Genomic DNA, 72,089 nt, shown 5'->3' on the forward strand with positions numbered 1-72,089 from the left:
AGATAGCCAGGACTGGACCTTGGTCCTGTTGTCCAAAAATTTCAGATTCGTCTGGCCAGCTGACATATAAGAAATAAAACATTTTATTCTAAAAATCTTTGAGGACACATTATTTACTAATTTTGGAGTGGGGTTGATGCCCTCCCAGTGGGCCCGGGACTCCTCAATGAGCTGATCTGCAAAAAGAAAGCACATGACAAGGACCAGGTGAGTCAGGTCGATAGCACAGAGGTTAACATTAAAAAACATTATTATTATTATAACAAATCATATATATATATTAATTAAATTAAATATATAATAAAGTCAGTCTGGTTATTAATAAGTGGAGTTGGTGATGCTGTTTGTGGGGTTGTGTAATCAGATCTTGAGTGATTTAATGTATTTTATTTCAGTTGATTTCATCTAAGACTGTGTCTGAAGTCAGTTGTAGTAGTTCTTGTGTTTCTCTTTTCTTCTGTGATTCTGTTTGTTAACAGCAGCTGTTCATCACTAATACTCAATCAGCACTCAGTTAATCACTTAATTACTTGAATGCAAAGTTTTAAAACTTACATGGTTTAAATCAAGGCAATCAGTTTACTCAAACGGTTTGAGTTAAGTTAACTTAACGGGTTTTACAGTGTTGACTGTAACACCCGACAAGTAAACTTTACTCAAACTGTTTGAGTAAACAGATATCCTTAAGTTATGTTAACTCAAACCATTTGAGGAAACTGATTGCCTTAAACCGTTTAAGTTGAAAAAACTAACAGTTATGAGTACTCTGAACTTAATTCAGTTGAGTTCACTGAAAGAAGATATACATTGCAATTAAGTAATTAAGTGATTAATTGAGTGATAATTGAGCTTTAGTAATGAACACCTGCTGTTAACAAACAGAATTACAGAAGAAAAGAGAGAAAGGAACTACAGCTGACTTCAGACACAGCCTCACTCAAACCTGACAAGTTATGTTAACTCAAACCGTTTGAGGAAACCGATTGCCTTAAACCATTTAAGTTGAAAAAGTAACAGTTATGAGTACTCTGAACTTAATTCAGTTGAGTTCACTGAAAGAAGATATACACTGTAAAACCCGACAAGTTAACTTAACTCAAATCGTTTGAGTAAACCGATTGCCTTGACTTTAAAACCCGACAATTAAACTTAACTCAAATGGTTTGAGTAAACAGATATCCTTAAGTTATGTTAACTCAAACCATTTGAGGCAACCGATTGCCTTAAACCATTTAAGTTGAAAAAACTAACAGTTATAAGTACTCTGAACTTAATTCAGTTGAGTTCACTGAAAGAAGATATACATTGCAATTAAGTGATTAAGTGATTAACTGAGTGATAATTGTGAATTAGTGATGAACAGCTGCTGTTAACAAACAGAATCACAGAAGAAAAGAGAAACACAAGAACTACAACTGACTTCAGACACAGCCTTAGATGAAATCAACTGAAATAAAATACATGAAATCTCTCAAGATCTGATTAAACAACCCCACAAACAGCATCACCAGCTCCACTTATTAATAACCAGACTGACTTTATTTCTGTCAGACGTCTACAGAAGATCTTATTGAGAATGAACTAAGGTTTAGATGTTGATTTATTGTTTCATTTGAAGTAACCATGTTAGAGATCAGTGTTTGCTTTAGTTGGGCTCTTGACCCTTGATTTCTGTCTTAGTCTTTTCTCTGGCTGTTATAACCGTGTGTTTCTAAAACACATTTGTTGTAATTCAAAAGCCCAGAAGAAATATCATCAGGTGTTAACCTGTACCTAGGTGTATGTTGGTATACTTTATATTGGTGATGATAATTATTCATTATTATTTAGAAGAGGAGCAAAAACAAAAAACAAAAACAACAATAAAACACAAGTAGAGGAAGGACATGACGTTCAGTGTCCCAGGGCCGAACCGACAGGGCAGGAATCCAGAGAGGAGCAAGGTGGATTTGGAGCCATGCGGTCGAGACAGAAGCCCCCCAGGGCGGCGCAGAAGACCACCGCATCCGTGCGGTCGAGACAGAAGCCCACCAGGGCGGCGCAGAAGACCACCACATCCGTGCGGTCGAGACAGAAGCCCACCCGGGCGGCGCAGAAGACCACCACATCCGTGCGGTCGAGCCAGAAGCCCACCAGGGCGGCGCAGAAGACCACCACATCCGTGCGGTCATGAAAGAAGGCCACCAGGGCGGCGCAGAAGACCACTACTTCCGTGCGGTCGAGACAGAAGCCCGCCAGGGTGGCGCAGAAGACCACCACATCTGTGTGGTTGAGACAGAAGCCCATCCGGGCGGCGCAGAAGACCACCACAGTGGGATCGATGACACAGGAGAGCAATTCTGGTTAGGCAAGTCTGAAACAGAGAACATGAACAAGTTAAGGGTGGCCTCCGTGGCCTCGACAGGATCAGTCGAGCACTCAGAGAGTTCGGCTGAGACGTGACGAGGCTCTGGAAGTTCCGCAGAAACGAGGAGAGGCTCTGGTAGTTCAGCCGAGACGAGGAGAGGCTCTAGTAGTTCAGCAGAGACGCGGAGAGGCTCTGGTAATTCCGTGGTGTTTAGACTGATTCAGGAAGATCAATGGTGACTCGACTCTGCTCATGTAGATCATTGGTGACCTGACTCTGCTCATTAAGATCATTGGTGACTTGCATTTGTTCATGAAGATCAATGGTGACTTGCCTTTGCCCATGAAGATCATTGGTGACATGACTTTGCCCATGAAGATTACCGGTGACTTGACTTGACTCTGGAGGGTCAACGGGAACCTGACTCGACTCTGGAGGGTCAACGGGAACCTGACTCGACTCTGGAAGGTCAACGGGAACCTGACTCGACTCTGGAGGGTCAACGGGAGCCTGACTTGACTCTGGAAGGTCAACGGGAACCTGACTTGACTCTGGAAGGTCGATGGGAACCTGACTCGACTCTGGAGGGTCAACGGGAACCTGACTCGACTCCGGAGGGTCAACGGGAAACTGACTCCACTCTGGAGGTTAACGGGAACCTGACTTGACTCTGGAGGGTCCACTGTGGCTGTCATCTTGTGCAGAGGCGCTGGACAAGCGGCCATCTTGTGCCATGACTCTGGACCGGTGGCCATCTTGGGCAGTGGCGCTGGGACCGGCGGCCATCTTGGGCAGTGGCACTGGGCTGGCGGCCATCTTGTTTGTAGACCCTGGTCTAGAATCGGCCATCCCACCGGGAGAGACAGGTGTGGCTGGGGATGTTGTAAGTAGAAAATGAATTCCCAGAACCCGAACGCGTCCAACTGTTCAATTTTTCCATGCGAGGTACTGGTTCATCCAGACCGGTGTTGAAAATGTCCTTAAGGGCCGCCTCATAATATCCCATACCCTCCGCCAAGATCCAGAACACATGTGCCATGGCACACACCTCATTGCCCTCTTGGCGGAGGGTGGTTAATTTTAAATATTTCGCCCTCCATTCCACCATACTGGCTGGGAAACAGGAATAAAGTCCTACACCGCTGGACTCGACATGGATGGAGTCCTTCTGTTACGATCGGAGACCCAGGGAAACACAGGAGACAAGAGATCCAATCGCAGTGTGGGTTTTAATGGGTAATCCAAATCAAAAATCAACAAACAGGGGTCAAAACCATAAATCCATTCCAAAAATAAACAAACAGGGAAGGAACAGGAACGGGAACAGGAACTCGGAAGACGAGGAACTCGGAAGGCGAGGAAACTGGGTGACGGAAAGAAAGGACTCCATGAAGACAACCAGAAAATGACTATCAAGTGAAGAAACCTGAGTGCAATTAACAGGAGTGCAATTACTGTGATGAAGGGACAAGTCTTTGTAGGAATTGTAGTGCCTACGGTGAGGTGCCTATGGGGAAGTGAGACCACTAGTGGAGACTCAGGGAAACAGAGACCAGACAGCGTGACAGTAACCCTACCCCTGAACCCCCAAAACTTTATGACCCAACTGGGAGGAACAGGAAAGCCCAGCTCGCTGGAATTCTTGTAAGAAAAGAGAAAAGTACCTTTGTAAATGTATTCTAAATATATTGACTGTATTGCATTTTTGTGCTTAGATGTCTTCCCATATCAAATTGGAGTATCTGCAATTTTATTGTGTATTAATCAAACTTTAAATGTGTGTAATTCTGCATATGAATGTAACTTTATATTTTTACCTGTCATTCTATTTAACCATCTTGCTTTGACTGAAACATTCAGATATAGGAAATTAATGTAAAATGTATTTATTCTGGAATTACCAACTTGCTAGAATATAACTGAATTCTGATAACACCATAACTCACACGAGTGGGTGTTTCTCCAGAGACAAAGGAACTTTTTCCCGCTTCAGAATGCGGACGTTCATTGGTTGTTCGCGCGAACAGAGGCATGAACCAGTCGCCCCATAAGACACTGACCCAGGAAGTTCTTGTTGCTTTATCGTCTGAACACTTCGTCTGAGAAAACGCCTTTTTTTCCAGGGCTCCTTAGGGAGCTCTCATCTCCATTTTTCTTTTCTTTACTTTTAAGAAAAGTTTAATTTTTTATTCTCACATTCGCCTCTCCCCACGAGGGAGACGAACTCTGAATCATTTCGTTCGGTGAAACTTTGAAACTTCGCAAAAGTCTGCTCGCCCCGGAAGACATAAGAGAACATGCCCAGCTCGAAAAGAATAACACACTTATGCTTGTTCTTCGCAACAAAGGGACCACATGCAGGTATTATTTTCTAGAGAGATTTAAATGCTGCTTAAAGGTTGTCTTGTATTTGTCTTTATTGTTTGTATTGTTATACGCATATTTACTCTGTGTGAATCGTAGTTTGATGTATTATTAGTTCAATTATTAAAATCCAATATATGTTCATGATTGCTTCTAAAATGCTCACAACACGAGGTCAATGAAATGTTTGATCTTAGCTACAAAGCTTATTTGTTACTTTTCAGTAACCTAAATTTTATAAGGACAGGAGAATAGTTTCATGGCCAGAAACAATTTTTCCTGGAATTTTAAGAAGTAATTACTTTATTGAAAGTTGATAAGTTAATCTTACGGCCGTTTGCTGGACAAACCACTGTTCGATTTGCATTAATTCCCAGTAAAAGATATCACGATAATTGATATGAAGAATGGAATATTGACATATTAATGAGTAAATTACAGTGCCTTGTAATGAGTTATTGATTTATACAATTGACCTATTTTTCATCTTCAATAATTTTAATGTAACTGTCATATGATATATATATTAATCATATTCCATATAAACCTAATTATTAAAATTCCCTATATATCATTTGAGTTAATTTTAATGTACTACCCAGTGCGGCTACAAGGTGCTGGCCATTCACCAAGAAAAAAAAACCTCCTGAAGACCCCAGAACACATGGAAGAAGGGCTGGGCTCAAACTGATGTTGTTTTTCTGATGTTAAACCTAAGCTATGTTGTAAAAGTACTTTCAGTAAGGTATAGAACAATTTGTTTTCATGTTTAAAAAATAAACAAAAAAATGTTATGTGAAAAAAAATTATAAACTGCATTAAAACATCAGTTTACATTATAAACTGCAGCAAAACAAAAATACAAAATGTACAGAAAGTACCCTGGCTCATTTACAAATAAATTGAATTATACATAATTCATTACAAAAACATGAATTATGTATACAACTTATGCATTTTTAACTTGCATCACAAAAATCAACTACAGAAATGAGGTTGTTTCGTTGACAATGACATTTAAAAAGATGAAAGATGAAAAACTGTAATGTACCCATTTTTCCCCACTGTTTTCTCTTGGTTAATGAAGAATGTATTTTGTTAAGAGTACAAGTTTTCTCTTGAGATAATGTTTTTCTCTCTCCCTGGAGTTTGATGTCCTCCCTGAGCAACTCCACCAGCTTCCACTTACTCCCTCACCTGTCCCAGGACACTGCAAATAAACCGCAAATAAACCATGTCTGTTAACAACAGCACATTGAATTTCAGCAAAAATGTGTCTATTAACTTGGTAACTTTGTATGTTTTAAGTCTTTCCCCAGCAGGCTCACTTTCTCCAGAATAGTACTAAAACGAGAAAATGAAAACACTTATGAAAAATATGAAGACAGGTTTGCAATCTTAACATTAGGAAATATGACACAACAGGACATGCATACAAAATACTGCAGTGCTAAAGCTTGGTTAAAACATTTGTAAACATCTCTTGCATGACTGTGCTACAGAAACACAAAGGGAAATACCATTGTCTTGCATAGTGGCTGTCTTATTGTTTGTGGTATTTGTGTGTAAAAAAAGCCTTGGCTTTTAACACTTTCGCTAGGTATCTGTGTAAATGAAAACACAATACTTACATTTCAATGTGAAGTCCTCCACAGAACTCTCTCCTGCCATGTTCTTTGAATATAAACACCGTTGTCATCTGCATGCAAGAGATTCTGGGATATGGTAGGGTGCGAAGTGTCCATAAAATAATACATTAATAAATAATGTTAAAGTGAACAGCATATAGGTAATTTTGACCTTGCACCGATAGTTTTGATTATAATATATCACATCCGGTCAGGTGGTCGCATATGGTCTAGCCGCAGAAGTTCAAATATTTAAACGCATCCGAGGCTCAAATTGGACCCGAAATTTCCGCATACAGTAGGTGGCCAGCCTATCTGGGCCTGGTGCCGCGGTGGTAACTGTAATTCAATCGCGTGTTAAAAACTACCGCCAGGTGGCGCAAAGGGACGGATCGCGAAATGAATGTAATTGTAAAATGAGATAAGAGAAGAAAGTAAAAAAACAATAACATTATGATATAACATTGGAACATTTAAAAAAAAAACATATTTTTTTTTACAATTTGTTAATTTTTAAAATGTAAGATAGTCTTAGGCTACAGTCTACTAAACAAAAAAAAAATATATATATATATAAGCTAAATGTTTTAATTTCATTTTCATTTCGGTTCATTCTTGGTTTAAAAAAATCTTCAGGTTCCATATGCAGAGCGAAATGGGAACGGTCCAGCATTTAGCAATAATTAGTATATTAACTCTGTTATTATTCTTGATTTTTCAAACTACCAGCATTTTTGAATTATGCCTTATGTGTGACCAGAAATTAAGTATTATTTGTTTTAGCCGTTTGATCGTGCTGGTGCCTCGCGCACATATTCACTGGAAACAGCAGTCCTTCACCAGACATTCGGCGTGAGCACTATGACATATTGTTAATTATGATTTTTTTCCTTGATACTGAAACGCACACAGCCTGTTTACCTCATGAATAATAGTTAAGCTTCAAATGGGCAACATCACAAATATGGAAACGTTTGATTTCTCCCGATTGAGAAAGCCCAACCTTACCTTATGCTTAGCTTTAAATTCAATTTCAATTTCAATTTCAATTTTATTTCTATAGCGCATTTACAACAGCCTCCCGGCTGACCAAAGTGCTTTACAGAAGAGCAAGAATATTACACATACATGAAAAATAGACCAGACAAAAATTTAAAACCACCCATTTACAAAATTTTGCGTATCACAGTAGTCAGTACACTAAGGAAAATAAAAAAGTTTTTAGCAAGGACTTAAAAATAGACAAGGAAGGGGCAAGTGTGATCTCTAAAGGCAGGGTATTCCAGAGTCGTGGCCCAGCTACCGCAAATGCACGCTCCCCTCTACGCTTTAGCCTAACGCGAGGGACCACCAACAGAGCCTGGTCACAGGATCGTAGGCTTCTAGATGGAGTATAGGGATGAAGAAGTTCAGATAAATAGTCGTGCAATTTGAGATTTGGATATACCGCAATATAAAGAATTGCAGTAATCTAGACGCGATGTAACAAATGCATGAACAGCCATTTCTAGTTTTGGAGTGAGAAAGTTTTTAATTTTAGACAGTAAACGAAGCTGATAGAAACTGGATCCAATAACAGAAGAGATATGTCTATCAAATTTTAAGTGTTGGTCAATAATATTACCTAGGTTCTGCACCCGTGAGGATCTAAAAACGGACACACTTTCTAGCTCAGGGCTTATACACTGAGAGTTCTCATTAGGACCGAAAACAAGTACCTCGGTCTTGTCCTCGTTTAAGAAGAGGAAATTTTGGGCTAGCCATGATTTAACCTCCTCTAAACATTGGAGAAGAGAAGTGATCGCAGTGGAGTTGTTTTTCTTAACTGGAAGATAGATTTGAGTATCATCTGCGTAGAAATGAAAATACACACCATGTTTTCTTAGAATAGAACCCAGAGGTAGCATGTACAGAGAGAATAGAGAGGGAGCTAAAATAGAGCCTTGTGGAAGGCCACAGGTCAGAGGAGCAGGGGAAGAGAAAAAATTTCCCAGTTTCACTAAAAACTTTCTATCAGATAGGTATGACTGAAACCATTTCAGAGCGTTTGCTTTTAGACCTACCCAAGACTCTAATCTAGATAAAAGTAAGGAGTGGTCTATGGTATCAAAAGCAGCCGATAAACCTAAAAGAATAAGAACCACAGAGTCTCCGGAATCAGTGGAGAGGTAAATATCATTTAACACCCTCAGAAGGGCAGACTCAGTGCTGTGAGCAGACTTAAAACCAGATTAAAAAACCTCATAAATAGAATTGATTGAGCTTCAGCACAATTTTCTCTAAAACTTTTGAAATGAAAGGCAAAACAGAAATTGGCCGAAAATTTTTTAGAACAGTGTGGTCCAGTGAAGGCTTCTTGAGAAGGGGAGTGACTGTAGCAACTTTAAAGTTGGCAGGAACAGAGCCAGTTTGGAGACACTTATTAATAAGAGACAGCAAACCTGGCCCAATCGAATCAGTAATTAATTTAAAAAATTTGGGGTGAATGATATCGCTAGAACAGAATGAGGGTTTAAGATTGTCAATCACCTCCTTCAATTCCTGGAGACTGATGGGTTCAAAAGCATCCAAAAATGCAGAGGAAGATGACATGATTGGAGAAATGGTTAAAGTTAAAGTGGGGCAGACACCAAGTCTTAAGTTAGTAATTTTCTCACTAAAATATCTCAAGAAGCTTTCACAGAGAGCATCAGAGGCAACAGGCAAAGTGTTAACAGAAGGATTGGTAACAGATTGAATAATTGAGAACAAAACCTTAGGTTTAGAGTGATTAGTTTCAATAAGGTAAGAAAAGTATGCAGCTTTTGCAGACTTAGCTGCAGCCTGGTAAGAGAGTCTCTGAACATTTGAAAAGAGATATGCAGCCTGTCTTGTTTCCATTTACATTCTGCCTTTCTACAGTTTTGTCTTAGAAGACGGGTATCAGAGTTTTGCCACGGTACAGATTTTGTTTTTTGCTTGTAAGGCTTAAGGGGGGCAGTTGCATTTGCTGCCTTAAGCCAGACAGAGTTCATGAGGCTAAGATGTTGATCAGCATCCAAGTCAGATAACGGTTGATCCAAGTGCAACTGTGAGCAACAATCAGCAAAACACAGGTTGAAATTTGTGCTAAACTGTGGAGAATAGAAGCGAGAAAGACTTACAGTTGTATTTGAAAAATAAGAGAGCTCTGGAAGAGACAGTGTGAATAATATAGGCTTATGGTCAGAGATCATAAAATCTGAGAGCACAATATCAGACACATCAAGCCCATATGAAATTACAAGATCCAACGTATGTCCCTAAATATGAGTAGCGTCACTGATCCACTGGGATAGATTGAAAGCATCGATAATATTAAGAAACTCGTGATAAGGGGTTAGACGGACAGCAGACATGGATATTAAAGTCGCCCACCAATAGAAAGCAATCGTAATTTGTGGCAATATTGCCGATCAGTTCAGTGAAATTCTGTATAAAATCCTTAGTGCAGTGCGGAGGACGGTAACGTAAATCACCACTAGACATACAGGACCGTTCCAGTCCAAGTGAAGAAACTGAGCTTCAAAGCTGGAAAAGGCCATTCCAGGGACCAATCGACAGCGTGCAGAGAGAGAGTTCTTTAAAATTGTTACTATGCCACCCCCGCGTTCATGGCTGGACTGGCCATTGGGCATACCGGGCATTTGCCCGGTGGGCCGACGTGCTTTTTGGGCCGATATATCTCATACTCATACTTTTTTTTTTTTTTTTAAACGGCCCATAAAATTTGTAAATCGGCGGCCCATTCGTTTTGTTTTGATTTGCCTAATTGGCGGCGCTGGGTTTTTTGCCGGTGTAATGCATTGGTCAAAGTCAGTGTTAGTTTTTTTTTCTGACAGACCAGCCCATGAAACACGTAGATCAGCGGCCCATTGGCTCTTTTCTTGATTGACACTGGGCTGGCCCAATGACAACTTTAAACGAGTGAGCGAGCGACAGCAGTGTCAGTGTGTATCTGTAAAGAAAAGATGGAGAAGAAACGCAAGGAATGTGCAGATAAATAGCGTGAAAAAATAGAACCAGGCCCTTAAAGCAGACACTGTGTCAAAATATACAACCCGAATTCCGGAAAAGTTGGGACGTTCGTTAAATTTTAATAAAATGAAACTAAAAGACTTTCAAAACACATGAGCCAATATTTTATTCACAATAGAACATAGATAACATAGCAAATGTTTAAACTGAGAAAGTTTACAATTTTATGCACAAAATGAGCTCATTTCAATTTTGATTTCTGCTACAGGTCTCAAAATAGTTGGGACGGGGCATGTTTACCATGGTGTAGCATCTCCTTTTCTTTTCAAAACAGTTTGAAGACGTCTGGGCATTGAGGCTATGAGTTGCTGGAGTTTTTCTGTTGGAATTTGGTCCCATTCTTGCCTTATATAGATTTCCAGCTGCTGAAGAGTTCGTGGTCGTCTTTGACGTATTTTTCGTTTAATGATGCGCCAAATGTTCTCTATAGGTGAAAGATCTGGACTGCAGGCAGGCCAGGTTAGCACCCGGACTCTTCTACGACGAAGCCATGCTGTTGTTATAGCTGCAGTATGTGGTTTTGCATTGTCCTGCTGAAATAAACAAGGCCTTCCCTGAAATAGACGTTGTTTGGAGGGAAGCATATGTTGCTCTAAAACCTTTATATACCTTTCAGCATTCACAGAGCCTTCCAAAACATGCAAGCTGCCCATACCGTATGCACTTATGCACCCCCATACCATCAGAGATGCTGGCTTTTGAACTGAACGCTGATAACATGCTGGAAGGTCTCCCTCCTCTTTAGCCCGGAGGACACGGCGTCCGTGATTTCCAACAAGAATGTCAAATTTGGACTCGTCTGACCATAAAACACTATTCCACTTTGAAATAGTCCATTTTAAATGAGCCTTGGCCCACAGGACACGACGCGATTCTGGACCATGTTCACATATGGCTTCCTTTTTGCATGATAGAGCTTTAGTTGGCATCTGCTGATGGCACGGCGGATTGTGTTTACCGACAGTGGTTTCTGAAAGTATTCCTGGGCCCATTTAGTAATGTCATTGACGTGATGCAGTGTCGTCTGAGAGCCCGAAGACCACGGGCATCCAATAAAGGTCTCCGGCCTTGTCCCATACGCACAGAGATTTCTCCAGTTTCTCTGAATCTTTTGATGATGTTATGCACTGTAGATGATGAGATTTGCAAAGCCTTTGCAATTTGACGTTGAGGAACATTGTTTTTAAAGTTTTCCACAATTTTTTTACGCAGTCTTTCACAGATTGGAGAGCCTCTGCCCATCTTTACTTCTGAGAGACTCTGCTTCTCTAAGACAAAGCTTTTATAGCTAATCATGTTACAGACCTGATATCAATTAACTTAATTAATCACTAGATGTTCTCCCAGCTGAATCTTTTCAAAACTGCTTGCTTTTTTAGCCATTTGTTGCCCCCGTGCCAACTTTTTTGAGACCTGTAGCAGGCATTAAATTTTAAATGAGCTAATTAAGTGGATAAAAGTGTAAAATTTCTCAGTTTAAACATTTGCTATGTTATCTATGTTCTATTGAGTATAAAATATTGGCTCATGTGATTTGAAATTCCTTTAGTTTTCATTTTATTAAAATTTAAAAAACGTCCCAACTGTTCCGGAATTCGGGTTGTATGTTTTCTGACCTTCATCAGCTCCTGTGGCAGATGGTGATAGTGAGGACGGAGGAGCAGGAGAGAGATGAGAAAGTGTAGAGCCTGTGGTAAGCATAACTACTTTCAAAACACTTAGGCCATGTCATGAGTGTAGATTATTTCCACATCTGCATAGTTGACGATTACCGCAATTCACTAGAAATTTAATAAGAGGCGTTTGTAAACCATGTTTTCCGCCAAAATAAAAGCTTGATGCAGTTTGCGTCAAAATAAAAGATCATGTACTTATCTCTTTCAAGTATAGAAATTGGTACAACTAATTAAGAAAGTTTCCTTTATTTTTTGTGCATTTGTTTTACAAAATATGGCTATTACTGTCATTGGACTAATATTATAACTATTATTATGTATAGATGTAATGTAAATAGAAACTGTAACTAAAAGAGTTTTGAATTTTTCTTTGTTTAATTTGCACACTGAATATGGGTTGGAGCTTTTAATTTTGAACTCTCAAAGTGCACCAGATTAATGAATTTAACATTAAAATGCACAAAATTTTCTCACCGGGGGGCATGCCCCCGAACCCCACTGGAAGGGCCGAGGACACACCACCATAGTTTTAACAAAAATCCTGTAAGAAACACTTGTATTGCTATGCCAGAGCCGCTTATAGCTTGTTTTAGGATTCACCTACAATTACAATTTTGACTTATTTCATCTGTTAACTCACACTCGTTCCTATACTCACTCATTACATGGCATTAGTGGTTTTAATGAATAGGAGTTGGTATGCATATAATTAAGGGCGTGCAAAGATGGGTTGTGTTTATGATCATATAGTGGTCCGGTCTGGGCAAAAATGCCCGGGCCGATTTTTTGTCCCAGTCCAGCCCTGCCCGCGTCCACTCGGACGAGGAGAGTTAGAAAAATGTGCAGTCATCAGGGATCAGATCAGAAAACGGAGTTAGATCACCAACCTTTATCCAGGATTCCGTGATAAACATAAAATCCAAGTTGTGAGCTAAGAAAAAGTCGTTTAGTAAGAAGGTCTTATTCACCAAGAACGGGAGTTTAATAATGCCATCTTTGGTGGAGAGATAATATCAGGAGATGAGGACGCTCTTTCCAGCGCGCGTAGATTTCTGTGAGTTACTCCCCGACGTCGGGAGCCGAGGCCGATTCGGTGGAGACCGGAACGAGAAACAGGGCTCGGGTGCAGGGGGAGAACATGACGAAGCCACCGGTATGCCGGTAAATTATTATTATTTTTTGTTTTATTACTAAGCCTATATTATTATATACTGCAATTATATTTATCCATTAGAATTATATATTTTTAATTATTGTTTTGTTCTGATAAATTTGTTAAATTTAAAGGATTAAAATATTTTCTTATAGCCTATTTGTTTCCTCTCACAAACTCTGATTTATTTTTTAGCGTGTTTAAAAAAAAACATGCAGCAAACGAAAATAGGTGATTGATCCGTTAAAATGAAACCTATACACGACTCATATAATTTTTAGAGTGTTTAAAAAATAAAAAATAAAGAAAACATTCAGCAAATGAAAATAGGTGATTAATCCGTTAAAATGTGTTACTCTTGGTTAACAGTAATTATAATTATTTTACTAATCTAGGTTATCCATGGTTTTTTTTTTTTTCATTGCACCTGAAAATGACTTTGTTCATTACATTCACTTCACGCGATCTGGCGCAGATCAGCCTCCCGTGATGCTCAGCTGTGGACGATTTAAAAATGTTTGATATAAAGCAGTGGTTCTCAACCCGCGGCCCGTCATGAATTCAAATGCGGCCTGCACCACATGCTGAATTAAAAAAAAAAAACTTTATCAGTTTGTAAAATTTTATTGTTTACATCAATTTAAAAAAAATGCTACTAATGAAATATAAGCTATATCCTAATGTTTTTATGTGTTTTTTTATTTTCTTCATATATTATTTTCAGACATGAGCAGACCTACTGGCATAAGCATTTAACGAACACATACAAGCGCACTTTGGCAGAATTCAGTTCAAATAGTCATCAACAGCCATTAGGTAAATTGCCTTTAAGGTAAAATTGCCCATCAGAATGGACAAATTTGTTTTTGAAGGGAGAAAAAAAAGAAATTCAAAACATGAACATGTACAAACTGTGAATAGTCGCAGTATCAGTATTGAAGGAGAAGTGCTGGATTTTCGTTTTTTTTTTTTTGCCCCGCAACTCACTTGAAGTTCAGATAGCCTAAATGGAAACACCATACACTATGTAACAATCCTTAATTGAAGAAATGTGGCAAAATATCTCTGGAGAGAACCTCATATTATTAAATTCAAAAGTGCTTTCCATATTTGGATCAAAATAGGCTACATTTGTGAACGCACATTTTCTGAAATGTTGCGCGTCAGGTCATGCAAGCCTGCATCTTAAAGCCTCTGTCAAACTTTCTGCGTCCGCGAGTCCGCTATGGACCGTTAGGTAGGCATGACGTAAAAATCGTCATTGGAGAGTGTGTGCCGAGGCTCATGAGCAGACGACCGCGCGGACAGGTGCGCGTGGTCAGTAGGCTTCAAAAGCAAAATTGCACATGTGCAGGCAGAGTGAAGAAGCTCATTGCTACTGTGCAATCCGTCAGTAAAAGAATATAAAGACAGTCAGATGTGCAATAATTCTGGGCAATTGCAGAGCGGACCATCGGCCTGCGCATTCAGAAGTATAAATTGAAGAAGTCTGCGTCCGCGCTGGCCGTGTACGAGTCCGGATTGCTCATGCGGAAAGTAATAACACAGGCGTTACAATCGCAACTTCTTTGTGTTACTCCTTTCAAGCTGAATCTCACAAAATTGGTCAGCTCCCGACAGCATCAGGTGTTTTATTTATGGGGAGTAGAATTGTTTATTTCAATGAATGTAATAGATTATATATCATAATAGTTAGGCTTTACTATTATAAATCAGGTTGGTTTGTATTGCCGACGTAATATGTAAATTATATGCGTAGACTTGCACTTAGACCATACCCAGATAGCAAAATTTGTCTGGCCCACCTCTGGGCCGTATCCTTGCTCTGGTTCTGGCCCAGTTCTGGCTGGGTCCCCGGCCCAAAACTGGCCCATTCACTGAAAGCATACATAAACAGTTTCCTCTGGCCCAGAAGCGGCCCACACCCTGTAAAAAGACTTAGTGTTTTTATCTGGCCCAGGTCTGCCCCAAATACATTAAGACACTTCTGGCTGAGAGTCGGCTTGGTCCCCGGGCCAGATGTGGCCCAGAAACTGCCAAACATACTTAAATTTATCAGGAAAACACAAATACAACCATTTACAATTTTTAAGGGATTTTATTAAAATAACGAACAAATACATTAACATATTTTAGAACATATACATTAACAAATGCAAAACAAATGCAGAAACCCTTTCATGCCCACCCACCCCTCAACACAGACAGAGACACAAGCGCACTTTAGACAGTTGCCTTCTCCAAAAGCCGTCTCTTGCGCCCGCCCTCTCGATCAGCTGCCAGCTGGAGCCACCTCCTTATGGTCCCTTCAACCTCCATTTCAGCGGCATTAGCAGTGATGGGGTTTCTCCGAACTGCAGCTTTTGAAATAAAGAAATACATGTTGTAAGGTCTCTATGAAATTTAAAATCCCTAGGAACAATTTATCAATACTTTGGTTATCATTGCTCTTTTATACATAGATCTCTTATATGACTCGATCAGATTTTTTTTCTGTTTCACTCAGATGTAATCACTTCCAAACATACGTAAATACGTAAATACAGACCAGAAGACCAAATTCAAAGACCATAATATAAAACTGAATAAAAAATTAATTTGCTATTTCTACAAGTATACCATTCAGAAATATATTCCAAATCTAAAATGACAAAAGAATTAAAGCCTTTCAATTTCATTACCATTTATACAAGCTTAGTAATAATATTGTACTGTAATGTATGTAAACATGGACCATGTAACATACATCTATTGCAGTAAATTCTAATCAGTAGGGAGTTTCATTCTTGTTTTATAAATAAATTTTATAAAATAAAAAAATTGTGTTATGCTTCTCATTGCTCTATGAGTAATGCACTTTTCATTCTATTGACTTCCATTAACATGCATACAAATGTGGGAAACGGTAAATGCAAGCTCAACAAATTTTGTTGCATTCTAAATTTACTTAATTTATATTATCTATTTTACATTATTAATATAATATTAAGATTGATAAAATAATTTCCTATTAATATTAAGCATAATTTTGATATTTTGATCAGTATAATAATAATAATAAAGTAAAATGACAAAACTAATATTTATGGTAGTAATGGCAATTATTTATTTTAAAATTAATTAATATTTATATTACTTGAATTGATTTTATATATTATTTTGCATTATTAATAATTAATATAATATTCAGATTGATTAAATCATCTACTATTGATATGCAATATAATCTTAATATTTGTATTAATATTATTATTACAACAGTAAAACTACAAAGCTAATATTTATGGCAGTAATGAAAATTCTTTACTTATGTTTAATTTAAAAAATACTTAATATTGTACATTATAATTCATAATATAATATTGCGATTTATTAAATAAGCTACTAATAATATTAAATATAATTTTAATAGTTTAATCAGTACAATGATGATGATAATAATAAAACAGTAAAACTATGGTAGTAATTTATGGTAGTAATGACAATTCTTTATTATTTGTTTAGTTTTAGAATTAATTAATAATAATATTACTTCAATTTATTTTATACATTATTTTACATTATTATTTATAACACCCAGAGTGATTAAATAATCTATTAATGTGAAATATAATAATTATTATTTTTATTATTACAGTAAAAATACAAAACTAATATTTATGACAGTAATTAAGTTTACTGCTTATTAATAATATATTATTTTAAATTATTGTAAATAATTGTTATAATATTCAGATTGATTAAATACAAATTATTATAGAAAAAAATTATAATAACAACTGCAAATGTGTTAGCAAGTAAACTGTAATTCACGTTTAATGGTTTTGCACCTGAGAGAGGAAATAATTCATATAAATTAAAGTAAAAAGAAAAAGCATATTGTCTCAAAGTAATGAAAATGTATCCTCAGTTTAGCCATGCTGTTGTTGTGCATACTGTGTAACATGATTTGATTAAGTGACCTAAATAATGATAATGTTTATTACAGATTGTAAAGAACTGCATTTACTCGTACCCACTACAGAAATAGCTAACTTTGTATGTAAACATATATAGGCCTGGTTTCACAGACAGGACTTAGACTAAGCCAGGATTAGTCCATAGTTCAATTAGGACATTAGGACAAGTAATTTTTTTATAAATGTGACTTAATAAAAAAAAAAAAAGTTATGCAGCTTGAGACAAAACAAAGGCACTGATATATTTAAAGATCAGTCAGTGCAAGTTTCTTTCAGTTGAAATAGCTCAGAATTACATTTTAGTCCAGGACTAGGCCTAAGACTTGTCTGTAAAATGGGGGGATACTGTCTCCTTACCAATCACAACCTCTCTGAGTTGAAGAGTGGCCACTGAAGTCTTTCCATTGACTCCTCTCCAATTGAGGTTCTTCGCCAGAGAGTTGGCAATCAACCTCTTTAATATGCGCCAGGTGCAGTCGCGCACGTCTGCCCCACCAATAAGCCCCAACCAGTTTATCTGAAACAAAATTAAAAAGAGAAAAAAATTCTCAATAAAACATTTTTGTATATCCACTGTTTAAATATGTATATTTCAACAATTAATTAAAGTACAAAAAATATATAATTAAAGAAAGGTTGTTATAAAAACGGTCTGGAAATTATCCAAAGATATTTGAAATTGGACAAAGATGTTTGTTTTGCTGTTTCCACCCCCTTTCTATTACTACAAGTGCCATTAGGCACAGAGGTGCTGACAGTGATCAAGTCCTGTGTCAACATGTGTACACATCGATGGTCTTCTGATTGTCACCTTTTGCACAGTGGGTGAAGCTGTAATCTGCTGATTAGTCAGTTTGAATGTCTCACATTTGGTTTTTATACACATGGCCAAAGAAGGGATAAAAGAAGATTGTAACTGTTGCTCTGTCACTTTCCTTTGCTGCCTCTTTTCTTTGCTGGAGCTCTTTCTTGGGGCTCTGCTTTCTCTCCCTCTTTTTCTCCCTCTCTAACTAGTGATTCAAGGTTAATAGTGAAGTTGCAATACAATATAGTCCCTCAACGCTCTCCCACATATTTAGCTATTCTAACTGCACTTATTTCCAATGTTGGTATAAGTGGCAGTGCTTGGTAATAGGTTTTAGGTTTCTTAGGTTTTATACCATTGTGCTGATAACACTTCTTAGTTCTTTGGCTATCCTACAGCCTTGAACCACTGTAGAGAAACCACCCTTACAGCCTGGGTCCTGGAGGGCCAGTGTCCTTGAGGGTTTAGCTTCAACCCTGATCAAACACATCTGAACACAATAGTCAGTGTCTTCAGGATTACTTGAAGGCTATAGGCATGTGATATATACTAGGGTTGGAGCTAAACTCTGAAGGGATATCGGCGCTCCAGGACCGAGTTTGCCCATACCTGGTATGGTTATATACATGGTCAATTGTATAACAATTTGCCACCCAAGAATTATGACATGACTGATTCCAGAGAGCGTATCATTACAGCCCTAATTTGTGTACCAGTTAAAACAAAACAAAAGATCAGTAACTGTAATTGTTCAAACAATTGTTAAAAAAAATAAAAATAAAAAAACAACAAAAAAAGAAAGCATCTTACCAGTTTTTGCTTGTAATCTGGGCTCTGCTGAATCCTTTGCTCAAGGCTGAGCAGTCGTGGAAGGTCTTGCAGGGGCAGCAAACCTTCCTCAATGTCCAAAAGCTGTCCCTGGTCTTCTCGCAGCTGCAACAATCTGAGGATGGTGGATTGCTGGTCCAGCACCATCTCTAATTTTGTTAAAACCTCCCTCAGCAGGGCTAAGTTAAAGACATTTACAATATTTTACAATTATAATACGCACTACAAAACTGTACAATGTCATCCTCAGTCTTAAAAAACGCTAAACTTAAAAGTAAGATGACTGAGTGGAAATCACTGTAGGACCAACCTGGTTCTGATGATTGCTGGGGGGCAATTCGGAATGTCTGACAACTCCGCAGCGCTATAAAAGAACACTGTTGTGAATTGAGGAAAAAGTCCTACAAATGAAATACTTACAAAGAAAGTCAAATCAAAAGTGAAGGAATACACTCACGTGGCACATCGTCCATCGGCTGCCAATTTTGCAACATCTCTGTATATGACCCTTGTGGTGGTGGTGGTGGTGCTGCTGCTGGCAATGTGGTGATGGGAACAGGGGTGAAAGTGGTGTTTGGGATGACTACAGGGAGGTTTACAGTGGGGGCAGGTGGAAGAAGTTGCTTGGGGGGTGGGCCAGACTCCTCCTCTGAGTCCAGTAAGCAACCTCCAGGTGGGCCAATTCGAACACTCTTCCTATTTTAAACAAAAAATTAATTAATCAAAATGAAATGGAAACTTCTAAATCGCCAACTTCTTGCTAATTCTAAAAAATAAATCTGGAAAACAGGTCTTTAAATACAGCCTGAACACATCAAGAAATAGCACCAGTGACATGCTGAACAAATATCTGTACATTTTACGCCTTGGTGGTTTCTGTCCAGACATTTCTGCGTCTGACTGGAGGTCTGACCAGGTCTCTGCCTCTTTAGCCTTCCTTCTGCCCTCTTCATAGCTGTCTGCAAAATTCAGTTGAATTTAACGTTTTCAAAATTTCTTCAGGATCACTCAATTAGATAAAAACTTAGTACTTCACTAGGCTAATCTTACGAATTACACATACAACATATGAAATACAGTGCTGAGCCTTATAATGGTCTGTTAGGCTGCTGAGTGGACAATATAATCTAATAATGGACTACAGAATTCTATGATCCCACATTACATAACAATTAACTTATGATCAAGAATAAATAAAGTTACAATAATGTGGAAGTAAAAGTGAAACCTAGCATGAAAATGTAAAGTTTACCTGTTGAAAACATTGTTCGGACTTCCCAACTTCCCCAGTCACAGTTAGGAGGTGTCTTGTTTTTAATGGCCAGGTGAAGGGCCATACCCCTCAGTGAATTAGGCCAATAGCACTGGCCATTCTCCACCCAAATGGCTGGAACCAGCTCCACCTCATGTGACTCAACAAATTCGACAATTTTGAACATGTCTGTTTGGAAAAAAAAAAGAAAACAAGTGTAGTATTTACAAGTATATACACAGGTGTCAACTTTTTTTTTGCACACATACACTACATTGCCAAAAGTATTTGCTTACCCGCGTCCAGTGAACAGGTTTGACTACTTTAGTCATTTCCATGAATACAAATCTTAATGTTAAAGCTAATTTTATAGCAACAGTTTGGACATGACCCTTTTCTATTATAACATGACAATGCCTCTATGTATGAGGCAATCTTAAAAAATAAATGATTGATTGAGTCAGTGTGGAAGAACTTGACTGGTCTGCAGAAAGCCAACTCCTAATCGCAGCTGAACACTTCTGGTGTGACTTTAAATGCAGACCTTGAGCTAAAAACTCATCACCAAACACCAGTGACTTGTATATTCACTCTATGGATAAAAGTATTTTGACAACCCCGTCTGTAAAAACAGAAAAAGGCACTTCCAAAACTGTGGCAACAAAGATGGAAACATAATTCATGTATTTAAAAATTGATTTCCATCTCTGTTGAAAAATGTTTTGGAAGTGTCTAAAATGACCCGTACCCATATTTACAAGTCACTGGTGTTTGGTGATGAGTGAACTTTGTTCAGTTTAAATGAATTTTGCAAAGCCCTTTTAAGAAAAGGGGAGAGCTAAGCTTAAAAAAAACTGCACAATAAGAAAGGGCTAAATGAAATCAGTGGCACAAGTGCAGCAATGGCACTGCAACAAATTTGTCTTGATTTGGCAACCTCACATACTTCTCAACATGGTCAATTAACTCAATGGTTTTCAGCCTCGATGATATTTTTCCAACCAGGTAGATGCCCAAATCACATGAACTCAGAGGATACTCAAAAAATGGTTCCATTAATTCATATTCTCTGAAGACAATATATATTTTGTCCTGACACTGAAGGATATTGTCAATCAAAGCAATGCAGCCACCAATCTTAACACATCTGTCTCCCTCGCTTGATGCATCTATTTTGGTACCACCTATGACAAGCTCCTGGAACTGAAGTACAGATATGTTCATCATAGAGGGTGGAAGTGGGCCAGAATCATGCTCCTTCTGCAACCTTCTCTTTCCATGTGAAGCTTCATCATTTCCTGTAAAAGGATCCATTTCAGAGATTCGCCGAATAACCTGGGCTAGTGGATGATGCGGGGTTCTTATCATCTTTTTCATCTTACCTAGATAATCCTCAAATGGAAATCCGGATATTAGGTCAAGATTTCCATGTATTCGAACATCCTCAGAAAGATGGGTTAGTCCGTGAAGATTGTAAGTGACAAATTCTGGACCATACAGTTTGCCAAAATGTGTCACAAATGACACAAGTAATGTGTTTGCAAAGTCATGAAGATCTGCAGACAATGAAGGACTTGCAAGGATGAAAATGGCAACTGATAACAACATGAAATTGTTGTAGACTGAACCCGACAGCACATTTTGGAGAACCACTGGCCCGGTGTACAACAAGAACTGTCGCAACTCTGTGGCTTTCCACCGGAGTCTTTCTGAAAGCCCTCTTGGTTTACGAGCGAAGTCCGTAGGAATGAAACCTCTTAAGCCTACGAGTGCACTAGAGATAAGCTTTATCTGATGAGAAGACAAGCGGGATAGCAAAGGCCCTGATGCAATCCATAAATCCAACAGTCTCCGCACTACCCCAAGACAGACAAGGTGCATGTAATCATGAGGAAAGCATGACACCATGCCTATACCTACATCAGTTAATGGTGACTTTGTCACGTGATGGTCTTCATCATTCATCATTTTGAAAGACAGATCTGTCCGGAGTGCGCTGTTGACTTCTGGAAAAGTCATTCTGTGTTTAAGATAAACACCTGTTTGAACACACTTGTCACATCCTGAGTAACCAGTATGACTTTTTGTTCCTTTAATGAAAGCTCTTGCTGGCGCATCACAGATGACAGAATTGACCTTCAAGAAGCACTGTTTCCCTTTGATGAAGAATCCTTTGCTTAGTTCTTGCAACTCACTGACAAGATCTTGTAAATATGCAACCAGACAACTTGGCTTTGAGACACCACAAAACAGAGCAATGACAACTGGCTTTTTCACAACATCCTGTAGCAAGCCAAGGATTGGCCAGAACTGTACTGAGGAACTCTTAAACAGAGGTAGTCCATCTACATTCAGCTGCAATTTAAATTCATGCCTGTTTGGAATGTGAGACCAGATGCGATCCATGCTTTTTGCAAAAGCTTTCAAAATGCCGACATAGTGGTAAGTACCACCAGCAACAACTTGGATGCTGTAGGCGGTAGTGGTATGTAGAAGAGTTCTGGCATCCTTTGGTAGGAAAGGATGATGAACTCTCAAGATGGCCAGAAGTGCAGTCAAAGCTACTAAAGACACCCTGAAATTAACTGCCCAGTCGCACAAAGACTCAGTTAGTGATGTACTGACATTTACTATGTCATCATCACTCTGCGAATCATCTTCACTGTCAAATTTATGTGATGCCTGACCCTGATCACCCTGATTTTGGTCCTCCTCTGTGATATTCATAGTGGCATTCTCTGCAGCTCCAGTGATCTGCATCTCATCAGGAAAGGAAGAAAATAAAGAACTCACCCTTTTCACTGCTCGTTTTCTAAGACTACGTCTATCCATGTTTTTACCTTTTTCTTTCTCCAACCTAAGGAAAAATACAAGTGAGAAAATAAAGATTAATCAACATTGACATTAACTAAATCATACACTTGTTTTAAAAACACTTATTCACTGTGTATTGTAAATATATTAAACCAGTGGTGCAACCAGTGTAAAGGTATATGCAAGCTCCATTATACTCAAATATTATGTGGAAGCTGATTACATCAAGATATTTACATTTATGCCTACATTTAATCATAACAGACACTTTTATCCAAACCAAGTTACAAATGAGCACAATAGAACCACAACATGAACAATATGTTAAGTAAGTGCTATGATATTTAAGTCAGGTAGCCTAGTTAATATTTAATAAAAATAAAAAAAGTATATATATATATATATATATATATATATATATATATATATTCCCATACATACATACACACTGTATATGTTTTTAAAATGGCACAGATTTTTAAATACCTGAAAGTACACTCTTAATAGTCAGTGAAGAATTATAATGTGATATCTTGATAATCAAGTATTATTTAATGATATAACTTTAGTAATTATAATTAAAACTTGGTAACCGTATGAATGCGGACATTTGAACTAAATTTAGAACTGATGGTGGTTCTTTGTTGATCATTCAGTGTTTCTGTAAAAAAAAGGGGGGGGACTAGCAATAATACTGATAAGATGATAATAATAATACGAATTCTACTAATAAGAACAGTAATGGCTTCATGAATATTAATCAGGTTGTCTGCATTCGGTCAAACTGATTTGCTCAGTAGGTGAGCACCAGCCAATGAGATTCCGCTTGCGCATTAGTTCCGCCCACTACTAAGGAACTCCGTTATTTCTACAGAAAAATACAACAGAATATCATTCTGCATGCATATAAGACTCTCTCGCTCGCGCTCTCTCTCACTCTCTCACTCTCTCAATTTGCGCGTGTGAGAAAAAGCTACGGCGAGTCATCCGTCTTCACACTAGAGCTCACCGTACGTCAAACACAGGTGCACTGCGCGTGAATTGAGTTGAACTGAGAAATATCACAGATCACTCGACGAAAAAGAAATCAGAAGTACACAGTCAGAGTGTTCAGCGCAGAATGTATACTTAACCTTCAACTCACACACTGGCGAGTAAAATCTAAGTTATTAGTCAATGGCTATTATTAGATATCATTTAGTCGCTACTCGCTAGAGTCAAGATTTAGTCGCATATGCTACTGCTTTACTCGCAATACAAAGGGATGTCCATGAGAAGGGTCAACAACAGCACATTACGCATAACATTTCCTAATAATTTAATGCGTTTAAATATTTATGGCTCATCTGCTTGCCTGCATCACCAAAGGAAATATAGCTACACATTTTTTTTAATATCCCTTTTATGCGTTCATATCAAGTGCTGTTTTTTTATAGTTAACTTATTCAAATACTGTAACGAACGGGTGCTGTAAACTTGCAGTTTGTTCACATAATTTTGTTTTTATTCTTTTAACGCTCGTGCTGCAGTTCTATGCCCTCCACCGCTTCGCACCAAGTTAGCGTTGAAAACTATATCATGTACACTTATGCAGTCAAAGTTCATTAAACCAAGTTAATATTAAACCATAAATACTTTAAGGCAACACATATGTTTATTGTTGGCTTAAATCTAGTTAAATTATGCCTATATCTGGCCTGACTTTTTTTTTTTTCCATCCAACATAACGTTAGCTAGGCTAACATTAATAACTGTACTAGACGGAACACAAAATACAGAAAAAATATACTTACCAAAGTGTGCATTATTTTCCTCTTAATATTTTATTTCTATGTCAAAATATATTTAAGAATTCCTGCGACGCTAAAATGTGTTGACCAATTAACCTTATCTAGAATTACAAATTGGAGAGCCGGTTTAGCTAACAATTTGTTGACAAATTTATTAACCGTTTTGATTGTGCTATATATATTCAAAGACTATAGAATACCCGTAATAGTCTTAAAGAGACTTTGGTATATTTCACATCTTACAAAATTAAATAATGCTCCACTTACCAGTTCAGGCGTCGAAGTGAGGTACCTTTTCCCGCTCTGTGGGATTAGAATTGATGACGAAAGTCGTCTTGTGGCCGTTTCAAAGCAAGTGAGCCGACTGTCGCTCCACAGAATCGGGCCGTGTGCTTGATAGATATCCGTCTGCCGCATAATATTTATAAATGGCGCCAAACAGCGTGATGGCTGGTCTGTGTCAGTTCCAATCGGGTAGCGTATGTCCGTCCACAAAGACAATGCAATGTGCATGTTTATGTACCCTTTTTTAATTGTTTTTGTTGTTTCTGTAATATTACTTTTATTAGGTTGTGTTATTATAATATTTAATAATTATTATTATTTTATCATGATTTTATCATCATCATGAAAAATCAACTGGGCAAAAATGGACATTACAAGTATTATAGGCCAGTTTTTGTTGTTGATATCATCATCATCATTAATTTCCAAGTCATTGCACCAGCTCAGTCACACTTAAGCCGTAATAGGGCCAGATACAATGCAATGTACCTAATACAACTAAGACGCCAGACTTGGTGCGACCACGTGAGACAGTATGTCAGCCGACCCGGACTCCAGCCGATTGTGCCGACACTCAGCCAGAATCGGGCTGACTATGCTTGCTATCTGGGTAGTGTAGCCCGCTGGAAAAAAAGGTTGAGAACCACTGATATAAAGGTTGCTGTCCCATTTTATACAGGAATTGTTCATTTAAAAAAATCTAATTATATTGTTATTAAATCTAATTATATTGTCATTTAGAACTTTTTTTTATACTTATAAACTCCTTGAGAATTTAAAGTTAGTTTAATAGTATTTAAATTCAAGTTTAAAAAAAAGTTTTAATTGCTTAAATTATTTTTATTAATTAATAAAATGTTATCATGTTTATTCTTGTAAAAATATGTTTTTATTCTTTAAGAAAACAAGGGAAAAAATAAGGGACAATCCGAATATTTGTTTTGCTTTACCTATTTATGTAAGCCACAATTATTAAAAAAAAAAAAATAATAATAATTATAAAATAATGTCAATTAAAAATACCATTGGCCTGAGTAATTTTGACCATTATAGAATTGTGACTTTAAAGATTAGTCATTTAGGTGGTAAAAAATACTGTGAAATTAATAATGGCATGGATTTTAGAGAATAACAACTGAAGGTTTATGAAACATTAGCCAATAAAGCATTTTTTTAAACAACGGAACTTAAAGTTGTGAACTAAAATAGTATTTCAACCATACAGCATGTGAATAAATAAAATGCATAATTTTCATAACATTCCATTATTCATAAAATGCATAACGTTTCTGGTGTTTGGATTTGTACTTCAATTTAATGAGCTCCAAGTTTAAGAATAGCCCCAGACTAGTTTCTCTCTCTCTCTTTAACAGCATTAGCTCAATGATATACGTCTTCCTTCCGTTAGAATTTTCCTGCCTTGCTAAATGTTGGGCTCATGATCAATAAGTTGTATTAGCCTCAATCTGATTCAGTAAAGTGAAACCGCAGACAGTGAAGCTGCATCACTGAGCGCGCGGGACTCGCTGTGAGGCAGGAACAGAGGATTCCGCTTGGTCTTAAAGCCTGCCGCAAACATCCACGATCACAAATAACAATGATTTTCTTAAAATAATGATTAATTATTAATTGATGATTTGTTATTATCATTATGGTCTTGTGAAAATAATAAAATTATGAATACAAAGAGTAGTGCTTCTGAGTGCAGGCATGTTTCAGCCCAGTAACACACCGTTCCTCAGAGCCAAAACACAGACCGAATTCTGTTCAGCTGGAGGGGGTTGGGTTTTGGCTAGTTATTCATGGCTTGTGGGAATAGAGATAAAGGTGTGAATTGCTCTTTCATATGGCCAGTGTCTTATGAGGCTTTCACTTGCTGAACTGGTTTATATAGGACTGTTGTTTTGGTTATATTCACAGTGCTGGCTCTCTCCGACGAGAGAAATGCATCATTCGCAGATTTCACAATTCGTTTTCGTTTAAAAAACATTTCAAGCTTTCTGTAGATATATTTTTATTGTACCTATGTGAGACACCACGATATTATGTTAATTAAAAAATTATACATTCATTATCATGAAAAAATTAAAGTGATGAGACGGCGCCTCCCTGTCATTAATGCACATTAATAATTTTTGCACAAACACTTGAATATGAGCTTCTTATCACGAGTAAAATTCATGCCAACAGCCAACATATTTAGCTTAATCAGAAGGTTGACTGCAAGAGTCGAGCGGGATGTTAAGAGTTTGGCCGTTTCTTTTACTGATTATTTTCGGGTTAAAGCATGATATAAACAGATTCACACTCACTCACTTTTTCAATAATGCGTTCAAACAAATGTAATCTTACAGTGCTACTACATTATTATGGAGCTACTCTTGTGCCAATAAAAATGAACGTACCTTTTCAAGAAACTAATGAAAATATAAATTGAAACTGAATAAAATATCTCTGAAACTGAAAAAGAATAACTCGCTGGCAAATTTATTGACTTCGTTTTTAATACACTGCATGTTTTGCTAACTATTTCTCATATTTCTTTCGCTGATCTAAACTTACAAATGCGCTTCCAGAGTTTTCATTTACGCTTCTGATTTTTTCGTTTACGCTTCTGAAGTTTTCGTTTGCAATTCTGACACAGACCTACCGTGTGGGCGGGCTTAACAGCGGTTTGCTCTCATTGGCTAGTGCGATTTAGATGGACGGCACCTTGAACCGGAAGGAGAGACTTCAGCGGCGCGAATTTTGGGTTCTGTGTGACAGTCTAACAACAGTAGAGTAAAACACTATATTAAAGCACATCAACAATATTTATAAAACCGAGATGAGTAATCAGGAGCGGCACGGAGCGTCATCAACATGCTCAACCGCAGGGCATTCGAGGCAGCCCGAGGTAAGTTTAATATCAAATCAATAGACAAATCTAGAAAGTTTTTTCTGCTCTCTTTCCAAGTTATGTCTTTATTTAACGTTAGATCGTTCATTAATGATCTGAGCTGCGTTTCTGAAGCATTGCGAAGTAGCGATTGTAAAGCACAATGATGGCTGGTTGTAAGTTATGTTTAACTGTTACCGTGCTTTTGTGAAACGCAGCCCTGGTAACTAACTTCTAAAAATATTTTTTCTTGAATCATCTAAATCATCTTCTTTTGTATTTAATAACAGTGTTGTTAACCATTAAGTAAATTATTCTATCTTTGTGATTGTCCATACAAAAATAAAATCTTATTTTATTTTGATATTACTTTTTAGGGCCAAAGAGAAATGTCACTTCTCCAGGTAGGCTTACATCCATTCATGTTATTCTATAGAATGCATAATATATAGAATAACATAATATAACATAATATAATGAATATAACTTTTTAGCTGTTGTTTAATACACAAGGGATTTTATATGTCTAATGTTACCCTGCTAAACTTGGCAACATCCGCATGGCATTATGTAGTTACCTTGATATGTAAGCTAACCAGGCATTGTTTATACCTGCAGGAACAAGTGCAAGAAGATATCTTACAGCGTATGCTAACCAAGTTTAACTTGATTTGTCGGAATGAAGCTATAGATTTGGATTACCTCCTGGATGTTGCTCAGCAAGAACTTGCTTTGGCTATTAATGCATCAAATCATGTTAACATCCCAGATAATTTAATTAGGGGTCTACAGGAGTTAATCAACGTAGTTAATATATCTCTGAATTTGGAAGAGACTTCAGGAAACGCATCAGAAATTGTAACTTACACCTGGGGAAACATGGGACGCCCACGTTTGGAAATCAGCAGGGATGACCTTAAAGAACTTCTCACTACTGCTCTTCCTGTAGTCCCTCTCTGTCAGAGGCTGCTATTCCAGCATGTCAGATAATGAACTTGATCGTGTGGTGAGATCAATAAAAATAAGAATGCCCCATGCTGGTTACAGGCTAGTGAAAGGGAAACTTTTGGCTAGAGGACACCGCATACAATGGCACAGGGTGAAGGCCAGTATGCAACGGGTGGATGGAGCTGGAATTTTGGCCAGAATGTTCCAGCTTGGTTTTGTAGCTCGTAGAAGTTATTCCGTTCCTGCTCCATTGTCCCTAGTTCATGTGGATACCAACCATAAACTAATCACGTGAGTATTTGCACTCTAAATTTCCTTGCATGCACACACATACAAAAAATATTGCTGTCTTCACACAGTGATGCGTCCATATGTACACAAAAAATATTACTTACAATTAACAGCATAGTTGTATCTGTATTTGTCTTTAGATTCAACATTGTGATATTTGGTGGGATTGATGGATTCTCAAGGAAGGTACTGTTTGTCAAACTTTGTATATGGTCTGTTTTTAAACTCAAAAGGTTATAATAGTTGCCAGATTTGTCACTACAAATTGGTATCAAAAGTAAATGTTCTGTTATAAAATATTAAAATCTTTTAAATTTTAGATCCTGTATCTTGATGCTGCTGCAAACCACAAAGCATCGACTGCTTTCTAATTTTTTTGGAGGGTATCCACAAACATGGGTGGCCGTCGAGGTAAAAATTATCTTTACTACATGACATGTTAGTCATGATGATTTCTCAGTGTTTGAACCTATGAATGAGACCTCTTCAAATCTTTTGTCAGATCGCCTCTTTGATAATTCGCACTTAGTGATTATCGCTCACATGGGCGGGCACTGATTTGCTTCAGATTTCAGGCTTTTGTCAGCAGTCTCCACAAAACTGAAAGTGATAATCAGGGCTAAAATCATCTGTGTGCTTGACAATAAACATACAATTACAGGAACTTGTAAAAAAGTTTGTAAATCAATAACACCATGCATGCATGTTGTCTAAATCTTTTCCAGAGTACGTGGTGACCAGGGAGTTGAAAATGTGGACATCGCTCGTTGCATGTTTTCAGTACGAGGAACGGGCCGAGGCAGTTCCATTTCTGGAAAAAGTGTGCATAATCAAAGGTACCAATCAAATCATTAAAAGTTGCATCACATGCTCTTTATTTCTTGTGGGGCGCAGTCATTTGTCTTACACATGATGCCACAAACAAACATCTCTAATTTAATCTCAGCAGAAACCACTCGAGTCTAATGTTGAAACTCACTAACAATGAGCAAATTTATTTTTCAAATCTCCCCTGATTAAAGGGGTGGTCACACTACACCGTTTGTTATATTGACTTCCATTTATATACATTCAGTTGTGGGAGACTGAAAATGTAAGCACATGCAAAGAATTTTCTCAAATTGCTGCATGTGCAGCTTTAAAATTGGTGATCTTTCAATTCAGTTTAGAGGTCACAACATGACATATCTTTGAAACCTGAACTTTGTAATGCAGCAATATGAGAATTATTTGCTTTTTCTTTACTATTTTGTAAGCTATGATTTGTGCATACTTGTGTGTCTTATTTTAGAATTGAGCGTCTGTGGTTTGATGTTTGGTCAGCCGTCTCTTGTAAATATTATGAAATCCTGCACACAATGGAAGAAGAGAGAGTGCTTGATCTATCCGATGAGCTGCACCTCTTTTGTGTGCACTATGCAATTCTTCCACGGTTGAAATCGGACCTGAAGGGCTTCACGGGGAGCTGGAACAACCATCCGATCAGAACAGAGGGAAATCTTTCACCAGAACAGCTTTGGTACATCGGAATGTTACAGACACCAGTGGATGAGCCAGATATTGAGGTATGCTTTAAGCATCTATGCAAAGTTACAAAGATTACACATCCAAAAATGCTAATTCTGTTTTCATTTGCTCAACCTTAAAAGGTATTTCAACTGAAAATATCAATGCTCATGTCGTTTTCATACCCATAACGTTCATCCATCTTCAGAACACAAATGATCTTTTTAATGAAATCTGAGATATTTCTGTCCCTCTATTGACAGCTACACATAACTACCACTTTCAAGCCCCGGAAATCATGTGTCATTTAAGTAATACATGTGACTCCAGTGGTTTAACCTTAATTTAATGAAGCGACTCGACTGCTTAGTTTTTCAGTTCTTTACTCTTCATTTGACTAATGTAAAAGTATTCAATTGAAGACCCGATTTAATTTTAGAGCTATCAAAGACAAATGTATTGTAAATTGTAATGTAAATGTTATAAATGTTTTTATAATTTTCACGTTTTTATTTTTTCAGCTAAATAATTCATGCTTTTCCACTTTTTTGGCACTGTTATCTTGACATAACAAGAGGGTTCTCAACTCTGGTCCTCAAGATCTACTTTCCTGCAGAGTTTAGCCACAACCTTGTGTATTTGATTAAGGTTAGAGCTAAATTCTGCAGGAAAGTAGATCTTGAGGACCAGAGTTGAGAACCCCTGCAATCGTGACTCATTTCAATGCCTGGTATAAATAGGGCCTAAAATACATTTAGGCAAATAACTGTCAGGATTTTCATTTTGGGTGAAGTATTAATTTACTTAAATATAGCTTCTTTGGGATAAGATAATCTACCAGTTTATCAAACTAAATAATCTAGGTCAGCCTTAAGTTTTTATAATTAAAAGCAGTTAACATTGTAAAATAACAATGGTTTCTTTTTTCAGGTGGTGGAGCAACTTTTTCGAAAGGAAACTGCTGATACTGACCCAGAGGATGGTGTGGTGGTGCCAGAGATCCATTGCCCTTTTTCTGACCAAAAACTTGCCGTTCTGCGTGGATTGATTAATCCCTTGACATCACCTTTGAATGACAGGGTGCTCTATGTCCAGACACTTGCTATCATCAAAAGATTGTGCTCTATTTTACATTTAAATGTTTAAGTAAAACACTCACAAGTACACATGCAGTTCTGTCAGAATTTTAATTAAAGAAAATCAGTTAATTGCCAATAAAACATTTAATTTTATACAATGCTGTAAAACATGTAACCATTCAGAAGCATGTAAAGTTATTATATATATATACTATAATGGTGATACCATAAAAATAGTGATTTTCGTCTTTGTTGATTCTGCATTTTAACATCAGGTCTCGTCAATAATGGTCAATCATCACTCAAATAATCACTTAATTATCTCATTAACTTTAACTCAGCTTCAGTGTTAATTTAACACTCCTATTTTAACACTTTCACACTCTTGAGTGTGGTCTCACATGTACTCCCAGCAGAGTTAATTTCACTCAGATTTTTTTGCTGTGTGAGTGTTCTCCAAGCAGCAGCATGCATTACAATCGCTCTTTAAAGAAATAAAACAAAAATTTCAGTGTTAATGTTTAAACATTGTATTTTCTGTGGAAGATACATAAAATAAATTAATTTGAAAAATATTGCAGAGTAAAACCTTGTTATATTCTGCTTGTTGTCCTCATTTATAGGCCCCGTGTAGCCACAGTTGACAATCTGTTCACTGTAAGATGACAAGTCTGAGGCCTCCTCAAACTATAAGTAGAGGAAAATCTATAAATGTACACTTGCAATACATGCAATAGGAAGAAATTAAGATTATTTTTTTTTTATGATACCATTTTAATCAGTGTTGAAATTTTCAGACAACAACAGTTGAGATTTTCTTTTTTTTTCACAGAAAAAAAGCACACTTAAGTTTGGAATGACAAGACTGTGAATAAATGACAACATTAATTTTTGGGTGACCTATTGCTTTGAGGAGAAACACTTACCGAAACAGGCCATTGTCAAGATCATTCAATGAATATTTTGGCATTTTGCCTTTGCCATCCTCTCCTTCGAAGAGTCTGGTCTCTATGCCACCAATCAGTTATATATATACATATACAAAAAAAATATATATCTAACCATAACAAATTAACAAGAAATCAAATATTTTTTGGTGTAGCGTTTAAGATATGTTACAAAGTAAAAAAATGTAATACTGAAAATGTAATACTGTTTATGTGAAGTAAAAATATTTAATTCAGTGCATTTATATGTAGCTAATTTCCATTAAAGTCAAATTTTCCATATAAACATTATTTTGATTCAACAAGAAATGTCAAAATATACATCACGCATCATAAAATTAGACTGCAGTTTCTACACTGCTATGTGTATTGCATTACCTTTCCAAGTCACCACAAAAACTTGCATGGAACTCCAATTCCAGAAGAGGAAACGTTTTCATGCACACAGGGCACTTTACATCTGTCGACTAAAAAGCAAGTAATTATGTAAAATACTTAAAGCAGTCAGATGGATGTTATCCCATGCCAGAAGTAAATTACCTTTTCCTTGAAGGCTGGTGGTGAATTAGTTACCTGTTATAGACAAAAAAATATATTTATATAAAAAACATATACATATGCAATAGGGGTATCGCAATACAAAAATGCAACAATATGTATCGTGGATAGTGACAATATGTATTGTGTATAGTTAGTCAGTGAAAGAGTGCAAGCATATTCGTTTAATTTAATTCTGTATTTTCAGATGCAGAATCATGAATACTTTTATTCTGGTGTCACTTTTGTCCTGTTCATTGGGTTTCTAGCACCAAGTCCAAGATATTCATTCACACAAAATGTAATACCAAATTAAGCATTTTAATCAACAGTTAATTTATTATTAACCTTTTACCATACGTTTTGGAGTATCGCAATAATATTGTATTGTGATATGTATCGAGTCGTAACATGAGGGTATCGTTGTGCAGCCTACATAAGGTACTTAAAAGGTAACCTAAAAAAACAACAAACAGATTTTACCTCTGGTTCCGAATCTGAGAGTGTCTCATATTCCAGAGTATCGCATTCCCTCACATGCAAGGCAAGAATTTGAAGTGGCATCATTTTAAAACATTTCTTGCACTCTGCTTTTGGCATTAGCGAAAATTCCTGTGCATCAGAGGGAAGAGGAGAAAGATTGAACTCATCCTATAACGGTACAATATACAGCATAGTTTTCCCCCCTCCAGTTGCACATCTGATGGTACTGCCACTGTATCCTTCAGACTCCGGGGGAACAAGATTCAAACGCTGCCTGCCCTGTCCCCATGAATAAAAATAACATATACATACATATACATATACATCATCATCAATATATCAACCTTTAAAAGTCTTACAAACTGCTTTATGGAAAAAACAATTATATACCCTCACAAACAGAAAATAAACTGAAAAAGAAATAAATTAATCAAATGAATTAACCTGATAATCATACTATATAATACATACAATAATAAAGGCATTTTGATGATACTGGAGGTTAAAAACACGTATTTACTCCCTCGTAGCATTCTTAACCATACTTTTTGATAGTCAAATGCAAAATAAGATTTTGTTTTTGTCCAAATAGCAAAAGTGTGAGAGGAGTAATGTGTTTTTTGTTTGTTCGTTTTTTAACAAAAAAAGTATTTCATTATATGGACATGATCAGCATTTTTGTAATATTTAATTATTTCGCTGTTCATTCTCAGGTATTCACTTTGAATTATGATGTTTAATTGCTGAAAACATGAATACTGACTATACCAACCTATTTATACGTACATAAACAAATATATACATGAAACTAGTTGCATTGTGTGATTCTCTGAATCTCTGTAACTTGCACTTAAAACTTGTAGTGGTGTCCCAAATAGTACCAGATGCCTTGTAGAGGAGCCATCCTCTAGATGCTGACTTCATTTTGGGGAAGGTATCACAAAACAAGCTGGAAACCTAAAATCCACAATTACAACAAATTATTATTACAAATAAAGTTATTCTATGAATCTCCTATGAATGGATATTTTTTGCATTACCTCTGAATGAGTCAAATCATCAGTCATTGACAGATGTCGTTTCCCCAGTCCAGCCTGCATGTGTTGCAGCTCCTCAGCTGATGAAGGGGTCATTTCTACATTTTTATTTAAAAGGAACGCTGAAAACACAAATGGTTTCCAAGCTTTTATGAACTTGGCTGGTTTACTACAGCTGGGTAAATGCCTTTTGGACCCCCGCTTAAAAAACCCTGGGAAAGACCTTCAAGAGATGATTAAATCAAAAGTTAGTAACTCAAAATATGTACAGTAGAACAAATATATACATTCTGTGACAGATTGCTTATGCTACTCTATGTAGGCTTATGTAAGTTGCTTTGGATAAAAGTATCTGATAAATGCATAGGCTACATGTGAACAAAACTGCATTGCAAATAGTAACTGTCATTGTTCTCAGTCATGACTGCAAGCTGAAACCTGGCCATCTCTTGGTCCACAGTCTGGCACTGTCCTGAGCGCTGCCCTTGATTCTGACTCTGCCTCGTGCTGGTTTTACCCAGCGACTGGTTGAGCACCTCTATGATGTTATGTATAGCTGATGCAGCATCTGCTGCACCAACATTTGAGCCTTGCTGCAGAATAAAGATCAGTCTGAGACAGGGTTCCTACAGGTTTCTTCAAGTTAAATTCAAGTCTTTTTAAGACCTTTTTAAGACCATTTATATAAAAAATTAATACCTATTTCACGTCCCTACCAGCAAAGAAAAACTAAATCCTTGAACTTGTTTTCATTTATTTTTCAAATGTGGAATGGGTAAAAGATAAGCCGAGCAGTTGTGAAAAATAAAAACATTTCAGTAGGCCACAAGACAGTTTGCCGAACAATGTTAAGTTGTTTTTTAACATTAGCTAGCTACTTATTATTGGGAATATGGGGAACTGAGAGACCCCTGAACAATAAACATCGAAAATTAGAACTCAGCAATACATTAAATTAAGAAACACAGTTAACTCCTTAGCCCTTCACTCAGGGCAGCACTCTCTTTATCAAGGACAGCCAGTTCCGTCAACTTCTCCTTTATCGTGACCGCAAGTAAACGTTTTAGTGATGTCGGAGTCAGGGAACATGCATTTGAAAAGCTCTGAGATACCCTCATTTCCATTGTAGGACTTGTGTTTAGCGATTGTGTTAAGAGTCCACAACACCTCGGCTTTCATTGTTGGCGTGGACCCAAAAGCTGTGTGCAGATCCACTCTAGTTGCGGTCATAGCTGAAGGGGCTGAAGGGTCTGCAGCGCTAGCAGCAAGCTGGCCAAGGGGCTGTTCACATATCGCGTCTTTTGCACGCTCATAATGGAAGCGATGCGGTCGCGTCCAGGCGCGTCCGCACCGCATCGAGTTAAAAACATCTCAACTTTTCAGAATGCCGCGAGTGCACCGCGGGTCATGTGACAAGAACTAACCAATCAGCTTCATCCTTTCCCGTAACAAAGTTGAAATCTCAGCCAAGATGAAAGAACAGCTGATCATAGCTGTATATGGATTGCCATTTTTTTTTGCATATGGTGCAAAAATCCTCAAACGTTGCTGTCCACTGGTTTTAACCAATGACGAAAATAGTTTTTATCCAGCCACGCTTCATTAAATTTACATTTCCCCATAACCTAAGCTAGATGGCATCAGTCAACCTTTCCCTGTGGAATGCTGAGATTTTCTTTGATTTTTAGCGCTTCTCCTTTGCTTGTTGCTCGAGGTCTGTGTTGTGTTTTGTTGCAGTCTATGGTTGTGGTGCTGTAGCACGTGATCTTAATTTACTGAAAGCATCACATGTTCGCAGTATTTTGTGTTTTGCATTCTCAATTATTGGTTCCGCCACTCTTTATTTATACTACGTCATTTCATCAAAATAATCGTGGTTGACAAATGAAACTTTTGAGGAAAATTACAAAACATAGAAGTTACATACAGCACAATTTTTAAGACCCAGACATCAAAATTCAAGACTTTTAAAAGTCTTTTTAAGGTATTATTTCCAAATTAATAAATTCAATGCTTTTAAGGCTTTTTAAGACTCAGCAGGAACCCTGCTGAGATCTTTGCTTAAATTACATCATGTAACATCCTTGAATGCATCACATATGTTGGGGTATAATACAAATGTTGGGGGTAGCAATCAAAGTACTCAAACTACAAAAATTGCACTGCAGTCATGTGAATAATAAGAATAAACACGTCAAGATCGATCTACTAGACATAAAGACATAGCACGCAGCTAACTTGGAAAGAGAGCAGAAAAAAACTTGTTTATAGATTTGTCTATTGATTTGATATTAAACTTACCTCGGGCTGCCTCGAATGCCTTGCGGTTGAGGATGTTGATGACGCTCCGTGCCGCTCCTGATTACTCATCTCGGTTTTATAAATATTGTTGATGTGCTTTAATATAGTGTACTCTACTGTTGTTAGACTGTCACACAGAACCCAAAATTCACGCCGCTGAAATCTCTCCTTCCGGTTCAAGGAGCCGTCCATCTAAATCTCACTAGCCAATGAGAGCAAACCGCTGTTAAGCCCGCCCACACGGTAGGTCTGTGTCAGAATTGCGAACGAAAACTTCAGAAGCGTAAACGAAAAAATCAGAAGTGTAAATGAAAACTCTGGAAGCGCATTTGTAAGTTCAGATCAGCGAAAGAAATATGAGAAATAGTTAGCAAAACATGCAGTGTATTAAAAACGAAGTCAATACATTTGCCACCGAGTTATTCTTTTTCAGTTTCAAAGATATTTTATTCAGTTTCAATTTATATTTTCATGAAAAGGTACGTTCATTTTTCTTGGCACAAGAATAGCTCCATACATTATCAGCATGCTATCTGATTTTGAAATCTTGAAGAAGTTAATCGATCTGTTTAGATAAAATAACTGACAAAAATATACTGTTATTTTCATCACAAACAAAATTTTCACAGCAGAAAGCAGCAATTAAAGATGTAATGCTTACAATGTTATTAGTTTGGCATGTGATATAAGGAAAAAAAGTTTACACAAAATAGCTTAAGCCACTTTGAAACTCTCCTGTTATTTTTTTTAAATTATTATTTTATATGCTTTGTTATGAACATAACATTTCAAACATAGTGAAAAACTTTATTCACGGAGTGAAGGCGGAGCGTGTTTCTGGTATCAGTGAGCGCGGTGGGGAAGTTGTTGCTTCTCACAGACTCTACTGCGAGTGAGAGAGACGTTACACCCGACGAAATGAAGACGACCGCGCGAACACAAGCACAGCACATCCGCCAAAACTCAACCTGCAGCAATGCTCGTTCATCAACTCGCCAAGCTTTACTTTTGTAGGTCGCATGGGAGTAAATAATACGATAATATGACCATGCAGTCAATACAGATATCCAAGTGGAACGATCCAACAAAAGACAACAGAACACAGTGATGGATACACTGGACTCGATCCCCATCAGTGAACTGATGCTCGTTCTGTTTATGATGAAATGTTCTGACACTGCATTCAGATGATTTGACACTATAGTGTGATGTCATCAAGTTTAGACACACTTTTCGCTGTGGGGAAAAAAAGACAACTCTCGCGTCCGGTGTAGACACAGACAGTGACTGCTCTATTTACAAATAAGTTCTATAAGAAAAAAAAAAAAAAAAAACTACACCAGCGGCATAACGAGATGGAAATATAAACTAGAAAAAATATTAACAGGTCCTCCATCCATGACACTGACTCACAGCGGAGCTGGCAGTTTTAATCTGAACAGCTCTTAAAGCTGAGTGGATGGTTAGATGCATGATGGGCTAGTATTAAAAAATAAATAAAATTAAAGCTGCAAGCAGCGATGAACGGGCCCTCGCACCCGGGCTCACCACCAGCGTGTTGATTTAGTAAAAAGATGAACGATGAGAAATATGCATTTCATGTCATAAACATAATTGCAATATGTCAAAGTCATTAATATGTGCCAATCTTCATATTGCCAGCAGGTGGCGCTATCATTATAATGGAATATTGGCCTTCAGATGTGTTCAGGCCAGGACTCTTATCAATCATGTGAAGTTTGGGGAAGATTTAACATTTTATGCCTGAGTTACAACAACTTCTCTTGCTGTGGCGAGACATCAAATTTTGTCACAGCGCCATGGACACGCCCTTAAACAAAAATTCAAGATCTCCACAATTTAACATTGCAAAGACCTTTAGATTAGACTGACCAAAATAAAATGTTGATGTCATTAAATTTCTAGGAGTAGTTTGTTACAACGTAAAACATGTCACTTCCTGTTGCCAGCAGGTGGCGCTATGGCTATAACTGAATATTGGCATTTAGATCTGTTCAGGTCAAAAGTCTTATCCAACATGTGAAGTTTGGGGCAGATTGGACATTGTATGTCTAAGTTACAACAACTTCCTTTTTCATGGCGAAACATCGAAATTTGTCAGGCCGCCATGGACATGCACTTTAACGAAACCTCAAGATCTTCGCAATTTAACATCGCAAAGGCCTTTAGATTTAACTGGCCAAGTTTGATGTTGATCTGAATAAATCTCTAGGAGGAGTTTGTTAAAGTACAACCCCTGAAAATGGCAAAAACAACGCCAATTTTGCAGAGAAAATTCTAAATAACCGACTTCCTGTTGGGATTCGGATTTCGTACCAAGAGACTTTTTTGTAGATATTGGTGTGGTACATGTGTGTACCGATTTTTGTACATGTACGTGAAACATAGCTCGAGGTGCACTCCGTTGAAAGTGTATATGCACTCAGTTGAAAGTGTATAGGTGGCGCTATCGAGCCATTTTGCCACACCCAATGGAATACTTCACTTTATATTGGCCTTCAGATCTGTTCAGGCCAGGACCCTTATCACACATGTGAAGTTTGGGCAAGATCGGACATTTTATGCCTGAGTTATAACATCTTTTATTCCCATGGCGACACATCGAACTTCGTCACGGCACCATGGACACGCCTTTTAACGAAAACTCAAGATCTTCTCAACTAAACATCACACAGGTCTTTAGATTAGACTGACCACAAAAATAACATTGATGACATAAAATTTCTAGGAGTAGTTTGTCGCAGTGTAAAATATTTCCCTTCCTGTTGCCAATAGGTGGCGCTATGACTATAACTGAATATTGGCATGTAGATCTGTTCAGGTCAAGAGTCTTATCCAACATGTGAAGTTTGGGGCAGATTGGACATTGTATGTCTGAGTTACAGCAACTTCCTTTTTCATGGCGAAACATTGAAAGTTGTCAGGCCACCATGGACACGCCCTTTAACGAAACCTCAAGTCCTTCGCAATTTAACATCGCAAAGGCCTTTAGATTAGGCATACCAACTTTGGTGTTGATCTGAATGAATCTCTAGGAGGAGTTCGTTAAAATACAACGCATGGAAATGACAAAAATGACACAAAATTTGCTCATAAAATTAAAAATAACTGACTTTCTGTTGGGTTTCGGATTTCGTACCAAGAGACTTTTATTTGTAGGTATTGGTGTGTTACATGTGTGTACCGATTTTTGTACATGTACGTGAAACGGAGCTCGAGGCGTGCTATGTTGAAAGTGTATAGGTGGCGCTATCGAGCCATTTTGCCACACCCGATGGAATATTGGCCTACAGATGTGTTCAGGCCAGGACTCTTATCACACATGTGAAGTTTGGGGAAGATCAGACATTTTATGCCTGAGTTATAACATCTTTTATTCCCATGGCGAGACATCGAACTTCATCACGGCACCATGGACACGCCTTTTAACGAAAACTCAAGATCTTCACAACTTAACATCGCACAGGCCTTTAGATTAGACTGACTACAAAAAAGACATTGATGTCATAAAATTTCTAGGAGTAGTTAGTCGCAGTGTAAAATATGTCACTTCCTGTTGCCAATAGGTGGCGCTATGACTATAACTGAATATGGGCATGTCAATCTGTTCAGGTTCGGAGTCTCATCAAACATGTGAAGTTTGGGGCAGATTGGACATTGTATGTCTGAGCTATAGCAACTTGATTTTTCATGACGAATCATCGAAATTCGCCAGGCCGCCACGGACACGCCCTTCAACGAAAACTCAAGATCTTCGCAATTTAACATCGCAAAGGCCTTTAGATTAAGCATACCAAATTTGGTGTTGATTTGAAGAAATCTCTAGGAGGAGTTCGTTAAAATACAACACATGGAAATGACCAAAATTACACAAAATTTGCTCATAATATTAAAAATAACCGACTTCCTGTTGGGTTTAGAATTTTGCTCCAAGAGTCTTTTTTGTAGGTATTGGTGTGTTACATATGTGTGCCAATTTTCGTGCATGTACGTGAAACATAGCTGGAAGGCTGTTGATTTTCTTAGTATAGGTGGCGCTGTCGAGCCATTTTGCCACACCCTCTTCTGAATCCTATATCAGATGAATATTTTCACCAGGTTTGACGCGTGTGCAAAGTTTCATGACTTTTTGAGCATGTTTAAGCCCTCAAAAATGCGATTCATTCGGGAGAAGAAGAAGAAGAAGAAGAATAATAATTAAAGCTGCAAGCAGCGATGAACGGGCCCTCGCACCCGGGCTCACCGGCAGCGAGTGGCTTTAGTAAATAGGTGAACGGTGAGAAATATGCATTTAAACTCATAAATATAAGTAGAATATATCAATGTTTATTCCATATATGTTCCAATCTTCCTGTTGCCAGCAGGTGGCGCTATCATTATAATGGAATATTGGCCTTCAGATGTGTTCAGGGCTGCACTCTTATCGAACATGTGAAGTTTGGGGAAGATCAAACATTTTATGCCTGAGTTATAACAACTTCTCTTGCTGTGGCGAGACATCAAATTTTGTCATTTTTGCCATGGACACGCTGTCACGGTTCGTGAATGCACCGTCTCTAGCTGTAGTCATGTTGATTGATTCATGTGGGTGTTGCCACTGATCGCCTGATCAGCGGCAGGTGCATCTCATTCCAACCGCCTATTTAACGCCCTGTCTTTCGTCTCCTGTTTGTCAGATCGTTGTTTGAGGTCCTCGTGTCGATGTCTGTTCGTGCTCCTGTGTTCCTGTCTTTGCTCAGTGTCCTGCTTCAGTCTTCATTGGATATTCACAGTCATTCACGGATTATCACCGCCGATCACCGATCTACCATCACCGCCATCGCCACCAACGCACTCAAACCACCTACCCACCTGTCTGTGCTGCCATCGTGGTTCCTGCGTCACTCACCAGCATTCATCCATCACTACTTCTGTCAATAAACTACCTTTACTTGCATCTGCCTCCTGTCCTCCATTGTTAGCGTCACAGAACGATCTGACCAACATGGAGGCAGCGAGTAATCAACCCTCATCCCTCGAAGCTTTCCTCAGCGCCAGTGTTCGGAGGATGGACTCCCAGGAGCGGACTCTTAACGACACTGGTCGCGCGGTTCAGGCTTTAGTGACGCAGGTGTCCGAGCTCACCCAACAGTTCCAGCTATTACGAGCTCCCACTGCGCCACTCACACCGCCTGTTCCACCAGCACCATCGGAGGCCCCCTCCCAGCCGGAACCACGCCTCCCGATTCCGGAAGCGTACTCAGGTGAACCCGACTATTGTAGAGCTTTCCTTAACCGTTGTGATATGCATTTTGCCCTCCAGCCTAGAACGTTCGCCAGTGAGAGGGCCAAGGTGGCCTTCGTCCTGACCCTGCTCTCTGGGAGGGCGGCATTGTGGGGAACAGCGGTGTGGGAGAACCAGGACCCATGCTGCGCCTCGTTCCAGGCGCTCTCCGCCGAGATGAGACGGGTCTTTGATCGGGCCGCCGCAGGACGGGAGGCGGCCAGGAGGCTGGCGGAGTTACGCCAGCACGAGAGATCCGTCTCGGACTACTCCATCGAGTTCCGGACCCTGGCGGCGGAGTGCCATTGGAACGAGGAGGCGCTGTGGGACATGTTCCTGCATGGGCTGGCTGACCGCGTCCAGAGGGAGATCTACGCCCTGGACCTTCCCCCGTCGTTCGATGGACTCATTGAGCTGGCCCTTCGGGACGACGCACGTCTGGGACGGATGGAGAGGAGGGGGCTACTCAACACCCCATCCAGGGGACCGGCAGACGTGCGGTTCAGCGGCGGGGACGTGGCCAGCCCCGTCTACGATCACGAGCCCATGCAGGTAGGGCGAGCTCGGCTTTCCCGGGAGGAGAAGGAGAGGCGGAGGTCCCTGGGCCTTTGCATTTACTGCGGGGGAGCCGGACATCAAGCCCACGCCTGTCCGGTAAAAGGCCAGGCCCGGTAGTACGTATGAGGCTACTATCGGGTGGGATCTCCGCCGAGAAGACCTCATCATCATCATCATCATCATCACCATCATCTTCTACGCTCCTCCCGGTATGGCTGCGGTGGTCAGCACAGACACATCACTGTCAGGCACTACTGGATTCCGGGGCAGAAGGTAACTTCATGGACAGCACATTAGCCCACAAGCTCCACATCCCCCTCAGACCTCTTCCGCACCACATCACGGTTCACGCCCTCACTGGTCAGCAACTTCCCACCATATCATACATCACTGAAGACATTACACTCATCACCTCTGGCAATCACTCCGAAACCATCTCTTTTCACATCCTTGACTCTCCCCTGGCACCCATTGTCCTCGGACACCCTTGGCTCCTCCTCCACAACCCTAGCATTGACTGGCTCTCTAACTCCGTTTTGTCTTGGTGTAAAAGGTGTCATGAGTCTTGTCTAGTGTCTGCCTGTCCGTCTGTGTCTGTGTCTGTGTTGCAGGAGGAGGCAGTGGATTTGTCTAACGTGCCCGCTGAGTACCTCCATCTGAAGGAAGTGTTCAGTAAGTCTCGGGCTGCTTCTCTTCCTCCGCATCGTCCTTACGACTGTGCCATAGATTTACTATCAGGTAAGTCTCCGCCTAAGGGCAAACTCTATTCACTTTCTGTTCCAGAGAGGGAGGCTATGGAGAAATATATTTCTGATTCTCTAGCTTCCAAATTCATCCGCCCTTCCTCTTCTCCTGCGGGGGCGGGGTTCTTTTTTGTGGGAAAGAAGGACGGATCTCTGCGACCTTGTATTGATTACCGGGGACTGAACAACATCACGGTAAAGAATACTTATCCTTTGCCGTTGATGTCTTCGGCCTTCGAGAGGTTGCAGGGAGCGTCAATTTTCACAAAACTGGACTTACGCAATGCGTATCATTTGGTTCGGATCAGGGAGGGGGATGAATGGAAGACCGCTTTTAACACCCCCAGAGGGCACTTTGAATACTTGGTTGTGCCCTTTGGGCTCTCCAACTCCCCAGCGGTCTTCCAGGCACTCGTCAACGACGTGCTGCGAGATATGATCGATCAGTTCATTTATGTCTACCTGGACGACATATTGATTTTTTCCTCTTCTCTCCAGGAACATGTGCAGCACGTCCAACGAGTGCTTCAGAGGTTGCTAGAGAATGAGCTTTTTGTCAAGGCGGAGAAATGCGAATTTCATGCACAGTCAATTCCATTTTTGGGGTATATCGTGTCGACTGAGGGAATATGCATGGATCCCGAGAAGGTTAAGGCTGTGGTAGAATGGCCAAGCCCAGATTCCCGTAAGGCCCTACAGAGGTTTCTGGGGTTCGCTAACTTCTACCGGCGTTTTATTCGCAACTTCAGCCAACTAGCCGCACCTCTGACCACCTTGACCTCCGCCAAGACTGCGTTCAGGTGGTCGGACACAGCTCAGGCTGTGTTCGCCAAACTGAAGAGCCGTTTTATTTCAGCCCCTATTCTGATTACCCCTGACCCTACACGTCAGTTCGTGGTGGAGGTCGACGCATCAGGTAGGAGCGGGTAGGAGCGGTGTTATCTCAACGTTCTCCCTTAGACGACAAGGTCCACCCTTGCGCGTATTTTTCATATCGTTTATCTCCGGCAGAACGAAATTATGATATTGGTAACCGAGAATTGTTGGCAGTTAAGATGGCATTGGAGGAATGGCGACACTGGTTAGAGGGATCGGGGGTTCCTTTTATAGTATGGACTGACCACAAGAATTTAGAGTACATTAGCACCGCCAAGAGGTTGAACTCCAGGCAGGCTCGGTGGGCACTTTTTTTCGGACGTTTTGACTTTACTATCTCGTACCGCCCGGGTTCCAAGAATATCAAACCCGATTCTTTGTCGCGTATTTTTGACCATTCCGAACGCCCGTCCACTCCCGAGTGTATTTTTCCTGAGAGATTAGTGGTCTCCACTCTCACATGGGAGATCGAATCGAAGGTCAGAACGGCCTTAGAAGGGGTAACGCCTCCGCCCGGGTGTCCACCGAACCGTTTATTTGTGCCGGAGGGATTAAGGTCCAACGTTATCCAGTGGGGACATTGCTCGAATGTAGCTTGCCATCCAGGGGTTAACCGTACTAGATTTTTAGTCAAACAACGATTCTGGTGGCCACTTATGGCTCGCGACATTCACAGTTTTGTTTTGGCTTGCTCGGTTTGTGCCACTGGTAAGACTTCCAATCGGCCCCCTGATGGGTTACTCCAACCGCTGCCGGTTCCTTCGAGACCCTGGTCCCACATCGCTCTAGATTTTATTACCGCCCTCCCGCCCTCCCAGGGCAACACGGTAGTTTTAACCGTGGTGGACCGGTTCTCGAAGGCGGCCCACTTTATTCCCTTGCCCAAATTACCTTCAGCCAAGGAGACAGCGTTGACCGTCGTAGACCACATCTTTCGTTTACATGGCCTCCCGATAGATGTGGTTTCCGACAGGGGACTCCAATTTGTGGCTAAATTTTGGCAAGAATTCTGTAGACTACTGGGAGCAACTGTAAGTCTGTCCTCAGGGTTTCACCCCCAAAGCAATGGTCAAACCGAGAGAGCCAACCAAGATTTGGAAAGGGTGTTGCGATGTTTGGTCTCCAAGAATCCTTCCTCCTGGAGCCAACAATTGTCTATGGTGGAGTACGCCCACAATACCTTACCAGTATCAGCTACGGGCCTATCTCCTTTTGAGTGTAGTGTAGGTTACCAGCCACCTATTTTTCCTAGTATGGAATCCGAAGTTGCGGTCCCCTCCGCTCACGCCTTCGTCCAGAGGTGCCACCGCACTTGGACCAGAGCCCGTGAGACTCTACTCCAAGTGGGGGCGCGCACCAAGGCCAAGGCCGATCGCCACCGGTCTAGGCCTCCCGTATACGTCGTGGGTCAAAAGGTGTGGCTTTCAACCAAGAATATTCCTCTCCGGTCCGTATCTAATAAATTGGCTCCCATATTTATTGGCCCGTTTACTGTCACCAAGATCATTAGTCCGGTGGCAGTCCGCCTTAAACTCCCTCCTACGTACAGGAGAATTCATCCCGCCTTTCATGTGTCCAAAATCAAGCCCGTATTTCATTCTCCCATTAATCCGCCTACCCCGGTCCCTCCCCCGCCGCGTCTTGTAGATGGGGAGACCACCTATTTGGTAAATCGTATTCTGGACTCTAGAAGGAGGGGACGCGGATTTCAGTACTTGGTGGACTGGGAGGGTTACGGTCCGGAGGAGAGAAGTTGGGTACCTGCTAAGGACATCCTGGATCACTCCCTTATCGATGACTACAATCGACAGGTAAGAGATTCTGGGGACGCCAGGAGGCGTCCTTAGGAGGAGGGGTACTGTGACGGTTCGTGAATACACCGTCTCCAGCTGTAGTCATGTTATGTCATGTTGATTGGTTCATGTGGGTGTTGCCACTGATCGCCTGATCAGCGGCAGGTGCATCTAATTTCAACCGCCTATTTAACGCCCTGTCTTTCGTCTCCTGTTTGTCAGATCGTTGTTTGAGGTCCTCGTGTCGATGTCTGTTCGTGCTCCTGTGTTCCTGTCTTTGCTCAGTGTCCTGCTTCAGTCTTCATTGGATATTCACAGTCATTCACGGATTATCACCGCCGATCACCGATCTACCATCACCGCCATTGCCACCAACGCACTCAAACCACCTACCCACCTGTCTGTGCTGCCATCGTGGTTCCTGCGTCACTCACCAGCATTCATCCATCACTACTTCTGTCAATAAACTACCTTTACTTGCATCTGCCTCCTGTCCTCCATTGTTAGCGTCACACACGCTCTTTAACAAAAACTCAAGATTGCCACAATTTAACATTACACAGGCCTTTAGATTAGACTGACCACAAAAATACATTAATGTCAAAAAATCTCTAGGAGTAGTTTATCTCAGCGTAAAATATGTCACTTCCTGTTGCCAGCAGGTGGCGCTATGACTATAATTGAATATGGGCATGTAGATCTGTTAAGGGCAGAAGTCTTATCTAACATGCAAAGTTTGGGGCAGATTGGACATTGTATGTCTGAGTTACAGCAACTTCCTTTTTCATTGCGAAACATCGAAATTTGTCAGGCCGGCATGGACACTCCCTTTAACGAAACCTCAAGATCTTCCCAATTTAACATCACAAAGGCCTTTAGATTTAACTGACCAAGTTTGATGCTGATCTGACTAAATCTCTAGGATGAGTTCGTTAAAGTACAACCCCTGAAAATGCCAAAAACAACACCAATTTTGCAGAGAACATTCTAAATAACTGACTTCCTGTTTGGATTTGGATTTCGTATCAAGAGACTTTTTCGTAGATATTGGTGTGTTACATGTGTGTACCGATTTTTGTACATGTACGTGAAACATAGCTTGAGGCGCACTCCATTGAAAGTGTACATGCACTCAGTTGAAAGTGTATAGGTGGCGCAATCGAACCATTTTGCCACACCCAATGGAATATTGGCCTTCAGATCTGTTCAGGCCAGGACCCTTATTACACATGTGAAGTTTGGGCAAGTTCGGACATTTTATGCCTGAGTTATAACATCTTTTATTCCCATGGCGACACATCAAATTCGTCACGGCGCCATGGACACGTCTTTTAACGAAAACTCAAGATCTTCACAACTAAACATCACACAGGTCTTTAGATTAGACTGACCACAAAAATAACATTGATGTCATAAAATTTCTAGGAGTAGTTTGTCGCAGTGTAAAATATTTCACTTCCTGTTGCCAATAGGTGGCGCTATGACTATAACTGAATATTGGCATGTAGATCTGTTCAGGTCAAAAATCTTATCCAACATGTGAAGTTTGGGGCAGATTGGACATTGTATGTCTGAGTTACAGCAACTTCCTTTTTCATGGCGAAACATCGAAATTTGTCAGGCCACCATGGACACGCCCTTTAACGAAACCTCAAGTCCTTCGCAATTTAACATCGCAAATGGCTTTAGATTACACTGACCAAGTTTGGTGTTCATCTGAATAAATCTCTAGGAGGAGTTCGTTAAAGTACAACCCCTGAAAATGGCAAAAACAACACCAATTTTGCAGGGAAAATTCAAAATAACCGACTTCCTGTTGGGATTAGGATTTCGTACCAAGAGACTTTTTTGTAGGTATTGGTGTGTTACATGTGTGTACCAATTTTTGTACATGTACGTGAAACATAGCTTGAGGCGCACTCCATTGAAAATGTATATGCACTCCGTTGAAAGTGTATAGGTGGCGCTATCAAGCCATTTTGCCACACCCGATGGAATATTGGCCTTCAGATCTGTTCAGGCCAGGACTTTTATCACACATATGAAGTTTGGGGAAGATCGGACATTTTATGCCTGAGTTATAACATATTTTATTCCCATGGCGAGACTTTGAATTTTGTCACGGTGCCATGGACACGCCCCTTAACGAAAACTCAAGATCTTCACAATTTAACATTGCACAGGCCTTTAGATTATACTGACCATAAAAAAGACATTGATGTCCAAAAATTTCTAGGAGTAGTCTTTCGAAGTGTAAAATATGTCACTTCCTGTTGCCTATAGGTGGCGCTATGACTATAACTGAATATGGGCATGTAAATATGTTCAGGTCAGGAGTCTTATTAAACATGTGAAGTTTGGGGCAGATTGGACATTGTATGTCTGAGTTACAGCAACTTCCTTTTTCTTGGCGAAACATCGAAATTTGTCAGGCCGCCATGGACACTCCCTTTAATGAAATCTCAAGATCTTCCCAATTTAACTTCGCAAAGGCCTTTAGATTTAACTGACCAAGTTTGATGTTAATCTGAATAAATCTCTAGGAGGAGTTCGTTAAAGTACAACCCCTGAAAATGCCAAAAACAACACCAATTTTGCAGAGAACATTCTAAATAACTGACTTCCTGTTTGGATTCGGATTTCGTACCAAGAGACTTTTTCGTAGATATTGGTGTGTTACATGTGTGTACAGATTTTTGTACATGTACGTGAAACATAGCTTGAGGCGCACTCCATTGAAAGTGTATATGCACTCAGTTGAAAGTGTATAGGTGGCGCTATCGAGCCATTTTGCTACACCCAATGGAATATTGGCCTTCAGATCTGTTCAGGCCAGGACCCTTATCACACATGTGAAGTTTGGGCAAGATCGGACATTTTATGCCTGAGTTATAACATCTTTTATTCCCATGGCGACACATCGAACTTCGTCACGGCGCCATGGACACGCCTTTTAACGAAAACTCAAGATCTTCACAACTAAACATCACGCACGTCTTAAGATTAGACTGACCACATAAACAACATTGATGACATAAAATTTCTAGTAGTTTGTCGCAGTGTAAAATATTTCACTTCCTGTTGCCAATAGGTGGCGCTATGACTATAACTGAATATTGGCATGTAGATCTGTTCAGGTCAAGAGTCTTGTCCAACATGTGAAGTTTGGGGCAGATTGGACATTGTATGTCTGAGTTACAGCAACTTCCTTTTTCATGGCGAAACATCGAAATTTGTCAGGCCGCCATGGACACACCCTTTAACGAAACCTCAAGTCCTTCGCAATTTAACATCGCAAATGGCTTTAGATTACACTGACCAAGTTTGGTGTTCATCTGAATAAATCTCTAGGAGGAGTTCGTTAAAGTACAACCCCTGAAAATGGCAAAAACAACACCAATTTTGCAGGGAAAATTCAAAATAACCTACTTCCTGTTGGGATTAGGATTTCGTACCGAGAGACTTTTTTGTAGGTATTGGTGTGTTACATGTGTGTACCAATTTTTGTACATGTACATGAAACATAGCTCGAGGCGCACTCCGTTGAAAGTGTATAGGTTGTGCTATCGAGCAATTTTGCCACACCCGATGGAATATTGGTATTCAGATCTGTTCAGGCCAGGACTTTTATCACACATGTGAAGTTTGGGGAAGATCGGACATTTTATGCCTGAGTTCTAACATCTTTTATTCCCATGGCGAGACTTTGAATTTTGTCACGGCGCCATGGACACGACCCTTAACGAAAACTCAAGATCTTCACAATTTAACATTGCACAGGCCTTAAGATTAGACTGACCATAAAAAAGACATTGATGTCAAAATATTTCTAGGAGCAGTCTATAGGAGCCAAAACACTGTACATATTATTTGGAATATGGAATAACCTTATATTTAATTTATAAGGTTTATATTACTACATTAATAGCTTATTGCTAATAGTAGTCAAACATAACTTTATTAAAATATTATTATTTCTCAGTTATGTTTCTAAGTAATGTTAAGGAGGTTTTCAGAAAACGATCATTGATATAATTTGAATTATAAATGCTGTTTAGTGATTTGGAAACAACGAAAACCATTTTCTGTTTAGCTCAAGGTTTAGGTTGAATTTAGGGCTACCGCCCCTTTAAGAGAATTGTGCTGGTTTCCCGCAAGACTGTTGAAGCGTCATAACTAACTTTGGACGCTCGGAGCCAGCTGTGAATTCCTGTGGAGTCCTGTGGAGTTTTTTTTTTTTGCCCTGGTACAACGTTCTACGGCACGAGTAACTAACTTTTGCAAGGGATTGGACTGCTGGCCCTGACACAGTAAGAAAACTTTGCTCTATGAGGAAAAAGGATTCAAAATTCACGAACTGCTGGAGCTCTGTGATGAAGGAAAATAAGCAGATTGGTGGGCAGTGAGTACTGAAGAAAAGAGAATGTGGATGCTATTTGTGTCTTTTCTGTTGAGTGGAGACGTCAAAATTAAAAAAGGCTTGTTGCTAATTAGCTAAGTTGGTGCAACTTTAGCTGCTATTTGTAGCAAGTGCTGACAGCCTCTTGTGAGAGTGATAGAGAAACGTTTTCACCAGGCAAATAGGAAAATTGATTTTTGGGTTCTCACTGTAACTTAAATTCATCAAGATGAGCCAAGCAGGCTATTCAACCCCCCAACCTGAACCTACTGAAGCTAGACAGGTTAAAGTTACAGCCAAGGCTTATGAAGAAAAAGTTCGCCATGCCATTAATAAAAGGAAAAACAAGCTAGGTCAGCTAACCAGCAAAATTAATCAGATAACTCAGTTAATGGATGAAGGTGACGACAGTAACCTGCCAGCTGTAGAGAAGATGTTATCAGTAGAGTTCAATAAACTGTTTGGAGAGTTTTGTGAACTAAATACATCAGTCAAAGTGTTACTGGATGAAACATCAGAAATGAATGCAGATCAGGAAGGATGGTTTAAGCCGAAGGCCGATATGTTTTATAACTTTGCTGCTAAGGCTGATAAATGGATAAAAGAAGTGCATCAGCGCATAGCCGAGGCTAAAAAGACAAATGAGGAGATTTCTCCTGAAGATAGTGCATCAGTGTCTATTGCTTCGAGAAAGTTAAGGAAAGCTACAAGCTCGAGCTTCCACTCTAAAACAAAAACAACTACTAGATGAACAGGAAGCTAAGATAAAAGCTGAGAGAGAGGAGTTGCAAATGCAGATCGCACTTGCCGCCTCCGATGCTAAGTGCAGAGTACTAGAGGAGTTTGAAGGTATCAGAGCCTGGTCTAGAGTTAGCCAGAAAGATGGTATGAACTCTTACATAGAGAAAGCAAAGCACACGGTACCACAAGCTCCTAGGCAAGCTACGACTACTCCCCAAGCAGAAGTCAGAATAGAACCTGCTCACAGAGGTAGCCATGGAGCCCCTACTAGTGATGTGAGGACGGAACAGGAGACTTTGCGACCAGAATCTTCGCCATTATCCATTATTGACCTCCTAATGAAACAACAGAAGCTCGCTACCCTGCCACCTCAGAAGATTCCAATATTCAAGGGGGACCCTATGGAATACAGGCTATTCATCAGGGCCTTTGAACATGGAGTAGAGGATAAGACGGATAGTGACAGGGACCGGCTGTACTACATGGAGCAGTACACGGACGGGCAGCCGAGAGAGCTTATACGAAGTTGTTTTCACATGGAACCGCAAAATGGCTATCGTGAAGCCAAGAGGCTCTTGAAGGAGCACTTTGGTAATGGATTTAAGATTTCAATGGCATACATTGACAAAGCACTGGCCTGGCCGACAATCAAGTCAGATGACGGAGAAGCACTTCACTCCTTTGGCCTTTACCTCACAGGATGCCTCAACACAATGTTGGATGTAGAGTACATGCAAGAGCTTGACAGTGTGTCCAATATGCGAGCTATCGCTGCCAAGCTTCCATATAAGCTGAGGGAGAGGTGGAGAAGCAAAGCATGTGCTCTCCTAGAGAGGGAGCAACGCAGCGCTAAGTTCAGGGACCTTGTCGGCTTTGTGATTCAGCAAGCGGAAGAAGCCCTCCACCCACTCTTCGGCGACATTACGGATGGAAACAAGAGCCATGTAAGGGCTCACAAGACTGAGAAATCAGCCAGAACGAGTGGTGCTCAGAGAAGCTTCACTACTGCAGTCACAGCAGTCAAGAATCCGACAGAGACAAAATTAAAGCCCAAGGGAGAATCACTGTGTGCTTTCTCGACCCCTTGTCTCTTCTGCCAAGGAGAACAGCATACCTTGGAACACTGCAAAAGGATGAAAAGGTCTCTTCACAAGGAGAAGATCGACTTTCTTAAGAGTAAAGGACTATGCTTCAGTTGCCTGAAACAAGGACACATGAGCAAGGCCTGCGATGAGAAGATGGCCTGCCAGGTGTGTCAGCTTACTCACCCGACAGTTCTCCATAAGAAGAATAAGGATGCTACTGATGAAGCAAGACAGAAGGAGCCATTGACTGACACGTCCAAAAACACAAAGTACAAGGTGGAACGAGCAGATGGAGAATCCAGTTCAGTAGTAAGTGGATGCATCAATGCAGAGATGAGGACCTGCAAAGCTACTGGGGCCGGCAATGTTAATAGTGTTTTGGCGATCGTTCCAGTACATGTCAAGGCCAAGAAAGGTAATAAGATTGTGACTACTTATGCGTTCCTCGACCCAGGCAGCAATGTCACCTTCTGCACAGAGAAGTTAATGGCCTCACTCAAGGTCACAGGGAGGAAAACAAGTATTCTGCTGAAGACCATGGGAGGCGAGCGGCTGGTGAGCAGCCAAGTGGTGTCTGGTCTGGAAGTCAGCGGCATGGATGGCAACAGCTTCCTGGAGCTGCCCAACATCTATTCTCAGAGGGTGATCCCGGCACGTGAACAGAACATCCCTCTGCAAGAGGAAGTAGACAAGTGGCCTCATCTCAGTCAAGTGAAGATCCCAAAGATTCAGGCAGAGGTAGATCTTCTCATTGGGACTGACGTACCCAAGGCCATGGAGCCGTGGCAGGTGGTACCTAGCGTGGAAAATGGGCCATACGCAGTAAAAACACGACTGGGCTGGATTGTCAATGGTCCTCTCCGTGGAGTCAACAGCCATGACATGACTAGTGGACTCATACAGGTCACTTCCAATCGCATATCAGTGGCTACGCTAGATGAGCTGTGGAACCATCAACAGTTCAAGATCGACTTTCCAGAGTGTCAAAACGACCGTGTAGAGATGTCAAGGGAGGACATCCAGTTTCTGGAAATGGTCTCGCAGTCAGCAAAACCTATAGAGGGTCACTACAGCATCGGTTTACCACTGAGGAACACAGTTTTCAAGATGCCGAACAACAGGAAAGTAGCTGAACAGCGAGCTCTCAACTTAAAGAAGAAGTTCACAAAGAATCCTCAGTTCCATGCTGAATACTCTGCGTTTGTGGAAGACTGGATCGTGAAGGATTACGCTGTCAAGGTTCCCAATGAAGAGATCAGCCGTAGCGATGGAAAGGTGTGGTACTTGCCACATCATGGCGTATATCATGCTAAAAAGCTGAAGATTCGAGTGGTGTTCGATTGTGGGGCGTTCTTCCAAGGCACCACATTGAATGATCAGCTCCTACAGGGGCCGGATCTGACGAGTACTCTGCTTGGTGTCATCACAAGGTTTCGGCAAGAAGTTGTGGCTGTCATGGCAGATGTGGAAGCCATGTTCCACCAGGTACGGGTTCCGGCTGAAGATGCTGACCTTCTGCGGTTTCTCTGGTGGCCCTCTGGTGACATCAAACAAGACATCGCAGAGTACCGAATGAGGGTGCATATATTCGGTGCCACTTCATCTCCGAGTTGTGCCACGTTTGCCCTACAGAAGTGTGCACACGACAGCAGAGGTCAGTACAATAATGCAAGTATTGACACAGTACTACGCAACTTCTATGTTGATGACTGCCTCAAGTCTGTCTGCTCAGAAGAGGAAGCAGTATCTATGTACAGCGACTTGAGGGCCATCCTTCATTCAGGAGGATTCCGCCTTACGAAGTGGGTAAGCAACAGCAGAGCCGTGCTGTCTGCAATTCCTGTGGAGGAGAGAGCTGAAGAACTAAGAGACCTCAATCTTGACTTGGATATGCTACCTGTCGAAAGAGCATTGGGGGTCCGATGGTGTATTGAGAGCGACAACTTCAAATTTAGGATCATTATTCAAGAGAGGCCACCCACAAGAAGAGGCATTCTCTCCGTAGTTGGCTCTATCTATGACCCGCTGGGTATTCTAGCACCAGTGGTCTTGACAGCAAAGCTAATCCTCCAGGAGCTCTGCCGACTCAAGCTGGGATGGGATGATGATGTTCCAGGGCACCTCGCTAAAGAATGGAACAGCTGGTTGGAGGATCTTCACTTGTTGAAGGATTTTGGAGTGTCTAGATGCTTCAAGCCCAGGGACTTTGGCAAGGTAATATTCAATCAGCTGCATCACTTTGCAGATGCTAGCCAAGAAGGCTACGGAACGGTGAGCTACTTGCTGCAGGAGAACGAAGAAAACAATCTTCACGTTGCCTTCGTCATGGCAAAGGCCAGGGTGGCACCCCTCAAGCCCCTCACCATCCCACGCATGGAACTAGCGGCAGCTACCATGGCAGCGCGCATGGACAAAGCCCTGAGGTCAGAAATGGAACTCCCCTTGGAAGAATCGGTGTTCTGGTCAGACAGCACCACGGTGCTCAAATACATCGGAAATAGAACCAGCCGATTTCGCACCTTCGTTGCTAATCGAGTGGAAATGATTTTGAAGCTGTCAGAAGTAAGACAATGGCGACATGTAAATACAGCCAAGAATCCTGCTGACATTGCGTCAAGAGGACTTGACGTGAGATCTTTCCTGCGCAATGAGTCATGGATAAAGGGGCCGGACTTTCTCACAAAGCCAGAGGAGGAATGGCCACAGAACCCAGACAACCATGGGGACCTAACCACGGAGGACCCAGAGGTAAGGAAAGCCGTGGTCAACACTACTGCAGTCGAAGAGCAGTTGGACACAGTGCAGCGGTTCCTTGAGTATTACTCCTCCTGGAATCGTCTGAAGAAGGCAGTCAGCTGGATGCTCAAACTGAGAAGCACGCTGCTGACTCTGTGTCGTAAGAGGGAGGAGATGAATGCGTCACTTCCACAGTCTGAGGTCCAGAAAAGATGAAGATCTTCAAGGAAAGCCTTCCAAAGACCAACCTCACTGTGGAGAACCTCAAGGAAGCGGAGCTTGAGATCATTCGTTTCTGTCAGCGGCGAAAGTACTCTGAGGAGATCTCTGTACTTCGGAAAGGTGAAAACGTTAAGATGAGCAGTCAAATCTACAAGCTCAAACCCAAACTACAGGAGGGGATCCTTAGAGTAGGAGGAAGACTCAGCAGATCAGCGATGCCTGAAGAGATGAAACACCCTGCCATCCTACCTAAGGACTTCCATGTGACGGAGCTTATACTCAGAGATATACATGAGTGCGTGGGTCACAGTGGTCGCAACCATGTACTGTCCAAGTTGCGACTGAAGTATTGGGTTCCTGGTGCTCACTCAGCTATAAGAAGAGTCCTATCAAGATGTGTGACATGTCGACGCTTGCATGGTGCAGCTGGACAACAGCAGATGGCAGATTTGCCCCAGGACAGGGTACTTCCAGATGAACCCCCTTTCACCTATACTGGAGTTGACTACTTCGGTCCGTTCGAAGTCAAACGGGGCAGAAGCTTAGTAAAGAGGTGGGGCGTTATCTTCACCTGCCTGGCTATTCGTGCTGTCCATCTGGAGGTGGCATCATCGTTGGACACGGACTCATTCATTGACGCTCTTCGCAGATTTCTAGCAAGACGAGGCCAAGTGAAAACTCTCCGTTCAGATAATGGGACTAATTTTGTGGGTGCGGAGAAGGAGCTAAGGAGAGCTATGGAGGAATGGAATGTCTCCAAGATTGAAAGCAGTCTGCGTCAGAGGGGCATCCAGTGGATTTTCAACCCCCCGACTGGTTCCCACCATGGTGGCATCTGGGAACGGATGATTCGGTCAGTCAGGAAGATCCTCAGTAGCATTGTAAGGCTTCAGACTCTGGATGAGGAAGGCCTGCACACTGTCTTGTGTGAGGCAGAAGCCATCATCAACAGTCGACCTATAACCAAAGCCTCTAATGACCCATCAGACCTGGAAGCGCTTACCCCCAATCACCTCTTGCTTCTTCAATCAAAGCCTTCCCTGCCACCAGGCCTCTTTATGAAGGAGGATGTCTATGCCCGCAGGAGGTGGAAACAGGTCCAGTATATAGCCGACATATTCTGGAAGCGATGGACAAGAGAATACCTCCCGCAGTTACAGGAAAGGCAGAAGTGGACTCGTGCTTCCCGGAACTTCGCTGAGGGGGACATTGTCTTGATCGTCGATGATTCTGCGCCCCGCAACTCCTGGGTCCTTGGTAAGATCATCGAGGTGGTTCCAGACGCGCACGGGCTCGTGCGCCGGGTCCGCATCAAGACGAAGACAACCACATTAGATAGACCCATTACCAAGGTCTGTCTTCTCCAAGAAGCTGCATGAGGCGGTGCTGAAGACGGCTACAGAGACACTCGACAGTTATTAGTTATTAGTTTAAGTTTGTTGACTCCTTGTTGTTTTTTAAGGTAATTTTTTCTGAAATAAGAAAAATTAGGGGCCGGAATATAGGAGCCAAAACACTGTACATATTATTTGGAATATGGAATAACCTTATATTTAATTTATAAGGTTTATATTACTACATTAATAGCTTATTGCTAATAGTAGTCAAACATAACTTTATTAAAATATTATTATTTCTCAGTTATGTTTCTTAGTAATGTTAAGGAGGTTTTCAGAAAACGATCATTGATATAATTTGAATTATAAATGCTGTTTAGTGATTTGGAAACAACGAAAACCATTTTCTGTTTAGCTCAAGGTTTAGGTTGAATTTAGGGCTACCGCCCCTTTAAGAGAATTGTGCTGGTTTCCCGCAAGACCGTTGAAGCGTCATAACTAACTTTGGACGCTCGGAGCCAGCTGTGAATTAGGACCTGAGCGATATAGTTTTCTTACCGTAGCCTATGGACGTTACATTGTCTTAGAAACATCAGACAGCATTATTTTTGGTTTAGGAAACATTTATTTTATTACTCCTGTAAGAAGATTTCACTGTGGGACCTGAATAAACGGTCATTTTTGTTATCTTTTGACATTGGAGTCCTGTGGAGTTTTTTTTTTTTGCCCTGGTACAACGTTCTACGGCACGAGTAACTAACTTTTGCAAGGGATTGGACTGCTGGCCCTGACACACAGTCTGTCGAAGTGTAAAATATGTCACTTCCTGTTGCCTATAGGTGGCGCTATGACTATTACTGAATATGGGCATGTAAATATGTTCAGGTCAGGAGTCTTATTAAACATGTGAAGTTTTGGGCAGATTGGACATTGTATATCTGAGTTATAGCAACTTCATTTTTCATGGCAAATCATCGAAATTCGCCAGGCCGCCACGGACACGCCCTTTAACGAAAACTCAAAATCTTCGCAATTTAACATCGCAAAGGCCTTTAGATTAGGCATACCAACTTTGGTGTTGATCTGAATTAATCTCTAGGAGGAGTTCGTTAAAATACAACGCATGGAAATGACAAAAATGACACAAAATTTGCTCATAAAATTAAAAATAACCGACTTCCTGTTGGGTTTCGGTTTTTGCTCCAAGAGACTTTTTTGTAGGTATTGGAGAGATACATGTGTATACCAATTTTCATACATGTACGTGAAACGTAGCTCGAGGCGCACACCGTTGAACGTGTATAGGTGGCGCTGTCGAGCCATTTTTCCACACCCACTTCTGAAACCCATATCAGACGTAAATTTTCTCCAGTTCTGAGGTGTTTGCAAAGTTTCATGACTTTTCGAGCATGTTTAGGCTCTCAAAAGTGCGATTCATCTTAGAGAATAATAATAATAATATAATAATAATAATAATAATAATAATAATAATAATAATAAACGGAGCAATTCCAAGAGGGTCCTCACACCATCGGTGCTCGGGCCCTAATTAAAGCTGCAAGCAGCGATGAACGGGCCCTCGCACCCGGGCTCATCGGCAGCGAGTGGCTTTAGTAAAGAGGTGAACGGTGAGAAATATGCGTTTAAACTCATAAATATAAGTAGAATATATCAACGTTTATTCCATGTATGTGCCAATCTTCCTGTTGCCAGCAGGTGGCACTATCATTACAATGGAATATTGGCCTTAAGATGTGTTCAGGGCTGCACTCTTATCGAACATGTGAAGTTTGGGGAAGATCAAACATTTTATGCCTGAGTTACAACAACTTCTCTTGCTGTGGCGAGACATCAAATTTTGTCATTTTTGCCATGGACACGCTCTTTAACAAAAACTCAAGATTGCCACAATTTAACATTACACAGGCCTTTAGATTAGACTGACCACAAATATACATTAATGTCAAAAAATCTCTAGGAGTAGTTTGTCTCAGCGTAAAATATGTCACTTCCTGTTGCCAGCAGGTGGCGCTATGACTATAATTGAATATGGGCATGTAGATCTGTTAAGGGCAGAAGTCTTATCTAACATGTGAAGTTTGGGGCAGATTGGACATTGTATGTCTGAGTTACAGCAACTTCCTTTTTCATGGCGAAACATCGAAATTTGTCAGGCAGCCATGGACACTCCCTTTAACGAAATCTCAAGATCTTTCCCATTTAACTTCGCAAAGGCCTTTAGATTTAACTGACCAAGTTCGGTGTTGATTTGAATAAATCTCTAGGAGGAGTTCGTTAAAGTACAACCTCTGAAAATGCCAAAAACAACACCAATTTTGCAGAGAAAATTCTAAATAACTGACTTCCTGTTTGGATTCGGATTTCGTACCAAGAGACTTTTTCATAGATATTGGTGTGTTACACGTGTGTACCGATTTTTGTACATGTACGTGAAACATAGCTTGAGGCGCACTCCGTTGAAAGTGTATATGCACTCAGTTGAAAGTGTATAGGTGGCGCTATCGAGCCATTTTGCCATACCCAATGGAATTTTGGCCTTCAGATCTGTTCAGGCCAGGACTCTTATCACACATGTGAAGTTTGGGCAAGATCGGACATTTTATGCCTGAGTTATAACATCTTTAATTCCCATGGCGACACATCGAACTTCGTCACGGCGCCATGGACACGCCTTTTAACGAAAACTCAAGATCTTCACAACTAAACATCACACAGGTCTTTAGATTAGACTGACCACAAAAATAACATTGATGTCATAAAATTTCTAAGAGTAGTTTGTCGCAGTGTAAAATATTTCACTTCCTGTTGCCAATAGGTGGCGCTATGACTATAACTGAATATTGGCATGTAAATATGTTCAGGTCAGGAGTCGTATTAAACATGTGAAGTTTTTGGGCAGATTGGTCATTGTATGTCTGAGTTATAGCAACTTCCTTTTTCACGGCGAAACATCGAAATTTGTCAGGCAGCCATGGACACGCCCTTTAACGAAACCTCAAGTCCTTCGCAATTTAACATCACAAAAGCCGTTAGATTAGGCATTCCAACTTTGGTGTTGATCTGAATGAATCTCTAGGAGGAGTTCGTTAAAATACAACGCATGGAAATGACAAAAATGACACAAAATTTGCTCATAAAATTAAAAATAACCGACTTCCTGTTGGGTTTCGGATTTCGTACCAAGAGACTTTTTTGTAGGTATTGGTGTGTTACATGTGTGTACCGATTTTTGTACATGTACGGGAAACGGAGCTCGAGGCGCGCTATGTTGAAAGTGTATAGGTGGCGCTATTGAGCCATTTTGCCACAGCCGATGGAATATTGGCCTACAGATGTGTTCAGGCCAAGACTCTTATCACACATGTGAAGTTTGGGGAAGATCGGACATTTTATGCCTGAGTTATAACATCTTTTATTCCCATGGCGAGGCATCGAACTTCGTCACGGTGCCATGGACACGCCCCTTAACGAAAACTCAAGATCTTCACAACTTAACATCGCACAGGCCTTTAGATTAGACTGACCACAAAAAAGACATTGATGTCATAAAATTTCTAGGAGTAGTTAGTCGCAGTGTAAAATATGTCACTTCCTGTTGCCAATAGGTGGCGCTATGACTATAACTGAATATGGGCATGCCAATCTGTTCAGGTTCGGAGTCTCATCAAGCATGTGAAGTTTGGGGCAGATTGGACATTGTATGTCTGAGTTATAGCAACTTCATTTTTCATGGCGAATCATCGAAATTCGCCAGGCCGCCACGGACACGCCCTTTAACGAAAACTCAAAATCTTCGCAATTTAACATCGCAAAGGCCTTTAGATTAGGCATACCAACTTTGGTGTTGATCTGAATTAATCTCTAGGAGGAGTTTGTTAAAATACAACGCATGGAAATGACAAAAATGACACAAAATTTGCTCATAAAATTAAAAATAACCGACTTCCTGTTGGGTTTCGGATTTTGCTCCAAGAGACTTTTTTGTAGGTATTGGAGAGATACATGTGTATACCAATTTTCATACATGTACGTGAAACGTAGCTCGAGGCGCACATCGTTGAACGTGTATAGGTGGCGCTGTCGAGCCATTTTGCCACACCCACTTCTGAAACCCATATCAGACGTAAATTTTCGCCAGTTCTGAGGTGTGTGCAAAGTTTCATGACTTTTCGAGCATGTTTAGGCTCTCAAAAATGCGATTCATCTTAGAGAAGAAGAATAATAATAATAATTAAAGCTGCAAGCAGCGATGAACGGGCCCTCGCACCCGGGCTCACCGGCAGCGAGTGGCTTTAGTAAATAGGTGAACGGTGAGAAATATGCATTTAAACTCATAAATATAAGTGGAATATATCAATGTTTATTCCATATATGTACCAATCTTTCTGTTGCCAGCAGGTGGCGCTATCATTATAGTGGAAAATTGGCCTTCAGATGTGTTCAGGCCAGGACTCTTATCGAACATGCGAAGTCTGGGGAAGATCGAACATTTTATGCCTGAGTTACAACAACTTCTCTTGCTGTGGCGAGACATCAAATTTTGTCATGGCGCCATGGACACGCCCTTTAACAAAAACTGAAGATCTCCGCAATTTAACATTGCACAGGCCTTTAGATTAGACTGACCACAAAAAAATACATTAATGTCAAAAGATTTCTAGGAGTAGTTTGTCGCAGCGTAAAACATGTAACTTCCTGTTGCCAGCAGGTGGCACTATGACTATAACTGAATATGGGCATGTAGATCTGTTAAGGGCAGAAGTCTTATCTAACATGTGAAGTTTGGGGCAGATTGGACATTGTATGTCTGAGTTACAGCAACTTCCTTTTCATGGCGAAACATCGAAATTTGCCAGGCCGCCATGGACACGCCCTTTAACGAAACCTCAAGTCCTTCGCAATTTAACATCGCAAAGGCCTTTAGATTTAACTGACCAAGTTTGGTGTTGATCTGAATAAATCTCTAGGAGGAGTTTGTTAAAGTAAAACCCCTGAAAATGGCAAGAACAACGCCAATTTTGCAGAGAAAATTCTAAATAACCGACTTCCTGTTGGGGTTCGGATTTCATACCAAGAGACTTTTTTGTAGGTATTGTGGTGTTACATGTGTGTACCGATTTTTGTACATGTACGTGATACATAGCTTGAGGCGCACTCCGTTGAAAGTGTATATGCACTCAGTTGAAAGTGTATAGGTGGCGCTATCGAGCCATTTTGCCACACCCAATGGAATATTGGCCTTCAGATCTGTTCATGCCAAGACCCTTATCACACATGTGAAGTTTGGGCAAGATCGGACATTTTATGCCTGAGTTATAACATCTTTTATTCCCATGGCGACACATCGAACTTTGTCACGGCGCCATGGACACGCCTTTTAATGAAAACTCAAGATCTTCACAACTAAACATCACACAGGTCTTTAGATTAGACTGACCACAAAAATAACATTGATGTCATAAAATTTCAAGGAGTAGTTTGTCGCAGCGTAAAATATGTCACTTCCTGTTGCCTATAGGTGGCGCTATGACTATAACTGAATATGGGCATGTAAATATGTTCAGGTTCGGAGTCTCATCAAACATGTGAAGTTTGGGGCAGATTGGACATTGTATGTCCGAGTTATAGCAACTTCATTTTTCATGGCGAATCATCGAAATTCGCCAGGCCGCCACGGACACGCCTTTTAACGAAAACTCAAAATCTTCGCAATTTAACATCGCAAATGCCTTTAGATTAGGCATACCAACTTTGGTGTTAATCTGAATTAATCTCTAGGAGGAGTTTGTTAAAATACAACGCATGGAAATGACAAAAATGACACAAAATTTGCTCATAAAATTAAAAATAACTGACTTCCTGTTGGGTTTCGGATTTTGCTCCAAGAGACTTTTTTGTAGGTATTGGAGAGATACATGTGTATACCAATTTTCATACATGTACGTGAAACGTAGCTCGAGGCGCACACCGTTGAACGTGTATAGGTGGCGCTGTCGAGCCATTTTGCCACACCCACTTCTGAAACCCATATCAGACGTAAAGTTTCGCCAGTTCTGAGGTGTGTGCAAAGTTTCATGACTTTTCGAGCATGTTTAGGCTCTCAAAAATGCGATTGATCTTAGAGAAGAAGAATAATAATAATAATTAAAGCTGCAAGCAGCGATGAACGGGCCCTGGCACCCGGGCTCACCGGCAGCGAGTGGCTTTAGTAAATAGGTGAACGGTGAGAAATATGCGTTTAAACTCATAAATATAAATAGATTATATCAATGTTTATTCCATATATTTGCCAATCTTCCTGTTGCCAGCAGGTGGCGCTATCATTATAATGGAATATTGGCCTTCAGATGTGTTCAGGGCTGCACTCTTATCGAACATGTGAAGTTTGGGGAAGATCAAACATTTTATGCTTGAGTTACAACAATTTCTCTTGCTGTGGCGAGACATAAAATTTTGTCATTTTTGCCATGGACACGCTCTTTAACAAAAACTCAACATTGCCACAATTTAACATTACACAGGCCTTTAGATTAGACTGACCACAAAAATACATTAATGTCAAAAAATCTCTAGGAGTAGTTTGTCTCAGCATAAAATATGTCACTTCCTGTTGCCAGCAGGTGGCGCTATGACCATAATTGAATATGGGCATGTAGATCTGTTAAGGGCAGAAGTCTTATCTAACATGCGAAATTTGGGTCAGATTGGACATTGTATGTCTGAGTTACAGCAACTTCCTTTTTCATGGCGAAACATCGAAATTTGTCAGGCCGCCATGGACACTCCCTTTAACGAAATCTCAAGATCTTCCCAATTTAACATCGCAAAGGCCTTTAAATTTAACTGACCAAATTTGATGCTGATCTGAATAAATCTCTAGGAGGAGTTCGTTAAAGTACAACCCCTGAAAATGCCAAAAACAACACCAATTTTGCAGAGAACAATCTAAATAACTGACTTCCTGTTTGGATTCGGATTTCGTACCAAGAGACTTTTTCGTAGATATTGGTTTGTTACATGTGTGTACCGATTTTTGTACATGTACGTGAAACATAGCTTGAGGCGCACTCCATTGAAGTGTATATGCACTCAGTTTAAAGTGTATAGGTGGCGCTATCGAGCCATTTTGCCACACCCAATGGAATATTGGCCTTCAGATCTGTTCAGGCCAGGACCCTTATCACACATGTGAAGTTTGGGCAAGATCGGACATTTTATGCCTGAGTTATAACATCTTTTATTCCCATGGCGACACATCAAACTTTGTCACGGCGCCATGGACACGCCTTTTAACGAAAACTCAAGATCTTCACAACTAAACATCACACAGGTCTTTAGATTAGACTGACCACAAAAATAACATTGATGTCATAAAATTTCTAGGAGTAGTTTGTCACAGTGTAAAATATTTCACTTCCTGTTGCCAATAGGTGGCGCTATGACTATAACTGAATATGGGCATGTCAATCTGTTCAGCTTCAGAGTCTCATCAAACATGTGAAGTTTGGGGCAGATTGGACATTGTATGTCTGAGTTACAGCAACTTCCTTTTTCATGGTGAAACATCGAAATTTGTCAGGCCGCCATGGACACGCCCTTTAACGAAACCTCAAGTCCTTCGCAATTTAACATCGCAAATGGCTTAAAATTACACTAACCAAGTTTGGTGTTCATCTGAATAAATCTCTAGGAGGAGTTCGTTAAAGTACAACCCCTGAAAATGGCAAAAACAAAGACAATTTTGCAGGGAAATTTCAAAATAACCGACTTCCTGTTGAGATTAGGATTTCGTACCAAGAGACTTTTTTGTAGGTACTGGTATGTTACATGTGTGTACCGATGTTTGTACATGTACTTGAAACGGAGTTTGAGGCGCGCTATGTTGAAAGTGTATAGGTGGCGCTATCGAGCCATTTTGCCACACCCGATGGAATATTGGCCTACAGATGTGTTCAGGCCAGGACTCTTATCAAACATGTGAAGTTTGGGGAAGATCGGACATTTTATGCCTGAGTTATAACATATTTTATTCCCTTGGCGAGACATCGAACTTTCGTCATGGCGCCATGGACACGCCTTTTAACGAAAACTCAAGATCTTCACAATTTAACATCGCACAGGCCTTTAGATTAGACTGACCACAAAAAAGACATTGATGTCATAAAATTTCTAGGAGTAGTTAGTCGCAGTGTAAAATATGCCACTTCCTGTTGCCTAAAGGTGGCGCTATGTCTATAACTGAATATAGGCATGTGAATCTGTTCAGGTCAGGAGTCTTATTAAACATGTGAAGTTTTGGACACATTGTACATTGTATGTCTGAGTTATAGCAACTTTATTTTTCATGGCGAATCATCGAAATTCGCCAGGCCGCCACGGACACGCCCTTTAACGAAAACTCAAAATCTTCGCAATTTAACATCGCAAAGGCCTTTAGATTAGGCATACCAACTTTGGTGTTGATCTGAATTAATCTCTAGGAGGAGTTCGTTAAAATACAACGCATGGAAATGACAAAAATGACACAAAATTTGCTCATAAAATTAAAAATAACCGACTTCCTGTTGGGTTTCGGATTTTGCTCCAAGAGACTTTTTTGTAGGTATTGGAGAGATACATGTGTATACCAATTTTCATACATGTACGTGAAACGTAGCTCGAGGCGCACACCGTTGAACGTGTATAGGTGGCGCTGTCGAGACATTTTGCCACACCCACTTCTGAAACCCATATCAGACGTAAATTTTCGCCAGTTCTGAGGTGTGTGCAAAGTTTCATGACTTTTCGAGCATGTTTAGGCTCTCAAAAATGCGATTAATCTTAGAGAATAATAATAATAATAATAATAATAATAATAATAATAATAATAATAATAAACAGAGCAATTCCAAGAGGGTCCTCACACCATCGGTGCTCGGGCCCTAATTAAAGCTGCAAGCAGCGATGAACGGGCCCTCGCACCCGGGCTCACCGGCAGAGAGTGGCTCTTCTAAATAGGTGAACGGTGAGAAATATGCGTTTAAACTCATAAATATAAGTAGAATATATCAATGTTTATTCCATATATGTGCAAATCTTCCTGTTGCCAGCAGGTGGCGCTATCACTATAATGGAATATTGGCCTTCAGATGTGTTCAGGGCTGCACTCTTATCGAACATGTGAAGTTTGGGGAAGATCAAACATTTTATGCCCGAGTTACAACAACTTCTCTTGCTGTGGCGAGACATCAAATTTTGTCATTTTTGCCATGGACACGCTCTTTAACAAAAACTCAAGATTGCCACAATTTAACAGTACACAGGCCTTTAGATTAGACTGACCACAAAAATACATTAATGTCATAAAATCTCTAGGAGTAGTTTGTCTCAGCGTAAAATATGTCACTTCCTGTTGCCAGCAGGTGGCGCTATGACTATAATTGAATATGGGCATGTAGATCTGTTAAGGGCAGAAGTCTTATCTAACATTCAAAGTTTGGGGCAGATTGGACATTGTATGTCTGAGTTACAGCAACTTCCTTTTTCATGGCGAAACATCGAAATTTGTCAGGCCGCCATGGACACTCCCTTTAACGAAACCTCAAGATCTTCCCAATTTAACTTCGCAAAGGCCTTTAGATTTAACTGACCAAGTTTGATGTTGATCTGAATAAATCTCTAGGAGGAGTTCGTTAAAGTACAACCCCTGAAAATGCCAAAAACAACACCAATTTTGCAGAGAAAATTCTAAATAACTGACTTCCTGTTTGGATTCGGATTTTGTACCAAGAGACTTTTTCGTAGATATTGGTGTGTTACATGTGTGTACCGATTTTTGTACATGTACGTGAAACATAGCTTGAGGCGCACTCCGTTAAAAGTGTATATGCACTCTGTTGAAAATGTATAGGTGGCTCTATCGAGCCATTTTGCTACACCCAATGGAATATTGGCCTTCAGATCTGTTCAGGCCAGGACCCTTATCACACATGTGAAGTTTGGGCAAGATCGGACATTTTATGCCTGAGTTATAACATCTTTTATTCCCATGGCGACACATCAAACTTCGTCACGGCGCCATGGACACGCCTTTTAACGAAAACTCAAGATCTTCACAACTAAACATCACACAGGTCTTTAGATTAGACTGACCACAAAAATAACATTGATGTCATAAAATTTCTAGGAGTAGTTTGTCGCAGTGTAAAATATGTCACTTCCTGTTGCCTATAGGTGGCGCTATGACTATAACTGAATATGGGCATGTCAATCTGTTCAGGTCAAGAGTCTTATCCAACATGTGAAGTTTGGGGCAGATTGGACATTGTATGTCTGAGTTACAGCAACTTCCTTTTTCATGGCGAAACATCGAAATTTGTCAGGCCGCCATGGACACGCCCTTTAACGAAACCTCAAGTCCTTCGCAATTTAACATCGCAAATGGCTTTAGATTACACTGACCAAGTTTGGTGTTCATCCGAATAAATCTCTAGGAGGAGTTTGTTAAAGTACAACCCCTGAAAATGGCAAAAACAACGCCAATTTTGCAGGGAAATTTCAAAATAACCGACTTCCTGTTGGGATTAGGATTTCGTACCAAGAGACTTTTTTGTAGGTACTGGTGTGTTACATGTGTGTACCGATTTTTGTACATGTACTTGAAACGGAGCTCGAGGCGCGCTATGTTGAAAGTGTATAGGTGGCGCTATCGAGCCATTTTGCCACACCCGATGGAATATTGGCCTACAGGTGTGTTCAGGCCAGGACTCTTATCACACATGTGAAGTTTGGGGAAGATCAGACATTTTATGCCTGAGTTATAACATATTTTATTCCCTTGGCGAGACATCGAACTTCGTCATGGCGCCATGGACACGCCTTTTAACGAAAACTCAAGATCTTCACAACTTAACATCGCACAGGCCTTTAGATTAGACTGACCACAAAAAAGACATTGATGTCATAAAATTTCTAGGAGTAGTTAGTCGCAGTGTAAAATATGTCACTTCCTGTTGCCTATAGGTGGCGCTATGACTATAACTGAATATGGGCATGTCAATCTGTTCAGGTCAGGAGTCTTATTAAACATGTGAAGTTTTGGACACATTGGACATTGTATGTCTGAGTTATAGCAACTCCATTTTTCATGGCGAATCATCGAAATTCGCCAGGCCGCCACAGACACGCCCTTTAACGAAAACTCAAAATCTTCGCAATTTAACATCACAAAGGCCTTTAGATTAGGCATACCAACTTTGGTGTTGATCTGAATTAATCTCTAGGAGGAGTTCGTTAAAATACAACGCATGGAAATGACAAAAATGACACAAAATTTGCTCATAAAATTAAAAATAACCGACTTCCTGTTGGGTTTCGGATTTTGCTCCAAGAGACTTTTTTGTAGGTATTGGAGAGATACATGTGTATACCAATTTTCATACATGTACGTGAAACGTAGCTCAAGGCGCACACCATTGAACGTGTATAGGTGGCGCTGTCGAGCCATTTTGCCACACCCACTTCTGAAACCCATATCAGACGTAAATTTTCGCCAGTTCTGAGGTGTGTGCAAAGTTTCATGACTTTTCGAGCATATTTAGGCTCTCAAAAATGCGATTCATCTTAGAGAAGAATAATAATAATAATAATAATAATAATAATAATAATAATAATAATAAACGGAGCAATTCCAAGAGGGTCCTCACACCATCGGTGCTCGGGCCCTAATAATAATAATAAACAAAGCAGATACAAGAGGGTCCTCGCACCTCGGTGCTCGGGCCCTAATAATAATAATAATAATAATAATAAACAAAGCAGATACAAGAGGGTCCTCGCACCTCGGTGCTCGGGCCCTAAAAATAAAGGTCTTTCCAGCATTTATGTATAACAGTACTGTTTTTTTTAAATCATCTTGTTGCAGTTATAAATTTGACTGCTAAATGAATGATAAAGAACTATATTAAAACTTGTTTTGTAAAATTTCTTCGTCATTTGAATATTGATTTAAAAATCGGTTTAAATCATAAATCAGATTTTTTTTTTTCTAAAATAAAAAAAAAACGGGGATTTTTTTTTTTAGGCCATATGATGTTACCCTACTTTAAAAGCAAGTAAAGAAGGTTCCCTTTAAAATCACTTTAGTTGTCAATTACTAAAGCTTTTTTTTTTACATCGTGTGAATGTTGTTGATTATAATGAGAGAACTTGAGTTTAATCGTGAGGACGTTTTATTAATTCTTTAGAGTTTCAAAGATTTAATCGTGCCGGTTTAATTTTATTCGTTTCTTGTTTTAGGCAAATTAGGCCTAAATAATGGGAACTAAATTATACAGTGCTTCACATTTAAACATGCAACAATTTCTTAATCAGTTTATAGACAAATGTCTTTTTCCCAATAAGTTATGTCAAAATAAAGGACAGGTAAAGAATAACAAAAATGCATGTTGTTTTATTAAAGGAAAAAATATATTTATATTTAAAATATAAATTAAAATATAGGCATAATATATTACAATATTGACATTTTGCATATTAATCCATATTAATTAATGCTCGGATGCAAAGTAAACCACAATTTCTTTTGAATAATATAACGGATAATTAATATAATAAAAATAATACAGCACACCTTTTAAATGTGTCAAATCTAAAATATGGTTTAATACCATGTAGCTTAGAAAATATAAGCACAGACTCAGGCACAGGCTTGACATTTATCCTGCTTGAATTCGTTCTAAGAAATGCACATAACTTCATAAATACCAAACTTTCATCTGTGAATATTAAATATATTAAATATTAAGGCAAAACTGACGTCTATTTGCGAAAATGTGCTTTGATGCGCTTGTTTGATAACTTGTGGTTAAAGCGCCACTCAGCTGTCAAAAGCTGCAAATGCACTTTATAGCCGGTGCGGCGGCAGTACCCGCAGCGGTAAAAGAGGTGTTTTCGATGTCTACTTAGTGTACGCATATGAACGGAACTCCACGCAACTCCCGCACTACTTTCCAATGAATGACTTCCGGTCAGTCGAAGTAACAAATAATGTATAGCAAGAAACTATAAATGAGCTATATTTTGAATATTATACATTTTGGGCAAAAAAAAAAAAGACTTTTTAAACAGTTATTTCATAATTTAATTTTAATTTTAACAATGAAAAATGAATGAAGTGAAAGTCGTGAAATTTGCCAAGTATGGTTACCCATACTCGGAATTGGTGCTCTGTAAGTCGCACCCTCTCGCGGCTATAGAAGGTAATGTTTTCTCTTGGTTCATATCTCTTGGTTCATGTCAAAATCATTTTGATAAATAAGTTGCACCTGACTATGAGTCGCAGGACCAGCCAAACTACGAAAAAAGTGTGACTTATATTCCGGAAAATATGGTATATATCCAGTGCCCGTGGAGCAACTGGGGGTTCAATACCTTGCTCAAGGGCACTTCAGCAATGGTTGTTGAGGGTGGAAGAGAGCGCTGTTCATTCACTCCCTCTATTCTACAACTCCTGCCAGCACTAAGACTCGAACCGGCGACCTTCTTGTAACTAGTCCGGCTCTTTGACCATTAGGCCATGATTTGCAATTAAAGATTTTCACGTCAACGACATGCTAGTTGAATGCTAATCATGCTAGAAATATACTAGCAACATGCTAGTCATCCTAACAACATGCTAGAAACATGCTAGCAATATGCTAGTCGCATGTTAATCATGCTAGAAACATGCTAGAAACATGCTAGCAACATGCTAACGACATGCTAGTGTAGCATATATAACTTGCTACAATTATAGATAAAATAGTACATCAGTATCAGAAGAGTCTAGTTTGGCTCAAGGAGGAAAAGGTGCAGTTCAATGACACACAGAGTCAAGGTTGCATTGCAATTGTGAGTTGTATTACATATAGGACAACAAGTATTTACAATATTTACATGTGCACATAGGTAGTACTCAGTTCAAAGTTATTTATGAGCATACAACGATCTCAGAATTCTCTCAACCATAAAAGGATGCTTGAAGCAGCAGTGATTCACAAAACACAACCCTCGAGACAGGCAGAGTCCAAGGAGTCCATGATAGCACAAGTTCATAAGATCAGTACCAATGTGTGGATGTGAAAAAAGGTTTGTGCAAATGTCTCAGAGTGTGTGTAAATGTCTCAGAGTGTGTGTAAATGTCAATTAGCCCCATCTTCAATTAGCTGAGTGTGTGTGTACGCAGCTGCAGTGCCTCCTACCACACCGGTAGATGCATGCACTCCGAAGCATCAGGTTGGGCCTAGTGGCTCGCCATCAATACACAGAACCTGGCCAGTTCCTGTATCATTAAGTCACTCAACAGCAGTCATTTGAAAAGGTAGAGGCAATCTGCAGCAGTTCAACACACCGGCTCGCGCACACACATACCAAACAACAACGCGCGGCCGTATTTAAAGGAAGTGACGCAACACTCTGTCAAGTCCCGCGATGCTTCACGAAGTCTCGCGACAACGCGAACATAAGGTGGAACCGCAAATAAAGAGAATAAGGAAAAACGTCTGGGTTACACCCTCCCCCTTAAAATCATGCACGTCCCCGTTGCATAGAACTGCAAAAGCAAGTTATTACAGTTTAGGGACAGAGTCTGCTGCAGCGGCGTGACTAAGGGCCTCGGTATAAACATTAGACAAGCTATGAAAAAGTGTTTGAACGAATGAAATTAATGGGTTGCCTAATACTGCATATTGAAGTCGTTGAAGGGGTTGACGCTGCCGACCTGAACGTCTGGGTACTACATCAGATCCCACTATATTACTGGGGCCAGTAGCAGATCTATGAGCAGCTAGACCCACAGATGACTCAGATTGGACCGGCTCACGAACTTCAGCCTCGGGCTCCAGAAGCACTTCAGCTTCAGACACATTGACAGTTATCTCTTCCACAGGAATTTCCAATTCTCCTCCCACAGGTAGCGCCATCTCTCTTGTAACATGTTCATCTATAGGCTCAAGTAGAGAATTTCCAAGCTCTTCCAACTGAGCCTCTTCCACAGGAGTTTCTACCTCACAACTGAACATAGACGGATCTTCACCAATGATTGGCCAAGACTCTTCAATGTCAGGTAAGTGGGTTGCAATTGAAGGTCTTCTTTTAGAGCTTTGTGGAAAAGGTGGAACAGATTCAGTGTCACTTAGGGCTGTCGGTAAGGCGGAACCCACAATGTCACAGGTCGTTGGGTCATGTTCACCTCCACTCACTCCTTCCACACTGAACTTCATTGGGGACTGAGGAAAACTCCCAAGGATGGTAAGTTCAACATCCTCTGTACCCTCATCCTCAAAGATGTCAACTTGGTCAGTACGGTTGCGA

The 72,089-nt window shown here is 40.2% G+C and overlaps 3 protein-coding genes and 1 long non-coding RNA gene across 6 annotated transcripts; 1 reads left to right on the forward strand and 3 right to left on the reverse strand.

The window, feature by feature from the left end:
* Positions 1 to 15,302: 15,302 nt before the first annotated feature.
* On the reverse strand, positions 15,303 to 25,276 carry LOC132108247 (uncharacterized). 2 transcript variants are annotated; one of them, XM_059514920.1, is made up of 9 exons: positions 24,940 to 25,113; positions 22,909 to 22,925; positions 20,069 to 20,257; positions 19,673 to 19,775; positions 19,274 to 19,512; positions 19,127 to 19,180; positions 18,799 to 18,995; positions 17,541 to 17,700; positions 15,303 to 15,584 (listed from the first exon to the last, which is right to left on the reverse strand). In XM_059514920.1, the coding sequence occupies exons 3-9, from the start codon at positions 20,253 to 20,255 to the stop codon at positions 15,448 to 15,450; spliced, it is 1,077 nt and encodes a 358-aa protein (XP_059370903.1). In that variant the 5' UTR covers positions 20,256 to 20,257; positions 22,909 to 22,925; positions 24,940 to 25,113; the 3' UTR covers positions 15,303 to 15,447. The 2 variants fall into 2 exon arrangements, with proteins under 2 accessions (XP_059370903.1, XP_059370902.1); XM_059514919.1 differs by lacking the exons at positions 15,303 to 15,584; positions 17,541 to 17,700; positions 18,799 to 18,995; ... (2 more) ...; positions 19,673 to 19,775; positions 20,069 to 20,257 and having other exon boundaries at positions 20,929 to 22,925; positions 24,940 to 25,276.
* A 3,512-nt stretch (positions 25,277 to 28,788) lies between these two features.
* Positions 28,789 to 31,854, forward strand: zgc:174680 (uncharacterized protein LOC100136843 homolog). Of its 2 annotated transcripts, XR_009424464.1 has the most exons (6): positions 28,789 to 29,074; positions 29,215 to 29,260; positions 29,395 to 29,485; positions 29,800 to 29,910; positions 30,366 to 30,639; positions 31,511 to 31,854. XR_009424464.1 is itself a non-coding variant. In XM_059515211.1 (4 exons), exons 1-4 carry the CDS (start codon positions 28,815 to 28,817, stop codon positions 31,724 to 31,726), a joined length of 861 nt encoding a protein of 286 aa, XP_059371194.1. In that variant the 5' UTR covers positions 28,789 to 28,814; the 3' UTR covers positions 31,727 to 31,854. The 2 variants fall into 2 exon arrangements, 1 of the variants encoding a protein (XP_059371194.1); XM_059515211.1 differs by lacking the exons at positions 29,215 to 29,260; positions 29,395 to 29,485.
* Positions 31,855 to 32,969: 1,115 nt separating this feature from the next.
* LOC132108515 (uncharacterized) lies at positions 32,970 to 33,905 on the reverse strand. Its single transcript, XR_009424465.1, has 3 exons — positions 33,627 to 33,905; positions 33,147 to 33,179; positions 32,970 to 33,073 (listed from the first exon to the last, which is right to left on the reverse strand). It is a non-coding gene; the product is annotated as an uncharacterized LOC132108515 (long non-coding RNA).
* A 483-nt stretch (positions 33,906 to 34,388) lies between these two features.
* Positions 34,389 to 37,053, reverse strand: LOC132108516 (uncharacterized). Its single transcript, XM_059515212.1, has 4 exons — positions 36,965 to 37,053; positions 35,102 to 35,256; positions 34,667 to 34,886; positions 34,389 to 34,583 (listed from the first exon to the last, which is right to left on the reverse strand). Exons 1-4 carry the CDS (start codon positions 37,031 to 37,033, stop codon positions 34,389 to 34,391), a joined length of 639 nt encoding a protein of 212 aa, XP_059371195.1. The 5' UTR covers positions 37,034 to 37,053.
* Positions 37,054 to 72,089: the final 35,036 nt, after the last annotated feature.

This window comes from Carassius carassius, chromosome 28, assembly GCF_963082965.1.
Source record: "Carassius carassius chromosome 28, fCarCar2.1, whole genome shotgun sequence".
NCBI lineage: Eukaryota > Metazoa > Chordata > Actinopteri > Cypriniformes > Cyprinidae > Carassius > Carassius carassius.

Excerpts from the sequence above, each read along its gene's own strand:
- LOC132108516 (XM_059515212.1), bottom strand. The coding sequence starts at position 37,033 with ATGAGTAATCAGGAGCGGCACGGAGCGTCATCAACATCCTCAACCGCA. Across the intron at positions 35,257-36,964 it reads GGCATTCGAGGCAGCCCGAG|CAAGGCTCAAATGTTGGTGC; the intron begins GTAAGTTTAATA and ends TTTATTCTGCAG. Across the intron at positions 34,584-34,666 it reads ATGATTTGACTCATTCAGAG|GTTTCCAGCTTGTTTTGTGA; the intron begins GTAATGCAAAAA and ends TGTGGATTTTAG.
- zgc:174680 (XM_059515211.1), top strand. The coding sequence starts at position 28,815 with ATGTCAGATAATGAACTTGATCGTGTGGTGAGATCAATAAAAATAAGA. Across the intron at positions 29,075-29,799 it reads ACCAACCATAAACTAATCAC|AGTACGTGGTGACCAGGGAG; the intron begins GTGAGTATTTGC and ends AATCTTTTCCAG. Across the intron at positions 30,640-31,510 it reads TGGATGAGCCAGATATTGAG|GTGGTGGAGCAACTTTTTCG; the intron begins GTATGCTTTAAG and ends TTCTTTTTTCAG.
- LOC132108247 (XM_059514919.1), bottom strand. The coding sequence starts at position 22,900 with ATGGATAGACGTAGTCTTAGAAAACGAGCAGTGAAAAGGGTGAGTTCT.